General features: G+C 46.9%; 1 protein-coding gene and 1 pseudogene across 3 annotated transcripts; one reads left to right on the forward strand and one right to left on the reverse strand.

Annotated features, from left to right (window-relative positions):
• Positions 1 to 16,296: 16,296 nt before the first annotated feature.
• LOC146205763 (protein GVQW3-like) lies at positions 16,297 to 20,686 on the reverse strand (annotated as a pseudogene).
• A 7,585-nt stretch (positions 20,687 to 28,271) lies between these two features.
• Positions 28,272 to 46,780, forward strand: LOC146205764 (mitochondrial import inner membrane translocase subunit Tim21). 3 transcript variants are annotated; one of them, XM_084590435.1, is made up of 8 exons: positions 28,272 to 28,487; positions 28,640 to 28,740; positions 33,093 to 33,351; positions 34,004 to 34,066; positions 34,481 to 34,582; positions 41,213 to 41,375; positions 46,272 to 46,380; positions 46,587 to 46,780. In XM_084590435.1, exons 3-8 carry the CDS (start codon positions 33,093 to 33,095, stop codon positions 46,710 to 46,712), a joined length of 822 nt encoding a protein of 273 aa, XP_084446561.1. In that variant the 5' UTR covers positions 28,272 to 28,487; positions 28,640 to 28,740; the 3' UTR covers positions 46,713 to 46,780. The 3 variants fall into 3 exon arrangements, with proteins under 3 accessions (XP_084446561.1, XP_084446560.1, XP_084446562.1); XM_084590434.1 differs by lacking the exon at positions 28,640 to 28,740 and having other exon boundaries at positions 28,273 to 28,487; XM_084590436.1 differs by lacking the exons at positions 28,640 to 28,740; positions 34,481 to 34,582 and having other exon boundaries at positions 28,277 to 28,487.
• Positions 46,781 to 72,089: the final 25,309 nt, after the last annotated feature.

Here is a 72,089-nt window from a genome sequence, read left to right on the forward strand (position 1 = left end):
TGCTGGCGCTCGTTCCGAAGGTACCGGCCACCATGCCACCGCCAGCGGAACGCAGTCAACCGCACCCGTGGAAGCGGCTTTTCCAGCTGTTGGCATCCCGAATCAATGGCGCGCGTGCTGGATGGGGGTCACATCAGGTACTCGATCACCTCGTGTAGAAACCCCATCACAGGTCCTGTCAGGTCCTTGTAGGGCTGGCACACTTCCTCGCTTAGAGTGCGTAAAGCTTGACGCAGGGCTCTTGGAGCAGCTCTGGATTTGGATAGTGATGATGACGATGGCTTTAGTCAGTGGGTAACTGCTCGATCGTCTTCGTCTGACCCATTGGCGCTGGCAGCTTTATTATCTAGTTCACTATATTTCTCAAGCATCGCAAAGAGGTGCCACAGGCTTTCAAGTCCGGGTACCAAATGCCTGATGATTCCCCTCTTTTGTCTGGTTGTGGTTACTTTTCTGAGCGCAGAATTTCTTCTCGGGGCCCTTCGGCTCCATCTTTCGTCCCGGTAGTTTTCCGCCGCCGGTATCAGTTTCTGCACGTCCTGCGTCGTTGTCTCACATTCCTTCTTTCGCTGTGGTGCGAAGTACATGCAACTGCGGAACATAGCGAGGTTTTCTAGACTTCGAAAGAGACATTAGCAAAAACATCCCATTCCGTCGAATGCTATAAATTTGTGATAGTATAACTGCTGCACGCCAAATGTCTGCCATTCATTGAATGATCACATGTTGCATGTTTTGCCTAGAAGGCAGCGACAAAACTGAAACTATTTGTCACCAGACTAGCGAGACATCGCCTCGAAACACTGGCGGGCCGGCCGTCCAGCATGTGGCTGCTCACACTACAGAGGCCGAAAAGTAACCCATGGAGCTACGCTAGAAACTTGGAACAAGTACTTGGGGTGGTTTCTTCATAATTGATGCACGTATCTACGTCTGAGGGATGCGTGCCATGGCGTGATAAAATATACGATCGCGCAGGAGAGAAACGCGCGAAACGCTGTGCAGCTATTACTGTCTGCTGAAACTAACGCTGGAAAGGCGTCTTAAATTTGCGTAGGTGAAGCTACAGTCTAACGGAAAAACACCACAAGGAAGAAAACAACAAATGAGGCTGTCCAGTTCAGCCTCCTGTCCTGCTCTCTTCCTTGTGGTGTTTTTCCGTTAGGCTGTAGTTTCACCTTTGACTGACCATAATCAGAGGATGGGGGAGACACAGAGGCAGCTACATAAAGCAATATATCTGTGTGGGGGTGTGATACAGCGACGATGTTACGATATGGGCAACACATGTAACCTGGGGGAAATTGAGCGAGCTTTGTATAGACTGCTCTCAGGGCCGGATTAACAGTGATGACGGCCCAGTTCAAAACAAATAAGAGGGCCCCCATAACCTACCTTCTCCCCCCTCCGCCCCTAATCTACCTCACCGACTCTGTTGTAATGTTTGAGGCTTGACGCGCTTTAGAATTTCCTACAGAGAACACCCCACATTAATTCGAAGAATCTGCATGCGGACTGTTTATGAACGTCACCTGAGCATATATTTTCCCACAGAGCACAGGGAGAGGCTAGTATATAGACTGAGCTATTTTAGGAAATGACAGGCCACACACAGCCCCCCTCAAAAATCAAGATGCGCGCCCACATGAAAAATAAATTTCTCGAGTGGTTATTCTCTTGGCTAAACCGATAGCACAGGACGATTGGCTGCGATTGTGCACATATGAAGTATGGCCCTTGTTCATAAGCTGTTCGCAACTTCTTCATGTAAGTAGGCTACCAATCGTATAATAGTCTTGTGAATTCATCCAGCAAGACGAATTGAAGCTCGCCTAAGGCAATGATTCTACAGGAACTGCGATACTATGTGCTCTATGGCGACGTACAGTAAGCAAATAATATTTATTACTCCAAACATTGCCTTAATGCAGGGCTAAATATTTTTAATATGATGGCGCCTGTAGAAAATGAGATCACTAATGAACTGGTACAAAATTACAAGCACTTACTATTAAAATTTAAGTACTTACTATTAATTTTAAGTACTATTAAAGTACTTAAAATTACAAGTAATTACTGGTGCAAGTTTTAACACGCTCTAATAGTCTCCATTTATACAGATTGCCCACATTTACAAAGCCAGTATATTTACCTTTTGCACATAAATTCCAATATTAAAACAGAAGGAAGAACATTTGCATGTATCACATACTATTTCGTTTGCAGAATAAATTTACATTTTACGAGATAGCGCATGCAGCTTACTCCACCAAGAAGCCGCCGTCACCGCAGACAGCGGTTGGAAAAAATACGGTGCGCACTGAAAATAGGGTGACTTTTAAGCTTCGCCTTTAAGTGTAATATAAGACAACGTGAATGGTACCTCTTTGCTACCTCTCCATGCCGATTCTTGTTCGCTTACATGCGCATTTAAAATAGAGCGACCGTTCGTCTACAACCGTGCGTCTACAAGAGAGCTTAAGCATCCTTCTATTTTTTACAGAAACATGTTTACGCAATGAAGAAAATATAAGTTAAGATATTTCACAAGAATTCAATATTAAATGGGGTGTGTATGCGCATAAGATGCTTTTTTTTTTTTTTTCATTCCACTCTTAAGCAAGTTAATAAATATCTTTACTCCATGAGCGTTTTCGAGCCTGTTGCTGGGAGAGTTTCTTGATGAGATCTTGGACGTTGAGCCATCTGCGAATTTCGCGTCTCTACTCCACAGCAGCTACGAATTACTGACGCGGCTGTCAATTATAGGCAGTAACAATTATAACTAATAATTTATTGATTTCGTCACAGCTTTCACTGCTTATGGTCAAATTTATAAAACTCCCAACTGACCTCGACAACTATAGTTTGCAACATGGTATGAGCTGACTCCAGCCTGAACGCCAGCTAGGACTTGTTGATTCCACTTGGCCACCTTGTGTTACCAGCTCAATTCTAGTTGGTAGGCATTTGAAACCAGTTAATGCCAGTTGGGTACTAACTGGGACCAGCTGAAACCAATCGGATATCAGATAGAACCACCTGAAACTTGTATTTTTTTATCCTTTTGGACGAGTACAAAGTTTTGTATTTTGACTGGAGAAATGTGGGGCTGGCTTTAAGATGAAGCGCACGATCCAGCGAACAGCTTTTTCAGCATACGAGATTGTAATACCTAAGCTCAAATTGTAACCGTGGAAAATCAGGAAGATGATGATTTCACTTTTGTTTTGACGAAATATCGATGTTCGCCTATACACAATACAAAATACAATACAATACAAAATACAAGCACAATACAAAATATTGTTACGGAGCGGCAAGCCGATGAACACAGAGAAGAGAGAGAGAATATGGCCCATGACTGTGAGATAATTTGATGAATTGCGGCAGGCCTCGCGCGAGTGTTCCTGCCCGCGCCACTGCCCGCTTCTTCCTCATCCGTAACCTTACCTGGGGCCACCGAGCGATCGCCCCGATCGTGGACGAGGAAGTTTATCGATGTCGATGAGATCAATGGCATGACGATGTGCGTGACTCGATGGCTGAAGAAGAAGAGGAAGAAGGAAGACAACTGTTCGCCGCTACGATGATACATCTCAAAATCTAATATCTCTGCACCCCAATTCTTGGCCGATCCCCCTGTGTGGGTATGTCCCATCACATTAGAGGAGAACAACAACAACAACAACGATGATACCCGATGAAGCCTGGCCCAGGACGCTTTGGGGCCGCGGATCGTCAAGAACAGATGGTGGAGGCCAAGGCACGCACCGCATGGCATGGGCAGGGGTGATATTGTTACGTGGCAGGAAGCGTATACACCACGTAGAAAACTAGTACAACGCGACACAAGCACAGGGCGCATCGGACGTCACGTAGACCGCTGCCCAGGATTTGGGCTCCGAGCACGCGCCAAGTGCACACACACTTCTTCTGCCTCATCTTCGATGAGTCGACCCATAGCATGGCCCCCCGGCACAGAAGCAGCGTCGCTGTGCTGCTTAGGGAGTGTCAGAGCAAGGTAGATTGTATAGGGCTTGAGGTGCAAGACGTGAACAATATCGGAGGGTGCGGTACGGGAAGTGCGCTCGGGGAATACAGGTTCAATCTCGTAGGTGACGGCGGTGACTTAGCGCAGCACACGATACGGACCCACATAGCGCGAAAGAAGGCTTTTTCGAGAGCCCAATACGACGAGAAGGCACCCAGAGCAACACAAGGGACCCAGGGGAGAAGGAGCTGTCGAGGTGGCGGCCGTTGTAGTGCTCCTGCTGAGCAGCTTGAGAGGCTGGCAAGCGGGAACGGGCGACTTGGCGAGCATGGTCGGTACGGACAATGGCTTCACGGGCGTATTCAGAATGGGGGGGGGGGGGGGGGGGGGACCGGATGTTCGAGACAATGTGTCAAGCAGTAGTTGAGGCTCACGGCCGCACAAGAGGTAAAACGGAGAGTAGCCGGTAGTGTCATGACGGGACGAGTTATACGCAAATGTAACGTATGGGAGGGCGCCGTCATAGTCACTGGGATCAGAGGAAACGTACATGGCGAGCATGTCAATAAGAGTGCGATTGAGCCGCTCAGTGAGGCCATTAGTTTCTGGGTAGTAGGCGGTCGTCAACTTGTGTTTAGTTGAGCATGCGCGAAGAATATCGTCCACAACTGCGGAAAGAAAGGTGCGGCCACGGTCAGTGAGCAGTTGGCGGGGAGCTCCATGATGATGAATGAGATAGTGAAGAAGAAAGTCGGCGACATCAGGGGCAGTACTCGTGGGGAGCGCACGCTTTATTGCGTATCAGGTGGCATAATCTGGGACTACTTCAACCCATCTTTTGTCAGAAGTGGACTCGGGAAAAGGGCCGAGACGGTCCAAGCCGACACAATAGAACAGCTCCGCAGGGATGTCGATGGGCTGAAGAAAGCCAGCGGGAGCAGATGCAGGTTTCTTTCGACGCCGACACTCATCGCAAGCACCAACGTAACGGCGCACTGAGCTGACCAGAGGCCAGAAGAACCGATGACGGATGCGGTCGTACGTGTAAGTAATGCCTAGATGGCCAGCTGTTGGGAGATCGTGGAGTTTGTGGAGGACGACAGTTCATAAGTGCTTGAGGACGACTAGGAGAAGGTCAGGACCAGTGGACTGAAGATTCCGGCGCTATAAAATGCCGTCAACAAGAGCAAAGCGGTTAAGTGAAGGGTCGGTTTGGGCGGACGTTAGGCGATTAATGATGGAGAGAAGTTCCGCATATCCCGACGCTGTTCTTCGCCAATAGTTGTAAACGGTGTAGAGAGAACAGGTCAATGGCACATGCACTCGTGAGCGTGTCAGTCTGGGCAAGAGGGTATCGAGAGAGGCAGTCGGCATCTTTGTGCAACCGGCCGCACTAGTAGATCACAGTGTAGTCTAATACTTGGAGTCGTAGCGCCCAGTTCCTGAGGCGACCGATATGATCTTTCAGAGAAGAAAGCCAGCACAGGGCGTGATGATCTGTGACAACTGTGAATGGCCTGCCATATAGGTAAGGTCGAAATTTTTCAACAGCCCAGACGAGGGCCAAGCATCTCGTTCGGTGATGGAGTAGTTCTTCTCTGAAGAGGATAGAAGGCGGCTGACATAGGCAATTACGCGATGAGTGCCGGATTGACGCTGGGCAAGGATGGCCTCGATGCCATGGCCACTGACATATGTGCGGACTTCTGTAGGAGCTGACACATGTGTGCCAAGACCGACGCGGTGGTAAGCTTTCTTATAAGTTGGGCAAAGGCTTGGTCTCAAGAGGAACCCCTGAAAAAACTTACGTCCTTTTTAAGAAGATCTGTTATTGGGGTCTTTTTTCGGCACATCGGGTCAGTGGGTTCATATAGTGTTCGGCTCCCGCCGTGTCTTGTGTTCGTGTGGGTGGCGTCTCGTGTCAGTCTCTCTTTCGTCGTGTCGTGTGGTCCGGGAGGGAGTGGGGGGAGGGGGGGGATGGAGCGGTGGAAAGTGCGGCGAGGTCGCTTCGAGTCCGGCAGGCTGGGGACCAGCCAAGCGATGCCTCCTAGACCTACTGCCGACGGCGCAAGAAGGGGGGCGCCGAAGCTCCTGGTCAGGATGAGGAGAGATGAATGCCCAGCACCTCCACCAAATGTTACGGGGCGGCAAGCCGATGAACACACACACACACAAAAAAAAAACAGAGAGAGATGGCTCATGACTGTGAGATGGTTTAATGAATTGCGGCGGGCCTATCGTGAGCGCTCTCGCCTGCGCCACTGCCCGCTTCTTCCTCGTCCGTAACAAACGTATGAACAGTGACGTAAACTGCGCGAGCAAGCGAAAGGCGGTAAATAATTAATCATTGCGATTTTTCTCTCGTGCGTTTTCTGTTGCGGATTCAACCTTTGAGCTAGCCGAACGCTAGCTAGAAGTGAAGTCAGAGATTTTGGTCGCGTGGGGCGTACAAAACTGTCCTGTGGTCAATGGTTTGGTCATTTTAGTTCGCGACAACCCCTGGACAAGCCTGTCTGAGAGCTGCTATCATAAAAGATGAATAAGCACCAATTATACCACAGTTTTTGTGTGTGCGTGTGAGTCACTTAGGTGACCTCAATTTGCCTGCGACGTCACAACCATCGTCCGACGTATGAGACCGAAATGGCACGGGAAAATTTTCAATCGTAAACTATTACGCTAGCGTAGGGGATTTCAGGTCATGGCTTGTGTACACTATAGTCGGATACAACTCAAGTCGGCAGAAATCGCCACACACAATTACTCCGTCACAGAAAGTAGTCCACTGTTAAAGCATTTATTGTTGCTTAAACAAAAGGCTAAATCTCAGATCAAACTATAAGCTCTAGAATTTTGGCGCCACTGCCTTGTTTGGTATGACAAAATTTCGAAAATAATTTTGTTTATTATAAAGTGGAGTAGTACACATGCCGCATACCATGGACTATAGCTATAACCAATCCTGTTTTCTTATTTTAAATTTATCCTACTTAATGTCCTGTGCACTATTTAAAGCAAAAACACGCATCCAAATTTTGATGCCTCTACACTTTTGAATTAGTTCAGTTTGAAATGCTCTTAGTAATTTCAGTTCACCAGCTTTTAAACAAGGCAGGACTCATCATCAGAAATACAACCAGACCATCGGAAATAACGCGTGTTGTGCTATTACACGCGCACCGTAGAATGCTTCTCCCAGATAAACCGCTGAATCCTTAGAACCCGATTACACACAGAAATTGCATTTGGATCTCAGTATTTTTATACAGAATGTGTTTGGGGTACTTGCCTTTTTCTATCAGAAGAAGTCGGATGTTCGCATCGTCTGTGGCGTCGGCGCAGCAAATCAAGCCACTGTCCCTACGATGGCACCGTTGGCTCCATCCCGTTTAGTTTGCAGCAACACTGCCATAGAGATTCGAGGAATGAATGTAGGCAGGCGGAGTTGTTTCACGGAAGGTTTAAGAGCCTTATCATCAACGGTTTTATAAATAATCATCAGCAAAACTTTATTTGGCCAAAAATACACTAAATATAGTTTTTACACCTCAATAATTCTTTTCGAGCTCTGAACGCAACCAGGTGACGCAACCGATGCTCACTGCGACAGCCATGCGACAGCCATAGGCATGCACACGGGGGGAGGGTGGGTTTGGGGGCGACCACCCCTTATAATCCTTTGAGGAGGGCGGCAAGTCCGCCTCATACCTTTACTGTATCGGACCTGTGTTGTCAGTTGTAAACGTTTATGGCCATGCTGGCTTTTTTTTTTTTTTTGACGATACTGACGGCTGAGGACCCGCGATGTTGCATTACAAGAACTGCTCACCACCTTTACCTCCGGAAAGTCGAGGACTCACGGAACCATTGTAAGAGCGCGTCGTCGCGTACTTTTCAATTCTGTGTCCATGACGAAGCTTGTTTTAATTTTAAACGCACACTATTCTTTTTATGTTTCAATTAAATCACGTCAAAATAAATATTTGATAACAAATCCTCATCTTTAATGGTTACTATCCTATCCTCGTTAGCATCCATGCACTTTTCCACTCTCCTGTAGTCACTAATCCCTTGATATTCACCTCTATTATCTCATGCGTCTCGTTAGCATGCAGTTGTAAGGAACCACATTGTGTGAAAGACCACCCGACATATATATATATATATATATATATATATATATATATATATATATATATATATATATATATATATATATATATATATATATATATATATATATATATATATATATATATATATATAAAGCCCCCCGCCGCGGTGGTGCAGCGGTTAAGATGCCTGACTACACTGTGCTGGAGTACCCGGGTTCGATCCCGACCACAAGCGGCTGCATTTCGATGGAGGCGAAACGGAGTGACGTCCGTGTGCTGTACGAATTCAGTGCACGTTAAAGAGCCCTAGGTGGTCGAAATTTCCGGAATCCTCCACTACGGCGTCTTTTACAGCCTGAGTCGCTTTGGGACGTTAAACCTACAAACCAAACCAACATATGTATAAAGCCTCGCTTAATTAACAAAGCCATACAACCATGCCTACGTCGCTCACGGGTAGCATGTCTTGCTCGGAATGCAAGGGACCTGGAATATCCAATTCCCGTCACACACTCATCTTATCCGAGAAACCCCGGTTAGCAGCTCCTGCCCAACCTGCACGTCACGTGGTCGCGGGACGCCCCACCACCCGGCTGGGCAGCTGACCCAGCCGGGCAGTGACTGTTCGTATATAGGTTGTGCGGCGTCCCGCGACCACATGCCGTGCAGGTTGGTCAGGTGGGTGATGGGAATCGAATCCTCCAGGACCCTTGCATTCCAAGCGAGACACTCACTGGAACTGTGAGAGTTCCTGTGACTTTAGCCAGAGCCATGCCCGGGATTTTTCGCTCACAACGCCGACGCTGGATTTTCTAGAGAACAGAAGACAAGGTGAAGAAAGTTGGTTGTTGTTTATGTCCCTAAATCTGTTTACCTTCGACATCAAAATTTGCGATCTGGTGCAGCTCTTAAGGACACACCTACTTTTTTGTGTTCAGTTTCCACAGTTTAAAATCACCATAACTTCTAAATTTCTGAATTGTTAGACATGCAGATGGCCACGCGTGTGAATCTCAAGCGCTGCTTTTCGTCGTTTGAGGGCGAAATAATCTACGTTTCAGCAATTCCACTCATTACACGTATGTCGCATGCCTTATAACGGCATGCTGTGCGATGTCAGTGCACGTTAAAGAACCCCAGGTGGTATAAATTTCCGGATTCCTCCACTATGGCGTCTCTCATAGCCTGAGTCGCTTTGTGACGTTAAACCCCACAAACCAAACAAACCAAACCGAACGTTCAGATTTTTTTTTTATATATGTCAGAAACGTTGTTTTTGTCGTTTCTTTTTTTCAGCATTTTTGAGTGAGGCGCCTTTAAGGGACAGCTGCATCAGTTTTCGAAAATTTCTCTATATTCAAGGATTCTAATCTACAGAGGCTTTAGGTAATGCATGCCAAGTGTTTTTGCGCTAGCATTTAAACTGATAACGTAATCGACGATTAAAACTCGAGCTTCTTCTCGCAGCATTGAAGGTTTGCAGAGATTGATTGATTGATTGATTGATTGATTGATTGATTGACTGATTGATTGATTGATTGATTGATTGATTGATTGATTGATTGATTGATTGATTGATTGATTGATTGATTGGTTGATTGATTGATTAAAACTTTATTTTCCACCGATTTAGGAGGCCCCCTACTGCCCGCTCCTGGCACGCAGGCCTGAGGAACGGGGGCTGGATCCTCCGCGACTAAGGACTGGCGAATATACATTGGTTATTCGCGGCCTCAGCCGCCAGGCGGAAGGCTCTTTGCTGGTCAGCGGGGACGTCGCTTCGCAGCAGGGTCACCCAGGCTTCTCTACTTTTAATGTTGTCCCTAGCGCCCGGAAACTTAGGGCATTCCCAAAGTATATGGTCAAGGGTCCCCCTCGCTTCGCAGGCTTTACATTTATAATTTTTTCTTTCATCTATCTGGGTGTGAAACAACCAGACTTGGTTTGGGAAATTTCTGGCTTGTAATCGCCGCCAGGCTATGGCCTCTTTATTATTTAATCCATAGGATCCGGTGGCGGCATCAGACGTCTTCCTAATCTAATTTTCGATAATTTCTTTATAGGTTTGCAAACGTTCGTCCATGTCCTCGCAGTCGGGAGGCTCCGCGTTTGCCCGGAAGTAGAGATCTCGGGCTAAATCATGGGCCGCCTCGTTGCCGGGGACGGACGTGTGTTCTGGGACCCAAATAAGGGGGATTTTGCGATCGATTTTAGCTGAAGCTGATAGAATTCGGGCGGCTTCTTGCGAGACCCTGCCTTTTCCGATATTCCAGATAGCAGTTTTAATATCGCTAAAGATCAATCTAGCCTTCGTTCCAACGCAAGCGAGAGCTATTGCGACCTCTTCAGCCGTGTCTATGTTTCTGTTTCGAATGGTGGCGGAGACGACTGGTGCGCCGCTACCATCGGCTACCGCGGCGACTGCCGCCCCCGATCGGCCGCTTGGTCTACGTAGGCAACTTCTTTTACTCTGAATTCTTTTTTTTTTCGTTTAACCAGTGCTTCTGCTCTCTTTTCCCGTTTCTCCTTGTGGTATTCTGGGTGCATGTTGCTGGGATGAGGACGGACAATGATATTCTCGCGACATTGTGGCAGTAGGACAACCTTGTCGACTATGCCCCTATCTGTTTTTCGACCCACTCATTCTAAGATGGTTCGACCCATATTTGACCTACTTAATCTCTCATGTTGGGCGATTCTCACCGCCGCAAGTTTCGTCCAGCTATTATGCACGCCCATTTCTAGCAGGCGTTCCGTAGAGGAGGAGATTGGTAGACCCAGCGCCCTCTTGACGCAACCACTGATGAGCGCGTCAGAGTAGCTCATTGATGACGTCACGGACGATCATATTTCTTGTTATCCTTGTCTTCGCCCACTTCCTGTGGTGCCTCTTCTGATCCCGCCGAAAACATTTCTGTGATTTTTAGCCTTGTTTTTACTTCTTCAAACCAAGCGTTTTTATGCGGGAAATGCACTGGTACCGTCAATGGCGTTATCATGCAACCCCAACCATCGCTGTGCGATGCAGCGAAGCCTGATAATAATAGCGGTTTTAATCGCTAATGGCGCTAGTGACTCAAATCGTAGCGCCAAGATATTCCGCATGCTTAAGCTGCAAGCTAAAAACATCCGGCCCCTCGAAATTCGACGAAATCTAAAACCGGTGCAGTTTCCCTTTAATGTCATACCTTGGTATCCTGCTTTGACGAATCTCGTGAATGCTAGACGGGGTTTGCTGCGGACATGACTTTTCAAGGGCGTTTTTCATGCAAAGGTTAATAAATGAATGGGCGGAATTGTATGTAAGAAGTTATTTGTTAGAGCGAGGTGAATAGCACTGGCAAACGTGGTTGTCCATGAATTTCAAACGACTATCCAGAAACCGGATACCCAAGTTAGTAGGCATTTCGCTAGTCAATAGTAGCAGGTAAAAACACGCTTGTACAGTGGCAAAATGATCTGATGTCACATGCTCTAGTTGCGATAGTGTAAAGTTAACATGAATGAGGAAATCGTCAGCATATCTAAAAATGCTAAACACACTGGAGTTGGCAAGTCGCTCTTTAAGGGTCCTATAAAGATGAGCAAGGAATATGCCGCTAAATACGGGGGACTAAGCAAGACTAATTAATGCATATTTCTTGCTTTTGTATGAAGGGAGTACCTTGCCAATTTATCAAAGTGGAGCGGAGATAAAACAATAGCAATGCTAAAAACCTCTCGACAGACAGACCAGATTCATTTTGGAAAGCCACCGCACTGCAATGAAGGCTGGACTCTTCAACTATGATGAGTAGGTTATCATGAGGCAAGGAATAATATGCCTTTGAAGTCAATGAAAAAATCGAGTGTCGGAAATCGATTTGACAGCATTAACGACTTCCTCTGAAAGTTCTTACCAGAAACGGGTCACTGATAGACAAAATATTTAGTATAGGAAACCCAAGCTCAAGTTTTGGCGCGCGACGCCAGCGCAGCGCCTTCCCTGGCGGTGAGCCGTCGAGGCGACTGGGGAGAAACGCGGCGGGCGCTGCCGGCCAGACGGCGTCAGTAACCCCAGCACATGGAGGAAGGAAACAACTTCCCAGCAGCACTCGTGCTAGGGTGGCACGCGCCTTTCATTCCGAGCGGGGAGTAGGAAGGGAGATGGAAACCATATCCCGTAGGAACACTCGAACAGACGACGCTCTGGCGCGTGATTCCGTTCTCTCAACGGTGATGATGATGATAGGGTACTGTGAACTGCGTCACCTGGCGACAAATAATAGAAATATTGTCAAAACGAATGGGTGCATTTAAAGGCAGCTGTTCACGTCGTTTCTTTGGTGCAGTGAATCAACACTAATCATCTCACACTGATGCCACTAAAACATGTTAGAATCCTGCAATGAAATTTGTTTTCTGAATATTTTTGTAAATTCACAATGGGGGGGGGGGGGGGGGGGTAAAATAGTTACCAACAACTTCCTGTGGTGTGTTCCCCTTTAGGTTGCATTATGTGATGTTTTTGGTTCTTAATCGCCGAAAAACCAGCCCTGAACAGAGCCACGAGGTGACAGTACGACAACGGTCACACTATGCAGTTACCTTCAGCGTAATCACTTCCCGTCTTTAGTCAGCGTATGTTACCTTTAGGTTGCGTTCAGAGACACCTTTCAGCAACAATCGCCGTTTAACCCGCCCATAGCGTCGTCTGCTCGAGTGCTCCTACAGGATATGGTTTGGCAATACGCCGCCGGGCACGCTCTCTCACTCTCAGTGGATGACTTTGCATGAAAAGATAAAAAGATTTGCTTCAGTAGGTTCTCACTCAAGAATGATGGTTTCCTTGTCTGTTATGAAGGATGAGATGAGAGGTGAACAGGCTAACGGTTCATTAAAAAAAGTGGATTAAAATAACAATTAACTGTTGCTAGCCGGAAAGCATTTCTCGCGTGTTCAGAACTGAGCCATTGATTTTACCGAAGCACTGCATTATACTGCATGAATGATTTTTCAACTCGAGGGCGAATGGCAGAAACATTGGCTATTGCCCCACTGGTGAATGAGCTTACTTCATATTAATTTACATCAAGGCCACCGCAGCTTCATTTTGCAGCGAGAGTAAGTTCCAGCTTTGCAAGAGCATCTTCTGTCTCGAAAGAAAAGCTCTCGCTTTTCATGGGATGCGATCATATGCCTGCTATCAATTAACAAACGTGAGCTAGCGTTTATTAGCAAATGCTAACCTTATTAGCATCGCTGTCTAATAACCCGGGAGCGGATACAAAGAATCTATAAAGCACTAAAACTTGTTTTAAAGTTTCTTAACATTGTTTCATAGGTACTTGCGCTCTGGTTATTTATGCTTGTGCGTCACGTGCATTGTTTTGGCGCCACCAGCACTGAATACATGAGTTTGCAGTTGTCCGCCTGTGATGCCCACCATTCTCACAATACTCAAGTCCAAACATATGCGTGAGAGTCGAAATACGTGAGATTAGTTTTATCAGAGCTAGCTTCTCAACCTATCTTCTAGCCTAACTTATCTTCTCAGAGCTTAAGAGTTACGCTTCCTCACGCACAGTTCAGTGGGAGACACTTCAATGGATGGAGAAAGCGTGTCCCCTACCTTCCAAGGCTTTTCAGTGGATAGATACCACCATCCTACAAAAATGTCTCTAACGCTATTACATATACAAGGATACATATAATAACAAATAAAGCGCGCTCTTCATATTTGAGAACGCGGAACATGCGGCATTGAATGCTTCGATTATGCTTATAGAGCGTTCGATATTTCGAGAGCATATGCCGAAAATTAAGAGGAAGCTCCGCGTTAAGGGTAGGACGCAATAGTGTTTCACACACACAAGGATGATATTTTGAACTTTTTATTTTTATATTTATATGTTTACCTATTTTTAACTTTTTATTTGTTTATTTGTACACCGATACTTAGCATTAGCAAACATTGGTTTTCCATTCTGAACCTTTGAGCACATTTTTCATTCCTTACATTATTTCAGCGAATTCATTGATCAGTTACAGGCTATTTTCTTAATTACCATCGTCAAGAATTGGCGTTTCAGCATTCTGGACACATTTTAACCCTCTTTTTTAATTTTTCACTTATTTTATTTATCAAATAATTACGTGAATTTCATTGACTTGTCATCGCCTGTTACAAAGCAATCAACCATCAATCACTAGAACCACAAATTACAATGATTATAATTTTTTTACGCAGCCCCATATTATTTCTGACACACGGTGCCGACTGCTACTAATTCTACGTCCGCGGCTTTTCGATCAAACGGCTGTATGAGCTATTGCTTTAAACGAATAATACACTGGACGCGGCATATATGTGATCGCTGACGTCCGAAGCGCACATCGTGTCCAGTCGCGTATCGTAGTTGTCGACCGTCTGCTTCAGAAAGTACACGTTGTCAACGAACTCTTCAACTTGATTCGAGTTCAATTTACGGAAAATAAATGCCAAGCAAGCATATTTTTCTTAATCCGCGACGCTAACGGTACACTGCGACGTGCCGCGGCCCCCATATCCACAGTTTCTATTCTTGGGCCATGGATGGCGACCGCCGTCGGCGCTGGTATCGAGACATGAATGGATGCATGGATAAGGCTGAATGAATGAATGAATGAATGAATGAATGAATGAATGAATGAATGAATGAATGAATGAATGAATGAATGAATGAAAACTTTATTTCCACCGAAAAGGAGCACTTCATCTCCACCCTCTGAATTGGGCAGCGGTGTCACACGCCGCCTAGCCGTCAGTAGCAATATAATTTATACCTATTCTTGCCCTGATTTCAACCACCAATCAGCTAACCTTGGGTTGGTTATCTCTAGCCATTCAAAGTCCACTTCTCCATTATCCGCAAACCCCAATGCCCTGGCTAAGTCTGCCCCGTTGCCTTGAATTATAGGGCGGAGCCCTTTACAGGAAATTAAGTGTTCAGCCGTTTCCTTCTCCTCTCCACACTCACCGCACAGCGTGTCTATCTCTTGGTGCTTGACTTGGTACGTCTTAGTCTGCAGTACTCCTGTCCTAGCATTGAACAACAATGAGCAGCCCCTAGAATTGTCCTAAATGTTTTATTTGACTATTTCCTGCTTGAATGTACATTTCCAGGGCTGATTTGGTCTCCATCCCTGTTTTCCACAGACCCCTCAGACCGCAGCGCCGCCGCGCGACGTTTCCGGAGCCTGTACTTAGCGACCCCTGGGCTTAGGAACCTAACTACAGCTAACTCGTGAAATCATGGAAGCCACGCAGATCGCTACATTGCAAGATAACTGTGTTAGTACTCCTTCAATTGCCTTATCCAAAAGAGAACTATATATCGTTCCCGAGTTCAGGGAAGCCGTGAACCTTCAATCGGTGGATTATCCCCCCCCCCCTCTTCCCTTTTTTTTTTCTTTTGCTCTTAGATTGGGCCCTGTTGACGAGGACATCCCAAGCGCGACACCGGAAGCTCCATACGAGGTCTGTTAGAAAAGTATCCGACCTCTGGCCGAAGAAAAAAAACTGGCATAACTGGAGCGTTGGAAACCTAATCCTTGGGACTCCACACACTTCTACCAGCGGTGCTGCTATTGTTGGAAGCATTCCGAGAAGTCCTCTTTCAAAATGAAGTTTAGCTCAGCTGTCGTTGCAGACATAATATTCTCTCTTGTCTGAAATCGCGCTTTTTATAATGTCCTCTTGATTTTGGGAAACAGTCAGAAGTCGCAGGGGGCCATATCGGGAGGGTACGGAGCCTGTTGAACTACAGGAGTCTGATTTTTCGCCAAAAAGAAAAATCTGAATCAAGTGCGAGGAATGTGCAGGAGCATTGTCGTTGATGGATGCGCCAATTTCCTGTTGATCACAACTTCGGTCTCCTGCTCCTCATATCATCACGTAGGCGACGGTGGACATCCATGTAATACTCTTTGGTGATTGTTTGACCCTGTGGTGCGCACTCGTGGTGTACCACACCGCGTAAGTCAAAGAAAGCAGTCAGCATCACTTTGACGCTACTGCGCACTTGGCGGGTCTTCTTTAGTCTTGGTGACGTGGAATAAGTAGATGGATGTATTGAAAGGAAAGGCAGAGAGATTGGCCGGAATGATTAAAATCTGGCCTGCTACTCTGCACTGTGGAAGGGGAAGTGTCACGGGATGATTCCACTGTCACGACTGGGATTTGGCTTCCGGGTCGTACCCGTACACCCAAGACTCGTGGTTATGGTGTTCATGAAGTCGGGGTCACTGTTTGTGGAATCCAGCATGCCCTGTGAGACAACACGAACCCTAGTAGCACACTTTGTTGCCTAAATGTGGCCGCAATGTTTGCTTTCAACATTGCCTTAACGTGGCTAGTGTCCTCTTTTTGCCACGTTGATGCAACATACATAAGACAACATTGAAGCAACATTGCACCAATGTTACAACAACCTTTAGTCAATGTTTAAGCCACTTCTGAAGACGATATTAATGCAACGTAGCTGCAACATTTTCTTAATATTGGTACAACTTTTTATTTGCACACATGCAACATTCCCATGACAACGTTAGCGCAATATTGCTGCAAAGCTATTGTAATGTTTCAGAAACTTTCAGGCAGCATTCCAAGCTACTGAAATATTCCGCCGCATTGATGGCCACTAGCTATCGATGCTTGCTGTTCAATAAATATATCTTGTGAAAGGCTAAACCATGTGCAATGGTATCGTCATACCACAATGGTTATGGTAGATTAAGGTCGCAAGAATGAGCAACTAAACATTACTCGTTGCCACACGGCAGTGCGGTGCAGAGGAGTACGAATACCTAAAAGGCTGCACTGGACAACACAGCTTTTCCCCACTTTTCAAGCCGCTTGCTCTGAATGAGACCTTAAATGTAATATTCATCAGCTCTCTACCAGTGCTCATTTAGATGCTATAAGCTGCTGTGACCTGAAAATGGCACTGAAAGTGATTATTCTGGCAATTAGAATGATTTGTATATATGCATGTGCATTACAAATAACCATCATTTGTTTTTTAGCGCTATTTTATTTGTCAAGAATTTATTCAATTAGCCTAACAGCAAGCTTGATTCCAGTATACTCATTAGCTTGACATACAGCAGCTAGTTTCACAAATGTAAGACATTTACTTCAAGACAATCGTTTTATGCAGAAACTTGCAACAATCGTACATAGCACACAGCCGATTTGGCTACTCAAGAACAGGAAGCACAAATGATGTCGACAGTTACTAAGCACAGCAGCATAGCTTTAAAATGTGCATGTCCCTCAACTTGAGTTTTACAAACATGACACTTTAGTAAATTATTAATTGCAGAAACTTGCAACAAAATATAAAACAGCAGTACTGCCTATTCAGAAAACGGAAGCAGATATATAACATACTGAACATTTACACAGGCACATTGGCATAGATTGAGAAATGTGCCACATGGGCCTACATTTCACAGACAAGATTTATTTTATTTAATTACTTTATGAAGTAACTTGCAACAAAGCTACAAAACAACACACCGGCTACTCAGGAACAAGAACCAGAGATAATGTTTTGAACAGTTACTGGGCACAATAGCATAGCATGAAAATGCACCCACCACCCCTCAACTTGCATTTACAAATATAAATCACTTCAGTAAACTATTTACGCAAACACTATAGCACCGTGTAGCACTATTTTGTGCAGAAATTTGACACAAATATACAAAGTAGGAGTAGAACCTAGTTCGGTATTCAGAAACAAGCAGACGTATTATGAACAGTAGAGTCATCTTCCTTCTTTGGACACGCGCTATTGCACTGGAAAACTACAAACAAGTATTGTCAGCATTTGACTGAACAATTTAGCATGTCTAAAAATGCTTGTGCCCTGGTAGCCTCCAGCTGGTCACGATGAGGGTCTCTTCCAAATCATGATGTCACAAGTGAAGCTGCATCCCTGGAAAAAAAAAGAAAAAAAAATCGAATTGTTCAGCTAAGCATCTTGGTGGGCACATCTCTAATTGCAAAATTTTTACGCTGCTCTATGAACACAGACATGGACAGCTGTCGCGACCATTATCTGCTGTCACGACCATTATCAGGACTGACATCTGCCGAACAGTTTTCTAGTTGGTCGTTAACAGCCTCTGCTATTCTTCGTCGTTGCCGGATCGACACTTCGCTTAGCGAACACTTCACTCTCTTCATGATCTGCTGTCACGACCATTATCAGGACTGACATCTGCCGAACAGTTTTCTAGCCGTCGTTAACAGCCTCTGCTATTCTTCGGCGTCGTTGCCGGATCGACACTTCGCTTAGCGAACACTTCACTCTCTTCATGATACATTGAATGTAGCACTTTACCAAACTATCACGAAGGGCATGGGTAACACATGCATATGTGCACTACTGGCTTTGTGCCAGCCAACACGTGTCACAGCTCAACAACGTAGGTTAGAAGTCACTCACCACTGATGTTATCCTCTGTGCAGGCCTCCGTCATTTCAGCTGAATTCTTATGAAGCCGCAATGCAACACAGCAGCAAGAACACGGAGACCACAAGAAAACTATGCTAGAATAAGGGAAACACACGTGAGCCATGGAAGAAGGAAAATGCTCCATGCACGGGAAGAATTTGCCGCGATCGGTGGATTCACACGACGGACCGAATAGCGAAGCGATCGGTCACGTGACCTCTGATCCGAGGTCCGTCCGTCCGCGGCGAGCATTCACACGGTGGGAGAGAATAGCAGACGACAGAGCGGACTTACTCTTTCTCCCAGGCACTGCGCGAGGGGAGAGCCTTGTTCTGGCGCGCTGTTATCGAGGGTAGCCTACCATGGACGATGTATGGACGGTGGGTGAATGCGCGGGTTGCGGCGGCCTACAGCTACTGCTGCTGCGCCGTTTTGCCAAAGTATTGTGGTGACTGTTTCGCTCGATGTGGTATACTACGCAGGCAGTTCTCTGCAGTGCAAACGATCGCGCTTACTCTATGAGAGCTGCATGAAAATACTGCTTTCAACCCTTGGAAGACGACCATTCGGACTGCCCCTATGCTCCCGGTACGTGCCAAATGCCAAAACGCTTGAGGAAAGCGATGAATACATTCAAGCGACTGCTCTGTGCAGTCACAAAACTCACGCATTCGGTATCGCGCAGTGCAAGAGCCTGTCACTGTAAATTCTGTGAAAACCATGTACTGCGAATGAAGGCAAAAACAGGCTAGTTCGACTCCAAAATAGAAACGACTGCCGTCAGTCGTCAGAAGCCGCTTCTCGCTTTTCTACAGCGTTTTAGTGCAATGTATGTTATGTTGTCTATGCTTGGGCACCGGGAGCATAGCTGAAAAGCGTTCCGCGAGAGAAATAAATAAATAAAAAAATGTGTTGTCCGTGAAGGATCCGAATTGTGAAAAGGACTCTCGACCTTGTCGCGAATTGCTGCTCGCGGACTGAAGCGAAGCAGCGGAAATCACTGACGTAGGGCCACGTCACAGCGAATCGTGAGAGCGATTCGCGATTTGGTCCGCCGTGTGAATCCACGCGGTTTGGCAGGAATAGCTCTCGGCGAGGCCGCGATTTCGACTTGATTTGGATTCGCGATGATCTTCAAGACCATTAGGCTGCGGGGCATTAGAGAAAACAGAACTAAATTTCTTCAGCAGTTATAACTTTAATCCGCATGTTTAATTGAAAGATAATGCAATCTCAGCAGTCTAAATATATTGCATATAAATATATATATTTCTATTTTAGTGTAACAAAGTTCAGTACACTTGTACTACCTTGTACTGTTCATCGCATGCACATTACATGCAAGGTTGCACTCAAACTAAAAAATAAATAAACATTGTCATGCGGGGATTTTCTGTTTGGGCTGCAGAAATAGAAATAGTCTGAAAGAACGACAGTTAGCCAATAAAGTAAATGTTATAGCAATGTCATCGTAAGTGGTTCAACATTTATACATCATTTGACAATATTGCTGCAATGTGGAAAGACAACTTTAGAGCAACATTGCCAGCATGTTACTTGTTAACATTGCAGCAACGTTATCGAATGTTGAAAGTTTTCGCATTATGTTGGATAAATGTAGTGCAATGTTATCGCAACATTGTACAACATTGACAATGTTGCTGCAATGTTACAGAAACATATTGTGCTACTAGGGAAGTTGCTTTTGCTCCACCGTGAGCAGCTTTGGCACGAATTTCGCCGCAACCATCTACATGGGCAAATATTGGGTGATAATGGAATGTGCAGAAAAAGTGCTGATGCCCATCTCTTCCGCAATTTCTCAGATAGTCACACGACGATCCCACATCACCACAGCGTTCACTTCTGCAATGACCTGGTCATTTCCGCATGTTGATGGCCGACCGGAACGTGGCTCGCTCTCCATCGATGTGCGGCCGTCTTTAAAACGGTTGTACAACTGCTTAATCTGCGTTCTGATCATAGCATCGTCACCGAAAGCGGTCTGAATCTTCCTAATAGTTTCCTCTTGGCTGTCGGTCAGTGTCTGGCGAAATTTGATGGAGTATGCGCTGCTCTAGTCACTCCGCCATTTGCAAAAAAAAAAAAAAAAACCGACGAGAGCACTGCGCACTACCTCACTCAAACGCTGCGTCCCAGCGACTGCCGCTATCATCAAGCGGGGAAAAATTCGCGCATGCGCACGAAGGCTCAAGGTCGGTGATGCAAGCACGCTTATTTCATATCCATCAGGTGTTTCGCAAAAAAAAAAAAAAAAATAAGGTCGGATACTTTTCTAACAGACTTCGTATGTAATCAGAGGAACATTGCCATCCAACCTTTTCTATTGAAACACCTCAGGAACGCAAGTCACCCCTGGCTTTGTGCTAATATGCTGCCTACAATCCTCACAATCTCCACAAATGGCTACCGTCACATCTCCCACTATCACAACCGCCGATTCCACAGGACCACAGATTACTGAAATGCCCGTACTGTCACCTTAATTTCAAACCCGAAATATTCCATCTAATGTGGCACTGTTTCTTCTTCGATCGTGGCATAGACGCCTTGGTTGTCGGATAGCGGAGCGCGGAGCGCGTGCACTCTGCGAGCAAAAGGTGCTGCGCAAGTTGTAAGTGTGGAACGATAGCAGAAGCAGGATGTCTCCCTCTGGATGTGATTGCCGCACAAGAAACTATGCGTTCCCATCTTCAAAATGTCCTCCCATGGAGAAGCAATTCTTGTATACCGTGTCAATCGAGCTCATCGTAACTCTGGCTAAGCTGTGCGGCTTCTGCCCGTGCCTGCTATTAAACAACAAAAAAAAAAAAATGTTCTGCCTCTGACATTTCCCCCCTGGACACTCTCGCCTCTAAACGTGAGGACGTTTAGTCCAGATGTAATTACAAAGAACCACATGTCACAGGCAGCGCTACTGCAAGCTAATCTCGCCTACTTAACCGAGGAATATGCAGCACACCCACATATATATTCACCGATGGTTCAACAACTCAAGAAACTTCTTCCTGCGGCCTTTATGTGCCCTCAACAAGTCATGTCATTTCTTTCCGGCTGCAGCGGAAGACATCATTTACAACAACCGAACTGCAAGATATTAAAGAAGCTATTTCTTATATCTTGCGCCGAAACCCTGGTCGATGGGTTATCTTTATACCGACTCTTTAGTATTTTTGCCAATCCCCTCCAGCCTGCTCAAGAAAACTAATCATCAATCGTTTCCCTTGATATAGGACATCTTCATCATTTGACTATTACCACAGGCCACTGCATAACATTTCAGTGGACACCAGCAGAGCGTGGCATTCTATAGCCAATGAAAAAGCAGATGGAGCGGTTCGTAAAGGACACCAACATCAGGGATATATTCGGACCTTCTTCACGAAACCTGATGCATCCCAAATGGCTAAAAGACTTGCACTGGCTAAAAGACTTGCTTTTGAAGAAAAATATCGGCTATGTAGCTTCTCAACACATCACTACCAATTCATTCACTCAATAGACCCACATCTAATATCAAGGTTCCCTCCCAATTTCCTCGCTATCTGGAGACTCTATACCAGCGACTTCGCTTGAACTGTGGATTTACTAATGACTTGTGATACCGTTTTATTCAGACAAGCAGTCCGCATTGTGACAACTGCGGCGCGATCGAAACTATAGAACATATCTTGCTGGAGTGTCCTGCGTATATACTGACGAGCGTGCTTACTGTGAACATTGCATGAAGTTCTCCCCAGAGCCTCTACCATTGGACAGTATTTTAAGTCTCTTAGCTTGCCCTAGGCAACAGAGACAAGCAATGAACTTTCTGTTTCAACAATTTGAAAGCATTGGACTTCTTGGCAAGCTATAGTTTCATGCATTTTTTACGCTATGAACGTTGTGCGCTTGCTGCTCACTGTCACGCATTTTTCACGCTGTTAATTTTGTAAGCCCATTTGTAGGACTATATGCACCTCATCACTTCATTGTTTAACATTACTCGACGATGAAAATAATTAGTAAGCATAATTATTGGTCGCATTCTATCTCCCTCTACTTTTATTTCTTTAATTTTCAGTCAGTTCAGTCGTTCAGTCGTGTCCGACTCTTCGTGACCCTATGGACCATGTCACGCCACGCTTTCCGGTCTCTCACTATCTTCCTAACATCATATAACTTCATCTGCAGTGCCTCGAGGATGCCATCTAACCATCGCGTTCGCTGCCTACCCCTTCTCCGGCGACCCTCAACCTTTCCCAACATCAAATCTTTCTCCAGCGAATGCTCTCTTCTCATCAGATGACCAAAGTAGCCGAGCTTTAACTTTAGAATTTGGCCTTCCAATGAGCAGTCAGGGTTTATGGTCGACAATATCGACTGATTTGATCTTCTGGCAGTCCAAGGAACTCTCAAGAGTCTTCGCCAGCACCACAATTCAAACGCGTCAATTCTTCAGCGGTCAGCCTTTTTCAGAGTTCAACTCTCGCATCCATACATCACAATTAGAAAGACCATAGCACGAGTTATACGGATCTTGGTTGGCAGACTAATGTCTCTGCTCTTTACTAGGCGGTCAAGGCTAACCATTTCTCTCTTTCCCAGAAGCAGGCGTCTCCTAATTTCATGGCTGCAGTCTCCTTCCGAGGTAATCTTGGAGCCCAAGAAGAGAAAATCTGTCACAGCTTCCACTTCTTGTCCCTTGATGCTCCAGGACTTGCTGGGCCAGACGCCATGATCTTTGTCTTTTTAATGTTCAGTTTAAGCCCAAACCTCTCACTCTCTTCTTGTACGCGCATCAGAAGTCTCTTGAGTTCCACTTCACTTTCTGCCATTAAAGTGGTATCATCCGCATATCTAAGGTTGTTGATACGTTTTCCAGCAATCTTCACTCCAGCTGAAGACTCGTCCAGACCGGCCTTCCTCATGATGCACTCTGCATATAGGTTAAATAGGCAGGGCGACAGTATGCAGCCTTGCCTCACTCCTTTCTCAATCGGAAACCAACCAGTAAGACCATGCCCAGTTCTAAATGTGGCCTCTTGCCCTTCATACAGGTTCCTGAGGAGACAGATGAGGTGAATTGGAACTCCCATCTCTTGGAGAGCTTGCCACAATCTGCTGTGATCTACGCACTCAAACGCTTTCGCATAATCAATAAAGCAGAAGTAGATGGGTTTCTGGAACTCTCTTGCTTTTTCCATGATCCAGCGAAGGTTTGCAATTTGGTCTCTAGTTCCTCTGCCCTTGCAAAACCCAGCTTGCACGTCCGGAAGCTCCCGATCCACATACTGCTGCAGCCTACCTTGGAGGATTTTCAACATCACCTTGCTAGCATGCGAAATAAGCGCGATCGTGCGGTAGTTGGAACAATCTTTGGCACTGCCTTTCTTTGGAATGGAAATGTAAACTAACCTCCTCCAATCCTGTGGCCACTGCAGGGTTGTCCAAATCTTCTGGCATAATGTATGCAGAATGTTAACAGCGTCATGGTTGAGGTTTTGAAGCAACTCAGCTGGAATGCCATCAATTCCGCTAGCTTTGTTCTTAGCAAGGCTGGCTAAGGCCCATTCAACTTCACTCTTCAGGATGCCCGGCTCGAGATCAGTAATCACAACCGTCTTATGTTGGGTTTGCACATTTGGGTCCTTCTTGTACAGTTCTTCTGTGTATTCCTGCCACCACTTCTTTATCTCTGAGGCTTCAGTGAGGTCCTTGCCTCGTTTGTCCTTTATCACGCCCAGCTTTGCACAGAAGCTTCCTTTGATACCTTTGATTGTCTTATACAGAGCTCTTGTGTTCCTTAATTGGCTGTTGTCCTCAACTGCTTGGCACTGTATGTTCAGAAAGGCATTCTTATATCTCCTTGCTATTTTCTGAAAATCCGCATTGAGAACCTTGTATCTTTTTCTTTCCCCCATAACTTTTGTCATCCTCCTTTCCTCAGCTATTTGCAGAGCCTCTTCAGATAACCAGTTTGCTTTCTTGCATTTCTTTTGCTTTGGAACTACCTTTGTAGCAACTTCCTGTATTATATCACGAACATCAGTCCACATCTCTTCGGGCTCTCTGTCTTCTAGATCTAATTCTTGAAATTGATTCCTCACTTCCACAGCATATTGTAATGGAATTTGATCCAGATCATATCTGAAAGGCCTTCTAGTTTTCTGCATTTTCCTCAATCGAAGCTTAATTTTGGCAACAAGAAGCTGATGATCGGTGCCACAATCGGCCCCAGGCCTTGTTTTTACTGCTTGTATAGCGCTTCTCCATCTCTGCCGGCAAAGAATATAATCGATCTGATTCTTGTACAGACCGTCCGGTGAAGTCCATGTGTACAGGCGCCTCTTGTGCTGTTGAAAATGAGTATTCGCTATGGTCAGGTTGTTTTCTTGACAAAACTCTACTAGCCTCTGCCCAGCTTCATTTGGCTCACCAAGACCGAACTTGCCTATAATTCCGGATATTTCTTCACTCCCGACCTTAGCATTCCAGTCTTCTATGAGAAAAACGACGTCCGATGATGGTGCGGTCTAAAAGGCATTGTAGGTCCGCATAAAATCTCTCAACGTCAGCTTCTTCAGCAGTAGTGGTCGGTGCATAGACTTGGATAATTGTTATGTTGAAAGGGTGACCTTGGATCCGAAGTGAAATCATTCGGTCGTTTTTGGGGTTGTACCCTAGCACTGCTTTGCCCATTATTCTGTTTACTATGAGAGCGACCCCATTTCTTCTCTTGGATTCATGCCCACAATAAAAGACATAATGGTGGCCGGAGTTAAATTCTCCCATTCCAGTCCACTTGAGCTCGCTGATTCCCAAGATATCAATGTTCAATCTGTCCATTTCTCGCTTGACGACATCCAGTTTACCTTGCGTCATAGATCTTACATTCCATGTTGCTATGTGATATAACTCCTTGCAACATCGGACTTTCCGGTCGCTTCCCGACACATCCACAACTGAGCGTCCTTTTGGCTTTAGCCCAGCCACTTCATTCGTCTTGGAGCTACTAGGAATCGCCCTTAGTTCATCCCCAGTAACATGTGGGACTCCTTCCAACCTGGGGGGCTCATCTTCCGGCGCCATATCATTAATGGTATTGTGACTGGCCATAGGGTTTTCTTGGCAGGAAATACTGGAGTGGGTTGCCATTACCTTCTCCAGTGAATCACATTTTGTCAGAACTCTCTGCCGTGACCTGTCTATCTTGGGTGGCCCTACACAGCAGAGCTCACGACTTCATCGAGTTTCGCAAGCCCCTCCGCTACGACAAGGCAGTGATCCATTCAACACCTATCTTATTCCGCCTTTCTCTCCCCAAGAGTAGCATGTCAGCATATCCTTAACGCCGTTTTAATTCTCTGCTTTTCATTAAAGAGTTTACTCTCTCTCTCTCTCTCTCTCTTGCATTTCATCCACCGGTCACAAAGACAATGACGGCAGCAGTGGATGCCATAAATAGAGGAGGCTATGGATCAACTCGGAAAAATACATTCCCAGATGAAGCTTCCGCTGTCGTGGCTGATTTTGGATGACAAGCACAGCCACGATGGCGGCTCGCTGCTTACCTCTGCTGTCATCCCTGCTGGACATCGACACAGCGTTCGGTCTCAGCGACGTGTAAGGAACCCCGTGAAGTAACTCTATAAAGAGTCAATATAGGCGGACTGCACGATCGAGTGACCGGCTATTATATGGTTCAACCGGTCCACAACTAGCCAGCTTCGCGACCACGGTACGAGATGTACGCGGGGGATGAGAAGCGCAACAGAGCCATGACCATCCACGACTGGATGGGCTGCTTCAAGGGCATCCGTAACGTGGCTGACCGCATGGCACGCATGTGCCAGTGCTTTTACTTGACTGAGCAGGCCGTGGTGCGGATACTGCCCAATGAGGTCCCTGATGTCCCGGACATCGTCGGTGGCGCCTACCGCGTCATCCGTACGTCTTCTTGGATATTGTCCGCATTATGTCCGTGCCACTTGCTGAAGAGGTCTACGAGGCGATGCATGAGCCTAAAGGACCGCCCGTCAGCCATCCAGACCCGGTATGCGGCCGCCAAGGGCCTGTCAAGGCAAAGTCTGTGTCAGCTGTGCCTACGACCGAGCGTGCGCAAGTTCCCTTGCACCAGCTCAGAGTACAAGTATGGTTTCCAGTTACCATAGCTATTACTATGCCGACATATTCGTGCGGAAAAATCCCTAGTGGTCGACAGGATTTTGACGTTGCAACTATGACCTCGTGCGAGAATTTCAAGCCTACCCTTTCAAAATAAAGCGCTTGGCGAAGCGCAAAGGCGTCCGTGTGCTGAGCGATGTCAGTGCTCGTTAAAGATTCCCAGGTGGTCGAAATTATTCCGGAGCCCTCCACTGCGACAATTAATTTTCTCTTCTTTAAATCCCACCTTCTTCCATTCCCTTACAGTGCGGTTCAGGTGTTCACCGAGAAGCGATAGATACGGCGCCTTTCATTTCCCATAAACCAATTAGCCTCGCCGGGGTGGTGCAGTGCTAAGACGCCCGAATATTGCGCCGGAGTACCCGGATTCGATCCTGACCGCGGCGGTTGCGTTTCGATATGGAGGCGAAACGAAGAGGCGTCCGTGTGCTGTGCGATGTCAGCGCACGTTAAAGATCCCCAGGTGGTCGAAATTACCCCGTAGCCCTCCACTACGGCTCCACTTTCTCTGTACTTTCACTCCCATCTTCCCTTCCCTTATGGCGCGGTTCAGGTGTCCACAGAAGCAAGTGTGACAGATACTGCGCCTTTCCCTTCCTTTGAATCAATTATTATTAAGGCGAAAGCCTTTAATGGCTCATGCTGTCGTGGACAAAGTGTGTCCCGCTTTCGCGGCGTTCTGACTGGCCGAGGCGGGATGCGGGATCCCTGCATTACAGTGGCCATCTGCAATGCCACACTTGAACGCGCGCCAAGGAACGCCACGCGACAGGAGCGATGGTGTACTGTCCAAACTCACACTTGCCGGAGAAAGTGTGATAGATTCTGCGCCTTGCCTTTCCTGTAAACAAATTACATTATATGTAGCTTTGCAACGAACGCCGATAAAAAGTCTCATCTTTTCTAGCGTTCCTGCCATCTGCATTCCCAAACTTGAACGCGATAGGAGCGATTGCGTACCATCCAAACCATGATCCAAACGCACACTTGTCGGAGAAAGTGACAGATACTGCGCCTTTCCTTTCCTGTAAACCAATTATAATTATATGTAGCACTCCAACGAATGCCGACAAGAGGCTAGCGATGGGAGGCAAATTATAGGATAGGGAGGGTAGGCTTTCGCCATTCTTCTCTTAAGAGACATCTCAGAGACCCTCTATTTTTTATTATTATATAGATAGAAATCACGATGGAAGTGAAACGCAAGGCGTCATAGTTAAACTCCATAAAAATAACCGAAACCAAAAGGTAAAGCCTAAACCTAAGCCCGTGTGGCGCCATCTGGCAGACATTGGTGGCACAAGCTAGCTTTTACACATTCCTCATCTTGTCATGGTAAATTAGACTTTCTGAAGGCTCAAACAAACTCTTAAATTGTTTATATGTATATACAAGAAAGTGTTTGTGTCATGAGACCATAAACGTTCTTTTATCTACCCTGGTTCTTCTATTGCCCTGAAGCTTCTTATGCAATACATCTACAGTAAACGTCCACTTGCCACTATGCTCGCTATGCGTATCTCTCCTCTTGCCTGCAGCTCAGCACACAAACAATGCTTTGCCGTGAAGTTCGCGCTATGTTATTTGCCTGCTGATTTTTGCCTGTATTTCAAGCCCTCGCACTCCTATGTTGTTATTTCTTGAGCTGACGTGAAACATTATTGTATAGCTTATACTTTCGGCTTTGCCATTCTTCAGGACTTCGATGTGAGTAGCGCATGCCACCTTCGTATTATCGTAACCTTCTGCGACATTGGTGCTCAACTGGTTTAGTAGTTTTGAAATATCACGTCAAGTAATGCTTCTCATTCATGTGGTCTTGGTTATGAGCTTTTAAAAAAGAGTTGATTTTGTTTCAGCGTGCACTTCTAAGGTAACTGCAATCCTTGATATGACGCGGGACGCATTCGGAAAGGCGTGCACCTGGTTTTCCACATCATTGCTAGGATGTGTGGATTAGGTACGTTGCAATAACGGATTGTTCGCAAACATCCACTCAAAGGTTCCATGCTGGTTCATAAAGAGTCACAATTGCCTCAAACCTTTCTATTCGAGATGAGTACCTCTTCTGCGGGGCATAAACCCTTACTTGACCGAAGTGTACCTTCGATAGTATGTAGTGCGTGAAACTGATTAGCTTTTGAAAGCACATTACTTCTCGAATAACAGTGGTTCAGGACGTAAGGAGATAATTCAGACTTTTGCCACTTTTGCTCCTACCGTGTTATAAATTCCAGCAAATTCAAGATCTGCAAAGCTTTCTGAAGGCAGCTACACTTCACACAGGAAGAGGCCTATGGCAGATATATTTATGATAAGCCTGACTGTGCTGTTCTGGTGATGAGCACAAGTTTGCGGGCCTGGCCCCAGCCATGGAATCTTCATTTGAATGGAGATACAATTCAGAACTAGTCATTGCTCAGGTTTAGTTTGCACATTAAAAGCCTCCAAGCAGTTAAGATTGCAAGAGCTGTCTATTATAAGTGCTAGATGCAACACGAAAACAAGACAGAACAAGGGGAAAGCACACAAAGGCACAAGCACTGTTTCTAGTAGTTATGAACAACCAACTCACCCAGCATGTTTCAATTCTCTATTATAGTATGCATCATAGCCAAAGTGTCATCTTGGCACATAAAAGCTGTTTACTGCGTAATGTTAAATATGCAGTGGAGTTCAAAAACATCAGTTTTTTTTCTATTCATTCTTCTTGCCTTACGCTGTGGTCCTGTTGTGTCATTGTACAAACTGATATAGTTGGCATTAAACTATCACAATCAGTGCCTGTATTTTTCACTGCTTTCGCTTGAACTTGTTTCTTGTGCTCAGCACATCAAATCTTCCAGTTTTCATCCTTAATGCAGATCGGCTGTGCTGGCACATTTAACTGCTTCTTGGGCCAGTTGATGGTGAGCTTGCCAATTTGCAAGCACCATGTGACTTGGGTACCTGTACTTTGTTCAGAGTTTTTCACCGTCCCCTGAAATCCTTGAACACCAGTGATTTCAAAAGAGCATTTGCAGTGTATAATTTGATGCAGTCCTTAATTTCTTGGAAAACTTTTGATCAATCCAGGACCCGTATTCCGAGTTTGCGTCATTATCAAAGTGTTGCTATCTCACGTGACCTTCAGTCATCTGATTGGTCAAAACACCGAAACCAGGTGTTGCTTCTATGGAACCAGAAGAGGTGTCAACATCATGTTTCGGCATTACCACCAATCAGCTGACTCGAAGTCGGGGAGATAGCGACACATTCGATAACGATGCAAACTCGGAATACGGGCCCAGTTTATGTCAGAAAAGCCTCCTCAGGTGGAACATGTACACCCTTCAATGTTTTCAACAATATCATGCGAGCGTCAGCCTTTTGCTTGATCAGCACTATAAACCAGCAAACTCTGCAAGTGTTGCTGAACGCAAATGAAGCTCAGTCCAAGGCGGCTGTAGTTTATGAGCCTGTTCCTAAAGCTGTTCACAGCCCACCATTTTTTTTTCCTTGTCTCATTTCTTGGCATATGTGCCAGCAATACTCAGAATAAGCCATGTAGCGCCAGTTGCTAGCTGCATGCTCAACATTTCATGACCTAATGTCGCGGTAAGTGCATTGCTTGTTCTTATTTTATGGCCAGAAGTTCACTTAGGGATTAATGGCCTGCATTGGTGATATATGCTTGTTTTTTCATTGAGATATTCCACAACAAAATGTTTGCAGCAAGCGTTGTATTTATCCTGAGGAAATGCAGTGGCATTTTTCTTTACCTTGCCAGTCTATTTCAATCTTATTCAGTTTCAGATCTATTTCTTTAGCAATTTTGGTTCTGTTCTTATTGTTCAGACCCCTTTTACACCCAGATGCCAGATAGTTTTTGCCTTCATGGGACTCCTAATATTTTTGCATCAGGAAACTTGAAGAAAATCAGTTATCGATTGCCCACTTGCAAGGGCAAAAGTATTTTGCTGTTGATTATATCTGTTCTTGCATGCGCATGATTGTGCTGGTACCATTTTGAAACAACAAAAAGGAAATGAAGTTTGTTGGGAGACAGTCATAGGATGCTGAACCTACTGCAGTCTGCCTGTTTCATTTGCTGTCTTTGGGCGCTTGGGAATGGGTATGACAAGAAGCTCGGTAAGTGAAGGAAAAAAATCAAGGACCGCTGCTTTAGGAACAGCCTAGCAGGCAATGGTCTCCCTACTTTGTTATTCACCTCTTACTAAGATTAGGATTGCCGGTTCGCTTCATCATTCGCTGACCATGCGAAAGGTCGATGCTTGCGTGATATTGTTAAAAAATTGGAGATGTATGCATATATAGAAGGCAGGGTAAGGGTGGACACTTCCCAAAGCTTCAATGAAACTTTCTTTATCTGTCGCTAATGTGTCATAAATGTTTCAAGATGCATTTTCTTTTGCTTTTCCCCATTATTTTTTTTTTCCTGTATACATTTTCTTGTTCTTGTACTAGCAAACTATTGTGAAGAAATCAATTTCAAAAGGGAATCCATTAAGGTCGCATCATTTCATTGAGAATCTTTTGGGTGACGGGGCTGTTTGCTTTCCTGGTCCTCTCCCTATATTCCACTGTTTCCTCTGAGCAGCATTCTCCTTTTTTCAACACCAGACATGCTGGCCCCAAAATTGAGTGCAGTCAACATCCCGGCACCATTTTGCTTTTGCATATTGTGTTGTGTGCTGCAGATGAGAACTACACGCCTGGAATAAAATGCAAACTTCAGCCTGCCTGGCTTGAACATGTGGGTTATGATGGGTGGGTTAAAGAGGATTTGAGCGGTCTGCATAGAACAAAAAGCATGTTGTTCCAAAGGAGGATCGTAAGTTTATGCGGTGACAGTGGAAGAATTGACAGTGAGAAGTCGCATGAAAAGCTCGAAGCATTTTTCGAGGTCAGCGGCATTCATGTAGCTTTGTTATAAGTAAATTCTTGTGTGCTCAGCAAAGGAAGGCATTTGAGCTGGAGCTTGAGATGGTGTCTGGAAAAGAGGCAAAACTGAAAAAGATGCTCAAATTTCTATGGTAGTTAGAATATAGTCTTCGAGGATGCTGAGATTAAGAATGGCTTAATGCTCCCTGTCACGACTGGGAGTTTTCACCAGAAGGCCAGTGAAAATGAAGCAAAGTTGATGGCCATGGAGAGAGAAATCGGAGCTAAGCAAGAGTCTGAGGATTCTTCATTTGTGTGGTACCACAAAAGATTTCTTGCCCTTCTGGGTATTTGCCTCTTATATCCTTGAAAAACTGGAATTGTTGAATTTGAGGGTAAATATTTTTTGCAAACCCTCATTGTTGTGTGTAATGCTATATAGAGGGCAGCAGTAGCAACAGTGATTTCAGACACTTGGTTGAAAAGATTCATCTCACTCTTGGCTTAATTTCATTTAAGATGAAGCAGCTGTGTTCAACCAGCAAGACTGAAAGTAACTTGCAGCTAGTTGGAATAATATGTTACAGTTAAAGGCTCAAATAAACCCCACGCATGTTAAATTGCAGTATAAATGGTTATAAATCATTGTGGTATGATTATCACTTATGCTGAGTTACTATGCTTTGTGCTACTGCAGACTCCACCCACTATGCTTTGTGCTACCCATCAAGCTCCACTCCTACTCCTTGTCACATGGTCGCTTCATGATGTGTATTCAAACCTACTGTACAGGAGACATGGGAAGAATTTCTGCAGAATCACTGATGTCTGGGCCACTTGGTGTTGATTCATATTGGAAAAATTCGAAGCGCAAAAAAGCCGAGGGAATAGAGCAGGCATGGCAAGACCTGTAGTGCCCTTGTTTTGTTCCTCATTCATCATTTTTTGTGCCGAGAATTTTTCTAACACAAGAATTTCTGAAAGGTGTTACTAATGATAATATGGTTGGGTTTGTGTGGTTTAACGTCCCAAAGCGTACTCAGGCTATGAGAGATGTCATAGTGGAGGGCTCCAGAAATTTCGACCACCTGTGGTTCTTTAATATGCACTGACAGCGCACAGCGCATGGGCACATTGCTTTTCACCTCCATCGAAAAGTGGCCGCCGTGGCCGGGTTTTAATCCTGCATCCTTGGGCACAGAAGTCAAGCGCCCTAACCACTGCACTACTGTGGCAAGTTGATGATGTGTATGTAGTTAAGCTAGTATAGCTAGCTACTTAGAAACGCTTTTGGAGTTGAAAGTAAGATTAGTTTCTTTGGTCACAATTATGCTGACAACATTGTAGTAACCCCCCCCCCCCTTGGAAGGGTACATACCATGGCATGCTGCACATCACTGTGCTAATGGAGTGTTTTCTGCCATGCAGATGACGCTCACATCTAAGGTTCATGTCCTCGTGACTGGCTGCAAAGCAAAAAGGTTGAGAAACCTTTCAAGCCTCGCACACCGCTCTGTAAATGGGCAGGTGCCATCAAGCGACAAGGACGGAGCCCTGCTGAAGTTAACAGGGTTTCGTCCTGCAATATTGTGGCTTCGGCCTGCATCAACAACCACCAACAAGAACACCAGCGCACTTTCTGAAGCCAAGGATACGGAGGGTGGACAGCTTACTTTAGGCCAGAAGGGTAATAATGCAGACCTGTGAAGCTGCTGCTCTTTTTTTTTTTTTTTCCTGCTTTTCATCCATACTTCATTTTTAAGTACCTAATGTTGGTTTGCTAAGTTATACAAGTTTGTTCAATGCTTGCTTCATTAAAATTGATGCCCAACTATGATAGTTAGAGGCTCACAGTTTAGTTTCCCTTGTAGTCTTCTTTTGATAGTTAATGTTATAAATTCTACCTTAACTGTATCTACCAACCTGCCAAATTGAGTGAGGTGAGAGGAGTTGTAAAGAATTGGAAAACTGCGTTGCAAATGGGCGGTTTAAGCCAATTACTCAAAACATTATTTAAATGAGTCAACCTTCTATGAACGAGCTCACCTTAATAAGAATGCGACTTGTGAAGCTAGCTTTCTATTTGAATGCTATGCTATCCATGTGTGGAGCAAGTGTAACATCTAAATATTAGAACAAGGTTCATAAAGATGGCTCATTACTGTGAAAGTCAATGAAATAGTGATGTGGACTTTGTGTGCACTCTGCTATGCTACTACATTTTGTGTATGCAGTACTGAGTATTATGTAAATCTCGCATAATGCTTGTGTAAGTATTGTTGATTACGTCGTGATTATAAAGTCTTCTTTTTTTTTTTTTTTTTTTTTTTTTTTTACAGTGAAGCAGAGTACAAAGGATGCAAGTTACTTAGGTGTGATATTTGCGGGGCTTGGAGTTACAGGTAAGCCCAATCTTAATAAGGTGCATATTTTGGCAGTACACAGATATGAAGTAGAAGTTAATCCTTATCTGCTCTTTATTTTTTTTATACTGGCAGAGATATCTGTGCTTCCTTTTTATTCATGTTTGTCAAGCTGTTATCTGAGAAGTGAATAATCGCACAGACAGTAGGCACTAACAGCTTTTTCAGGTGTAAATGCAGTTGTGTAAAGTGTGGAGATGATAATATCTTACATTGGCTCACCAATGGACAAAGCAGTGGTTGCTTTATTCTTTTTTTGGGAAGCTACTTGTGCTTCTTAAATCAGTCGAAGTAATCGTATATTAAAATATAATGAGCTTTACTGAAAAGCAAGTAGCTGGCAGGTCTATTTTAATTGTGTTTCTAGTGCAACATTACATCTTGTTGCTGCAGGGTATCCGGCTAAGAAAGTACTCCCTGAGAGTCATGCTTCTCAGTGTACAAGTTCCTCCAGCAGTCTCTTGCTACATCTCCCTTGCCTCAGCAGAGTGCTAAGTATGCTGTAGGCAGCTGACAGTGTATGCCTGATTTTTTCCTATCATAGAACACTGCTGCGTTTTCTGCTGCTTTAGAAAATAAATGTTGGAAAGGGGCACATCATCTTATTACTGCCTGTGCAGGACGAGACACAAGGGACAGTTTGCTAATGAAACAGCTTTGTTTAAAATGCTGGGTTGACCACATTTATTTCTCTTTTGCAATAAAATGTGCCTTTGCATTATAATGTGCACATGCGTATTTTGGTCATCAGCAAAGGTTTTACGTTATTTCAAGGCTTTGTTTATTTTCAGTCATTTTTATTGGTAATCACATCAACTTTCTTTGGGTTCTTTCAATATGGGAAGTAAAAGTATTTTATAATGGCAAAAGCTAGAAAAAAGCTGGATTTTGACCAAACTATATTTTCGCGAAAGAGCAACATGTGAGATTACAAAATGCATTGTGAAAATATCAATTAGCTAAACCTTTGGTAAGTGATAGCTTGGATCATTATTTGAGATGAAAAAAATCAGTAGTCTAAATTGAAAATAAAAAGTCAAATGCAAAATAAAAAAAAAATATGCTGAGAAAATGTTGATGTGGTGCATGCTAACCGTGTGGTCACACACACAAGGTTGACCGTCGGAATTGCCCTAATTGAGGCCACAAAATGGGAGATTTTGAATTTTATTTGCACTAGTACAACATGCCACCTGACAGTGAAATTTTGCACAAATGATCAGATGCCTACAAAGAATATACCATAAAGGTTTCAGTAAAATTTGTGGAGGTAAAAACGAATTGTGGTTGTGTTGAAGGTGTAACAATATTTCTGCATTTTGTCGGGATGGTTACTCACTTCTACAAGAATTTTTTATGCCAATTTTATTCCTGGCATCATACTTTGGAACTAGTATTGAATTTTAGAACACCCAGTACAACAGTTTGCAGCATGCTATGCAGCTTTTGCGAGGTTTCTGCAGATTTTGTTTTAGGGCATAAAAATGAAAGTGTGATATATAAAAAGTTCTAGAGGGCACTTTAGACCACTAAAGTGCGATGAGGCGAAAGCCATTATAGCGCGGTGGATCATAGCCCTCCACTACGGCACCTTTATCTCCCTCTCTTCTTTCACTCCCACCTTCCTCCCTTCCTTTGCGGCATAGTACATGTGTTCACAGAGAATTGTGACAGATACTGCACCTTTTCTATCCTGTAAATCAATTTCAAATGCCACTGATTCCTGCTGCACTAACGCCTCCTAGACATCTGGGCCTGCTTCTGTTTGCTGTGTGGTGCGGCGTTCGAGGAAGCGGCAAATGAAAGGCGCCGCATGGACGCCTGGATCGGATGCCCGGTGGGGTCAGCTTCGTATATGCATGAATCGCCTGGTGACGTCATGACCAGTCATGACGGTACATCGCGCGCTCCCTTTTTGAGCACAACCAGCATTTCATTGAACGCGTCAGAGTTCACCAGCATTCTATAATTTGTTTACAGGAAAGGAAAGGCGCAATATCTGTCACTTGTAGAATCCCGCTATCATCCTCATGGTAGACAAGGGGAATTATGAAGAGCGTTTCACGATCCGGGACGTGACGCAGTTGGTAAAGCGCTGGGATAGGGATCCAAGGGATGGAGGTTCGATTCCCGATGGAGACGAGGTTTATTAATTTACAGTCAAAACTCGATTTAACGAAACCCGATTTAACGAAAATCTCGATTTAACGAAGGTATCCTAATTCCCCCTCAGACACCCATAGGGTTCAATGCTTTGACTAACCCGAAATAACGAAACCGATTCCGTGATTTGTCCCGATTTAACGAACCTTTTTTCGAGAAATAAAGGTGAAAAAGTGTTAATTTTTGGTCTATTTTGTAGACAGCACCCCAAAATTAGAATTTTAGTAAGAATTGTTGTTGTTTCTTTTCATACGCGCTAGCGGCGCCGGTCGTGGTGTTGGCGCTACCCACTCGAAAGTAGCGCGGGGGGTCATGACGATGACCATACGGACCCCCAAAGATTGCGCTAGTTGTATGATTACCAACTTTGGCGCCAATTTGTCATTAGCTGTGTGGCTTGCCGTCCCGTCGGCGGTATTTAGGGAAGATTGTTGCGCCGCTAGCCGAACCGTCCTTTGGGTCGGTGCTACCGGCGTGAATTCGTCACGCGCGAGTGCGACGAAAAGTGAAAATGGTACGTGCTAACCGTTACGATCGCGATAAGCTGGTACGGTTTATGCGGATGCAAAATGCATTATGTTCAATGGGTGCTCAGTCGGGGACTTGACTTTACTACTTTTAAAACGAAAGTACTGTTTAAGCGGGTACGTTTTAACGAGGTTTTACTGTAATCGAATGTACTGAATTATGTGCCCAAGAAATGCCTCATTCAATTTAACGAAGTTCTCGATTTAACGAAATAATTCACGGCTCCCCTCAACTTCGTTAAATCGAGTTTTAACTGTATTTTTAATCCTCGCTCTAGAAAGCATGACACCTCTGCTGACAACCTTCTGTTGACAACAATGAGGCATTAAAGGCTTTTGCCTTAAAATGCGCATGCATCGCAGCTGCAGTGCTATCTAACCTTGCAGGACATGTATATGTGTTGTCATCAGCATGACTTGGCAACAGGCTTGCTGCTGGTCACAACATTGGTGCTAGCTGCAGTTCCCATGTGATGGTGCAAGCAAAGACAGTGCACTGCCACTTGTGACAAGGAAATGTGTTCACATGCCATGGAGAGCAGTCATTTATTTTCTTGCTGCTGTCAAAACAAAAGATACAACAACATGGTGTGCAGGGATAATGTGAGCGAGATGTCTTCGAATTCAATATAACACATGCCTCGCCTCAATATAAGTGCGAGTTACTGAACGCTTCCTGTGCCCTTGAAATCGGCACGCTTATATTTTGCATTGCAGTATCACTGTCTGCGAGCTCTTCAAGGCTCGTAAATCCTGTCACAATCTTTCGTCTGCAAAACAGTGTGCAGATATCTAGCCTTGCATTTTTTTTTAATAAAACAAGCTAAGGGATGTATGTGTGGTAACTGTCGGTGTAATAAGTTGCTTCAGGATGAGAAGGAGCAGAGAAAGTAAAGGAAGCAAAAGGACGCTTAGATTTCCTATTCATATAGGTACTACTTATCTATGATAAAAACCCAGCAACATTCAAATCAGTTGCTTAGCTTAGATCCGTATGACAGCACAATCAACTGCATCGAACCATGGCTTAACCAACTGTATGTATATGTTGTTTTTTTCTGTCACAATGTTTTCTCTACATACATTTTTTTTTATACATTTATTCATTTCGCATTTGTATGCTGTATGGCGGTGACACACTGCAGCAATCATTGCCACACCATTGCCCTGCTACATGTTACCTGAAGCTGCATCATTACCAAGAACCTGCAGGTAGCGACAGTGTTGCATTTGGTGGCAATATCCCTGCTCTGCCATCAATCACTTATTGCAACAATGCCAGCATAGTCCTACATGTCTCACTGGAGTGCTCAGCAGTTTCAGTAAGAAAATATGCTTCCTTGCTATGTTTTCATACTTGCTCACTTTCTTTTTTGGCTAAAAAAATTCAAAGGGTAGCATGGTACAGACAGCTGTATCGGTAGTTTTTGAAGATTAGCTATAATTTTCAAACTGCAGTGCTGAGCATAAGATTAGTAATGAGTGCAGCAGAAATTTTTGTTAGCAGAGGTGGGCGTGTAGCCAAAGTTGGGGGATAGGAAAGAAGAGGATCCACTAGTTAAGTAATTTGTTTAGTTCCAAGCCATAGGGGCTCAAGTCAAAAGAGAGGATGGGAGTAACCCACTAAGTGGTGCAAGAGGCCATTTGGTCTACCTTAGGATGCAATGTCTTCCCTAATGCTGTGAAGGCTTCTAGAAAGAAAGCAGTTGAATAAAGGCATTGGCATGTTTGGGTGTGGCATGTTTGGTGGTAACAGCCATTTGTGAAGACTGGCACCATTATCACAAGGCATGTTAAAGAAATTGCAGAGCAAGCTTGGAGAGGTCAGCAAGAAAACTCTTAGAGATTATCATGAGATCAGCAATGTTGAAGTGATTTAATCAAAAATATAAGTTGGCAATGTTATTTTGATCACATGGAGCTTCACGAGCCACATATGGCAGGCCCTCGTCAACAGTAAAGGTTACAGAAAGACAGTTTGACCACCTACTTACATGCATTAAAAAAGCACTGCTTACACGCATAAAGTGGCTGTAAACAAAAGCATTGTATTCTTGGTAATTTAAAGGTAATTTGATTTTAATAAACTTATAACATTGCTTCAATACAGTAATGTGCTACTTCATTAGTGGTAGTATATAGTACATTAAAATCTCGTTAATTCACAACTCGTTAATTCAAAATTTTGGATAATTCGAATTAGTCGTCGTGGTCCGGTCCGCACTGTATAGAAGTCAATGTGTATAACAGCTTATTAATTCGTTCAAAAATTGGCGCCACCACCAATAATTCGAACTGCGCCCCGCCAAGCGTCGTTGTTGAAAACCACCGTTCGAAGCTTTCACGGCTGAATGACAGGTGGCAGAACCGTTGACACATTGGCGTAGTTGGGAGCACGACCTACTGTATATTGGGTAGGTTGTGGTTGGGAGACTGGGTAGGCTAGGCCTTTTTCCTTTGTGCAGCGAGCGACTCTGAGAGACGATTGGTGTTGTGAGCGCTAGTTTTGCACGCCGCTTGCCTTGAGCTTGTGTCCGTGAGATGTGTTCGCGGGGAAAATACTGTGACAAAACGGGGCAGAGTAAGTGGATATTTTGCGTGAAGGGAAGATCAGCAAAGTGGAAATTGCGAAAAAGCATGGTATTCCACCAAGCACATTGTCGACGTACGTACGCAATAGAAAGGCCATTGAGGATGCATGCGAATCAGATTTATCCAACAACAGAAAAAGGCTACGATCAGCAAAGTACCCCGAGATTGAGATGCAGTCATCACATGGTTGAAGGAAATGAGAAGCAATAATATACCCCTGAGTGGCCCAATCATCATGGCGAATTTCGCCCTGCGCATGAATGTGCAAGATTTTGTTGCCTCCGAAGGATGGTTCCACCGCTTTAGAGACAGACATAATCTTGTCTTCAAGGTGCTGTCCGGTGAAGCAAAAGAAGTGGACGCGGAGACTTGTGCAACGTGGCGAAGCGGTGCCCTGCAGCAGTATTTGGACAGTTTCTCAGCAGAGGACATATTTAATGCCGATGAAACAACTTTGTTCTACAAGCTTCAACCGAACATAACTATAACATTCAAAGAGGATAGCTGTGCTGGTGGCAAGCGCAGCAAAGAGCGGATTACCGTTTTGGTCGCCGTGAATATGACCGGGACGGAGAAGGTTCCACTTTTTGTGATTGGGAAGTCACATAAGCCCTGGTGTTTCAAAAACATCCGAACACTGCCAACCGAATACGGCGCCAACAGCAAGGCATGGATGACAGGCGGGTTGTTCAAAAAGTGGGTGCTGAAGTTCGACCGGAAGGTGGAGCTAAACAACCGACAAGTTTTGCTCATCGTCGATAATTGCTCGGCGCACAAGGTTGACGCCGAGCTGAAAGCTACCAGATTGGGGTTTCTGCCCGCCAACACGACTGCAACCCTGCAGCCGATGGATCAGGGCGTCATTAGAAACATGAAGTGTTTTTGCAGGCGCCATATGCTCAAGTGCATGATTTTGTGCACAGGCAACCAAAAAAGTCACAGCATCACATTGCTGTCAGCAATGCACATGTTGGTGCATGCATGGGAGCAGGTAACGCCATCTACGATTGCGAACTGCTTCCACCACTGCGGCTTTGTTGCTGGAATGGAGGAAAGTGGCGACGACGAGTGTCAGGAACGCCTGCCTGCGGCGATGCGTGCTGCGCTTCAGGACATAAGTTTTGATGACTACTTTGCAGTGGACTGTGATGCAGCAGTGTGCGATGCCCTATCTGCAGTTGTTAGTGAGCGGTCTGTTCCAGAAGATGCGGAAGACGAGGACGACGAAGAGGAAGAGGCGCTCATGCGGCCGTCCGTGGCAGAAGCACTGGAAGCGCTGAATGTCGCGTGCCTTTTCTTCAGCTGTGAAGAGGGGGAAAAAGACTCCCTGCGTCGCATTCGCTTCTTGGAAGATAGAGTGGCGACTGTTACCCTCAGAGAAAAGGGGCAGAAGGTGATAACCGATATTTTTGGCAAATAAATGTTTTTCGTGCCCTCCGCGTTTCAAGCGCGTTCATTTTTGCTCACTTTCATTAATTCGAATTTTGCTTTATTCGAACTGGCTTAGCGGTCCCATGGAATTAGAATTGACGAGCTTTTACTGTATATGGTAATAAACAGTGAGCATCACTTGTCAACAATATTTATGGCAGTGCTTATCGTAATTTGTACAGTGATTCAAAGTATTCAGAAATATTTGCTGTTGGCAAGTAAGTCTAATACCTAATGACAGACTCCACCTCTAAGTTTATACTTGTGTAGAGTAAACAAATTTTGTTCTTTCAACTCATTGTGGAATGATTACTGCTTGTTCTATGTTTTCATTTTGAAGCAGGTTTGTGCTAATTTATGGGCCACATTTGTTGCTGTAATGGGCTGTTTGTGGTCATGTTTGTTTATGCAGGCCTCATGTTCTACACGATTTTCCATGAGCTCTTCTCAGGGCATAGTCCCAACTCTGTGTATTCACGAGCTCTGGAGCGCTGTCGAGCTGACCCTAGAGTGAAAGCAGCCCTTGGTGAACCATTGCAGGGCCATGGTGAAACAACAAGTCGTGGACGCCGCAGGCATGTTATATTTTTGTTGCAGAATACCTTTTCATTGCTCAGAGAAACTGTGGTCTCTATGAATCTACAAGCCTGCCAGGACCACTGAGCAGCACAAATGTGGTACATTTCTATCTAGCTGCGTAGCTACTCTCAGTACTTTCAGTACTTTTCTTACAGTTTACAGTGGTCTAAAGGATTCTTATGTCTTACCACAATAAAAAGTCATAAAACCGGTCTTTTTATCGCTGTATAGTGTAACAGTATTGTGGAGTTCTCTTGGCCTTTTATTAAACTCATTGTTTAAGTGGGAATTCATGAGCTTGAAAGTTAAAGATTAAACACCTTTATGATATGTATTATTGTAATATTAGCTGGTAATGATGCATTGCCAGCTTTTTAATAAATTTGGAGTTATTTGCAAGAGTGTTTGAAAGCTTTCGAAAAATAATCTCAGTTGGCGTCAAAAACAAGCCTTCATGTCCTGGAAGCTGTCCATGTCTGCAAACTTTGTTCCACTTTCTCCTCACATTGTATTGAGCATTGCAAATTTCTGAAAGCTTCTTGCCACTGGTGGCCAGTTTCATCTGGGGAAATAGTCTAGTAGATCTGCTGGATCAGGCGTCCTAAAGTTTGTGGCAAGACCCTTAATCATGTGCGTAAAAAATTTCTTGGTGACAGGCAGAATTGGTTTGGGGACCGACACTCCAAGGCAGTGTTCATAACATTCTTCAATACAATAGAACATTCCCAAAGAAGTATAGTGAACTTTACTACTTTTCTCCAAATTCTGCCATGTTCACTATAATGAATGTGTTCATTAAGCAAGAACACACCAAAGTTTTGAAAGGGAAGGGGGGGGGGGTACATTTAGCCTTGATTATTGCTGTCTTTTTGACCAAGAAAGTAATAATCAAAGCTGAAAATTTTTGGACATTTATCATTTTCTACACCATAGGATGAATGAAGCATCATATGTACGCTCATTCAGAGGAGTTCATTGCTTCGTACTCAAATTTTCTTGATGAACTGTATGTTGAAGCCTTCCTGTTAACTATTCATTACTCATCTTTATCATCAGAGGCTGTACAATGAGCCTGGGTTTAAGTGAAGCTGTCGGCTCTTCAGCAGATCCTAACTTATACAGTTTCTCCCTGTGTTCAACCACTTCTATATAAAGTCCCGCAGTGGCCAGCTTGCTTTCAATATTCAAATGCCTTTTGTGATTAAACCAGACTCCTCTGTTATGATGTCTCTCATTGCTCGTGTGCAGGTTTGAGACTTTTTATCTTCACATACCTAATTGCGCTTGGTGACATGTCTGCTCGAGAGCACTCGTGACACTATGTCATAGTTAACATATGCCAAGCCACGGTGGCTGAGTGGTAGGGCACTCGACTTCTGATTTCACAGACTCAGGTTCGATCTCGGTTACTGCAGCTAATTTTGGATGGAAGGGAAAAGAAAGGTGCTCCTGTACTAGCATCAATGCATGTTAAAGAACCCCAGGTGGTCAAAATTTCCGGAGCCTTATACTACGGCATTCCTCATAGCCCGAGTTGCTTCAGAGCTTTAAATACTTGGAACTGAACCAAGCCATAGTTAAAGGCACCATGAAAAACTATTTACTGAAACGAGAAATCTTGTCACAACAATCGGTATTTTATCAGTCGTCTCCACAACACAAAACGTTTAAAGCTAGCTTCTTATCGGTGATTGAAAATGATGCTCCTCCTCTCCGCCCTCAACTTAGCGCACACTGATGCGCAAGCAAAAAATAAAGAAAACACCCCAACAGGGCCCCACTGCCCCCTGACCTGCCCATGTCACTTGGGAGCTTCCAATGAGAGGCGATTCTGTAAAGTCCGGTTGACGTCAACGGAAAGGGGGTGGTTACGAACGCGCAGTTATGTGTCATCCTAATCAGAAGGAAGTGGTCATCAGTAGCACTTTTTAAAAATTATTTGTAAACTACTGGGTCCACGTAATTTGAATACTCACAAATACCACCTTTGTGGATATGTTGCATTAGAATACAGTAAACTTTTGTCAGTTTAGTCTTCAAGGGACCAGAAAAAATGGTCGTATTAACCAAAAGTTCAAATTATCAAATTGACCTGAAAAACTGCAGAAAATCGTTTGCATCACAATAATTTTATGTAATGAACATGTGTATGATGGTCGTCTGCATTTGAGATGAAACCCAAGTGAGACTGGAGGGTTTTCCCGGTTTCGTCAAATGCTTCGCTTTGCTCACGCTGTTGGGATTGTTGCGGTGCTGTAAAATCGTAAAGACCTCTGATAGCCTTTTCACAGTGTAACGCAGTAGCAGTGGTGCCTGTACACAAAACATCCTCGTCGCGTTTTGAGAGTGCTTCACTGCACAGCCGAAGCAGTAAAGTGCCGCGGTGAAGTGCACATTGCAATGAAATTGCAGGTGACCAGCGTGCAGGTTCAGCATGCGGATGCACGCAAGAGATATAGTATGCATACCTGCGCCATCGTTGTCCACTTCTCCTCTTTGTCATGTTTTTGTTGCACACTTATATTACTGTCCGTCATGGTTCCCAACTCGCCCAATCAGCCGTTCTTCTACAGATATATGCATTCATGTTAGAATAGCGTGGCACCATCCCAAAAGAGTTAAAAAATTGTAGAGGTTCAACTATCCTTGAAACAAGTTTTATGAGCGTTACCCATCGACCGTTGCCACAGCCGCTGCTGCCGTTTCAATCCTAGCTCGCTTCTGCGTTTGGTAAGCTTCTGGATAATGGGCTAGTCTGGCCTCTTGTTGTTCGGTTGTCTTGGCAGCCTGTCTGACACGGCTGTTGTTTTTGTCTCTAGTGATGTGGCATATGTGTTTGGCATATTTACCGAGGTTAAATGAAGGGGTGGCACAGATTAAACTTCATGAAGACGACAATGTTAAAACTAATGATGATACACCATGCATCGCCCGAAATGGCATGACTGGCTGATGCGCACGTCCAATTGTAGTTGTGAAATGGCGTGGCGTGTAGTTAAGGAAAGCAAAGCTGAAACTATGTGACTGAACTATATTTCGGAAATAGGACACTTTCAATCATCGTCGTGCTTCCATAGATCGCAACAAAGTGCACGAGCACCACTGTTCCATGCAATTGAAGTTTGGGGAGGTAGGTTTTGGCGATCGCTGGCTGTACAGGTCATACCTCAACACAATCCCATGTCCGAATTAGCCTACAGAGTGTTGGTGGTGACATCCAACGACAGACAACGTGATGTCAGCGAAAGCACGGGAACTCTGTAATTTTGTCATGAATGACATCGTTACTGAGCTTCTTTGTGCTTCACTGAAGCTTTGAGGCTGAGCCTGAGCATCATAGTGGCTTCATTCAGCGATTGCATCACCATTTTATTAAAAACTGGTGCACAGTTTCATGTGCTTTGTCTACGTACTTCATATGTTCAGATCTCTGAATTTTGCCAAATTCTTAAAAACTGTTTCATCTTCACTTTTGAGGCTGATTGGAGCTATTCAAGGAATTTTAAGAATAGTGTTTTTTAGTAGTGAGGATTAGTTTTGCATATATACTTTGCATGCTTTTAGATTAATGTCTGAGCCTGCATTTTTCTTTTGTAATTGAGCAATTGCTGGAAGGCAGAGCAAAAAAAACCTCAAAAGCTTTGTTTATATTAGAACAGATGCTCCCATTTTTTTTAAGTTTCTTCACTAAAACTCTGGCTATTTATGCAGGCACACCAAGGCTTATTTTATAGAGATTTAATAAATAGCCTGTCGTGCCTATTCGTTGTAAGTACAGTAAAACCTCGTCAATATGTACCCGCACACCAAGTAGTTGCGGTTAAAACGTAGTCTCGAGAATTCCCCGGCTTAGCTACCATTGAAACCCATGTATTGGCTGACCGCTTAAGATGTAGTGGCTCACGAAGTGCCTACCATTTAATTCGTACTTGCCGTCGCTGTTTTGCTGGCTGTGCTGCAGCGTAAAACGTTTTCCGCCTTTCCGGAAAGCATTATCACGTGCGGACTGCCGGCGATATGACATTGCGGCCATTTTGGCTGTGTTCCGACAAATGCGATGATGTCTATGTCAATAGGGAGCCCAGGAAGCGTCGGCTATGATGGCATGAACACATCGCTGAGTAGTGTTGTCACCAGCCCCATCGCGGTAATCATCACCATCATACTGCTTGCGCATGGTCGTGCTGCTCGCCTGCTCGCTCGTGCCAACCTCTCACTGCGGGTGCTGTTATGTTGTGGATGTGTTGCGGGCAGGTAGCGCGCGTTTTGTGGGGGCGTCTTTTGTTTGGAGCTGGTGCTGTGCGAAGCACAAAGCAGTTGTTGCGTTAGTGTGTGTGTGCGAATGGTCAGCACTATGCCGAAGCCTACTCGACCGAAGTATCGTGTACTGACTGTTAAGGAAAAGTTTATCATTACTCATTCTACTGAAAATAGAACTACGAAAGTGCACTAGCGCGTGCATGAAACTTGCTTACCCCCAGTCTTGCCGTTTTTGAAACGGCTGTTGTCACCGCACAACCACCATGGCGGCAACTGAAAATGACGGACTTCTGGTCAGTAGCACACCAATAAAATGCACTACGTACGTGTATTCGTGGAAAATTTGCTGTGCATGAATTTTTCTTATTTCAGAGCGTTTAATAATGGCAAATTTGTACTGATCGGTTAAGGTGTACTACCGGATAGTGCATACTTTTCCTGCACCTCCATCAACTATGTATTAATGGGGTTTTACTATATTAAGTTACGTTGCTCTTATTTTCACTGTCCCTAATTTAAAAGTTTCATCACCAGAGAACATTGTTACATCCTGTTGCAAAGTTGTTTTGTTTACCTATTCCTTGGAAAGACCAATTGTAAAATCAACACGATTTTGTTTTTGTTTTTGCCAGGCATGTTAGCCACATGGAATACATTAAAGATGGCATCAACTACATGCGCATGAAGTTCTATATCAAGGGACCCAGCAAGTCTGGCACTGTACATCTTGAAGTAAAAGAGGTAACGTTTTGCTCAAGTGTGCTTGAAACACCTCTTTTCAATCTTTTGTACACTCTGCTGTGCCTGCAAACTTTAGCCATCAGCTTTTATTATTGCATCTTGCATCCAACAAGTTAATACCGTTGTTACTTCACATCATATGCTAGATGAAACTGCTTTAAGCCTTTGTCTGCATCTTTCAGCCTAAATTTTGCATTTATTAACAGGACAGTCACAAGAATTATGAGTACCGCTACCTATTTGTTGATCTTGATGGCTACCCGAAGCGGACTATCATTCTTGAAGACAACAGGGAACTCAAAGGCCCGAGCAGCACATTTGACGTTATTTAGTATATGAAGCCCATAATCCAGATGGTGCTTGTGCAATTCGATCAGCGAATAAAAATTTCGAAAAGAAATTTCTCATCTTTATTTGATCACACAGCTGTATTAGTTTTTGTCATGTTCACTGTGCCTAGACCTATCTTTGCATTGACTTTTTTTTTTTTTTCATTTGCTGTGAATTATAGGAAGTACAACGGATTATACTATCTTGCTTTGTGCTACCTTTTTGCTCAATACAACAACAGTGCGCAAAAGCTAATAAGAATATTGTTAGGGCTCTCGCAAAGTCAGACAGCCGGAAATCCGGACTTTCCATGGGACTGCAGTTATCTATGAGAATTGAACTTCATCAGTGATAGTGAACCTTTACGTCTTTCGACACGCTGGCTTAGAGCGTTTTCGCACTTGAAAAAAGGCTTTTCTGAGTTTTCACGTGTGCAGGACACGACTCGTTTTCAGAGGAGGAGAGCAAAAGGAAAAAGCACCAACTAGAGAGGACACATGTTGGCATGCAAGAAAGATGGTTGTGCACTCAAAGAGTTGTTTGTGAGAGGTGGCCATTGGTTTATTTCAGGTGGTGTGCTTCACTTGCTCCACATGTGACTAGCAGCTGTATGCATATGCCTTTGTAGTAGTAGCCACCACAATGGCAATAAAACTATCAGCAGTGAGGAGGAAGACCGCGAATGTAGCCAAAGTCAAGTATTGTGTTGTGAACACTGTTGCTAGAGGCCAAAGTCACAAATGGGGCAGGGCGAATGGAATGTAACACAACTGATCTAACCAACTGTAACACATAACTATAGAGCTGTCATGTGATATCATTACATTGACCATTTTTGAAACCAACTAGTACTAATCACTCATCATATTCTTTGTGTAGTACTGCCCTTTTGAAGCCAAATAATCCAAGTTACGTGTGGTAAGTTCTTAGTTGCAGAGTACTGTAATGGGTGTTAAAAAATGCCTATTGGTATTGTATTGAAACTTGTACTGCTCAACTGAATCTGAAAGAAACCTGCTTTAGCCTGTCAGTAAATTCATGGCCTCCTCGATCACATGATCCTAACCCTGTGATTTTTGGTTATGGGGCTATTTAGGACAGTTTTATCGGGGAGTAAAGAGGTTGGGTTGTTGCTAGCTGGAGGTGGGGCTAGCCTTGCGGGTTCTGCTACCATTTTCTCCACTGTAGTGCCTCTTAAACCTTAGTGCGCTCAGGTCAGGCGAATACACATAATCACACGTAATATTTAATAGTCGTGCCTGCTGTCACCATCTGAAAATATCTAAATCCTGCAGAAAAATTTAAAAAAAAAGGAGTGAAACCTTCTTTCTACAAGACCGGTTTCTGCATGAGTAGACAATGTCTTGAAATGAACTGTAGGAGACTCCAGTTTTTTGAGGGAGGTAAGCAACGCACTCCTTTCTGCACTGTACCCTGGACAGCACATAATGTAATGTTCTGTATCCCCACAGCACATGTGGAACACAATGGAGTCATTGCCAGGCTCATGGCCAGGCTCATGTTGTACATGCACACAGGTATGAGCAGAGCCCGTGCGAATGTGATATAGTTAAGTGGCTTGAGATCTTTTCAGTCCTTTGGTCACGTATGGCTTGTTGGGTGAACTCCAAAAAGAATTGGAATGCCTGTGGACTGCTTCTCTGAAGAGCATTTTAGTGTTTAGCAGAACTGTTCTTGATGGATGCCTTGAGAGCGCTTTATGGGCTAGGCTGTCCGCCACCTCGTTGCCTATGACACCTATGTGTAAGGCCACACATCAGAATAATATTGAACAGCCTCTGCTTTGCAGAGTATGCACCAAGTGCAGAGAACTAAGGGACAAGTTATCAGTAAGGAACCCGCGCACTAACCTTTGAAGGGCAGATTTAGAATCCATCAAGATCACAACAGGTTGAGCCGAACATGACCGTAGCTTGCGTAAAGCTGCCTTTATGGCAATGCTTTCATTCGTTGTAAAGGACATGACTTTAGTAAATTGGACAGACCATGAATTCAAAGAAGGAATGTGCGAAACCGCTCCGCTAGCTCCTCTCACCTTTTCCACAAAACCATCACTGAAAGTTTTAAGATGGCAGGCATGCTTGTTCCAAATGCTCAAGTATGGGCGAACGCATTGCCGCCAAAGGAGAACTGTATTTAGAGTGCACGTGAGATATAGTGACTGTACAGTCAAGACTTGGAAATGGCCAGGGTGGTTTCAAATGCTTGCTTTGCCTTTGAACATTAGGGCCCAGGGAACTAAGAGTATTAAATGCCAAGTAGGCTTGAGACTGATCTCTTTTATAGCCGCTGGAGAAGGGCTCACCCAGGTACCAACTATCTGAGGCAGCCAAATTGCAGTAGTAATCTCTGTGAAGTGGCAAGGCTAAGCGGTTTGGATATTTCCTCATGAAGTACAGCATTTTTCGCTGCCTTTTTTCTTTTCTGTGGAAAATTTTGAGACGTTTGAGCTGTGATACCGAGGGTGACATTAAAGGTAATGCATAATGTGACTAATCACCCGCACTTTGTGAAGTCTGACCATTGAAGAAGGGTGGTTTCCTCATTGCTCACTTGCAATTCTACGGATCACGTTGAGACGTGAAGATAGAGGTGCGACAATGGTGTCCACATCTCGTCACCACTGTAGACGGAAATCACTAATGACCCCCAGAAAGCACATGTAATTAAATTGATGAATGCAAGAATACACAAGATAGATTGTCAACCTTACAGAACGCCTGCCTACACCTGAAAACAGAATGAAGCGGATTTTTCCACTGAGTCAATCCCATGCCTTGAAGGTAATCTTGTACTGAAAATAGGGCCTGCCAAGCTATAAAGACTAATCATTTGTGTTGGTTCCCGGTAAACCAAATACAAATGTCATCTGCATATATTTCAATCTGCACATGCCTGCAGTTTTTTTGCAGCAAACCAGGACGGCCAGCTATTACTAGATTAAAAGGCTTAGGAGACAGAGCACTTCCTTGCACATCTTGCAGCATAACCCTTTCGGTGCTTATAGTACTCCCTAACCTCACTTGAATTTCATGATCACTGAGGAATGAGGGAAGGAAGCTTAATAGATGGCCCTGTATGTTTATTCCTTGCAAGCTATTCAGGATTGAGCTCTGGAGGATGCTATCGTAGGCTTTCGCAACATCAAGGAAAATGTGTGGAAAGGCTGAAAGCTCCCTGATGTTCCATATGATTCGCCGAGTCTAAGATGCTATCTTGCACACTTAAACCTCGGTGGAATCCTGTCATACATGTTGGCAGTGCCTTGATGCCCTCAAGCCACCACGATAAGCTTTCATTTGCCAGCTTCTCCATCAGCTTAGCCACACAGGAGGCCAGTGACATAGGGCGATACGAGGCAAGGTCCGTCATGTCTTTGCCAGGCTTCAGCACTTGAACTACATATGCCACCTTCCATGATGGAGGAACATCACCAGGCTTCCAAACTCGATTGAGGTAGTTTAGGAGCATCTTCCTGTGTTCAGAAGGCAGGTTCTGCAGCATTTGGTTGGTGATGCCATTGGGACCTGGTGCACACTTGCACCACAGGGCGCTGAGTGCTTTCTGAAGCTTCCTGAGTGTGATTTGGGTGTTCATGATGTACGAGGAGGCAGCAGGTAGAGGACATAGTTCCATTCCAGAATGGCTTCATATAAATTCATCTGGAAAGTCGTCTGTCAGATATGCAAGAGATTTCTGCTTGTGTATTGCAAGAGCTTCAAAAGGCTTCCAAGGACGAGATTCTCCAGCTAGACTGCCAATTACTCGTATTCTATTCATCGATGAAAATATGGTCAAGCTTTCACGGAAGGAGGCCCACTGTGACCTGCAGAGCTTATTCATGTGTTATCAAATGACTGATTTCAGCCTATTGAAGGTCATCTTCAAGGCTCTGTCATCCTTCCACATGAGTTGTTGCTCCGCCCTGCTGTGCGCTGCACGAATGTTCCAGATTCCAGGAGGGCGCTGCAAGCATCCGAGGCGAGCGGACGCGTGTCATATGCGCTCCGCCGTTTTTGGGCTTTTTGACCCGTTCAACCCGACTGGACCACCAAAATTTTGGCTGGGATCGACGCCGGAAGTGAAGAGGATCACGAGGACCCCAAATTCAAGCCGGTGATTCCAATATTTGGATTTTGTCGGCATTTGAATTTTCCTTGTGGCCGACCAGGCGTTAAGCCTAACGAGGCTTAGCAAGAGAGCGGGGCTCCGCGGCCTCCCCGGCCTCGGCCCGAGGTAAAGAAGGCCCGGAGTGATGTCCCGAGCAAGCGACCCCAGATACGACCGACCCTCAGCGACAGGCCCGACAAGATTTTCGGCCGACTCGCAAGAATTCATGGAGGAAGACCTCCAGGACACCACCGAAGCGCCTCCCGAGCAACAGGTCCGAGGCGGACCCGCGGCGGCAGGCAGCCAAGCCCTAGGAAGCAGCACCCCTTCGACGCAACGCTCACAAGTAAGCAACAATGGCGGAACCGACGCAGATTGGGAAATCGCCATGTCGAGAAGGCAGAAGAGACGCCAACGCAGCGATAACAAGCAGCAAGTCTTGGCGGGAACGAGCCTAGGGAACGGGCCTTCCCTAGGCGCGGCGAAGGTCACAGATGGAACGCCAGCTGCGCCAGAAAGGAAAGAGAAAGTAGGAGCGCCGAGGCGGAGACTGCCGCCGCTCCCCAGAGACGACCTTAAAATAGTCCTTCGGCCGAGGGGACTCGCTGTTAAAAACCTGCAGACGCACCAAGTGGCGCGGGCGGTAGTCGCGGCTACCGAACAAGGATGTAAGGCGGAAGACCTCATCATCCGACTGCGCAACGGATCGAACATCATCATCATCAGCACCGACAACGAAGAAGCGGCCCAGAAGATTAGGCGCATCATGCAGCTGAGCTTCGGGGGCAAGAGCTACGCCGTGAACGCCCACGTAGCAGCACCGGAAGGAACGCTGCGCGGGGTCGTCCACGGCGTGGACCCGGGAACCTCACCGGAAGAACTCAAGACTAACCTCAGAGTCCGCACGCAAGGCGTGAAGATCCTGGCAGCCAGAATGCTCGGGAAATCCAGCACGGCCGTCATCACCTTCGACGGCCCCATTCTCCCGAAGCAGGTGCTGTACTACGGCGGTGAGATGTGGTGCTACCCGTACCGGCCCACGAGGCAGGTGTGCTACGCCTGCGGCCAACAGGGGCACCGAATGGACGTCTGCCCGAACCCGGAATCCAGGACCTGCAGGCAGTGCGGATGCCAGAATCCGGAGGCAGGACACCAATGCACACCCAAGTGCCTGCTGTGCGGCGGTGATCACGCGGTGGGCACGAGAGACTGCAAACAACGCCTCAAGTCAGCGAGCGAGCTGAGGTGGGGACCCCAGCAGCAGCAGCGGCGCAGCCGAGGCCGCAGCCGGGGAAAAAGACCAAGATGGTTCCGGGACGAGAGCCAGGACCCGGGCCGGAGCAGCCGCGGAAGCAGCCGGAGCCAGAGCCAAGGGTCCAACCGGGACGGGTCCTACCCACCCCTGGGCAACGCCGGCAAGCAACAGCCGCAGCAAAAGCAGCAGCCGTGGCAACAGAAAAAGAAGAAGAGCGGCGGAGGTGTTAAGGTGAGCTGGGGAGACGGCCCTCCCAAATCACTTTTTGCTCCGCACTCTAACACTAACAACATACAATCCACACAAGACAAACAACTATTAAAAGAGATTTCGAGCCTCAGGCGCGAACTAGAGCAAAGTCGCGAGGAAGCGAGGCAACTAAAGAAACAACTAAACGACATTATCAGAGAGAAACAAGAAATGAGGGCGGGTTATTCGCCGGCTAGAACGCCGACTCCACCACCTCAGGCGATGGACATGGCGCAACAAACCCACGAAGGGGGAACCCCAATTGATGATATAAAAAACCTCATAATGGCTCTACAGGGACAGATGCAGCAAATGCAAAGTGAACTGCAACAGACACAACAAAAGTTTGCCCTACAAGAACAGAACTTTAGAACCTATGTTAAAAACAACACCACGCAAAGAACCACCAACGACGCCAGAGACAGACTATACAACGAACGCAGGTTCGGCGCAGAGACCCCCCCCAACACAAACAACAATAACAAAACATGGCAGAACGCCACCGACAACTAGAACTTTGGCAATGGAACTGCAGGGGGTACAAGCGTAAGCAAGGCCTCCTGCAGCAATTCATATACACCAGAGGAAACCCACCGGATGTAATTATGTTACAAGAAACAAACAACACCCCAACACTCAGGGGCTACACGTGTCAGGAAAGCGGACGCACTGCGACCCTCATAAGCAAACAAGTTGTAGCCATAGCACACAAAGAAATAGAGGACACCCAGGTCGAACATGTAATTACAGAGATAATTCCCAAAAAGAAAACAAATTCCAAAAGCACCTATATCGTAAACCTATACAGCCCACCCAAGCAAACAAATGGGAACTTTATTAGGCTCTTTGCGGAGGCGAAAAAGTTGGCGGGACAAAACACCTTAATCATAGCGGGCGATTTTAACGCCAAGAGTCCGAGATGGGGCTATAACAGAGAGGACAAAAAGGGGCGCGGTATCTGCACGGCGGCAGAGAACGTAGGATGTGAGCTGCTAACCGACGAGAATCAACCGACTAGGCAAGGGAACAGCGTCAGTCCAGACACGAGTCCCGACCTAACCTTCATAAGGGGCGCCAAACAAGCAGAGTGGGAAAACCTACTCGAGAACCTTGGAAGCGACCACCACATAATAAGGATCTGCACAGTGGCGGACAACGTCAGGAGGAAGATTGGCACGGCTCGGCTGACGGACTGGGACGCCTTCAGAGCGCACTGCAAGCAGCTCGGGGGCGACATCGGTTCTGCGGAAGAGTGGAGCCAACAACTCAGACGAATCCAAGACCTATACACGAAAGAAGTAGACAGAACGGAACAAACGCCGGAGGTGGACAAGCGGCTCCTCAAGCTATGGGAGGCGAGACGCGGGCTTACCAAGCGGTGGAAGAGACAAAAACTCAACAGGAAGCTAAAGAGGAAAATTGCCGATATAACCAAGCAAACGGAGCAGTACGCGACGCAGCTGGCCAGGCAGGGGTGGCAGCAATTCAGCAACACGCTGAACGGCACCCTCAGCACAGCCAGAACATGGCAGATCCTCAAGGCCCTCATGGACCCGAGCAAAAACAAATCCGAAGGCAGCAAGTCGATACAGAGGCTGGTGCACCAATACGAAGGCACGGACGAACAACTACTCGAAGAGGTCCGGATCAAGTGCTACGGCAAAGATCAGGTCGAGAGCTACCGAGAAGAATACCGTGGCGAGGAGAACCCGGCCATGGACCGACCCATCACGAGAGAGGAGGTCGTCGAGGCGATAAGATCGGCCACGAAGAACACGGCGGCGGGGGCGGACAAGATCCGGAACTCGCTAATAAGGAACCTCAGTGACGAGGCGATAGATCAGCTTACGACCTACCTCAACAAGCTCTGGCAAGAGGGAAGAGTGCCGACGGAGTGGAAACACGCCGTCGTCGTGATGATTCCGAAGCCAGGCAAAAAGCTGCAGATCGAGAACCTCAGGCCGATATCTCTAACGTCGTGCCTGGGCAAGCTGTACGAGAAAGTGATCACGAAAAGAATCCAGTCGCACCTGGAAAACGAACAATGGTACCCGGACAGCATGTACGGGTTCAGAGCCAACCTCTCTACGCAAGACGTGCTGCTCCAACTCAAGGAGGAAGTGCTCGAGAAGATGCCGAAGGCGGGCGAAAACGTCGTCATGGCCCTCGACATAAAGGGGGCTTTCGACAACGTAAGCCACGCGGCCATCATGGAAGGCATCAACAACACCAACTGCGGGAGGAGAACGCACGATTACGTCAGAGCTTTCCTGAGCGACAGAACGGCGACCGTGGGGCTGGGCGAGCTGAGAAGCGACGTCTTCCCCACGCCGTGCAAAGGCACACCCCAAGGATCCGTCATATCGCCCGTCCTCTTCAACGTGGCAATGATTGGACTTGCAAGACGGCTCAAGGAGATCCAGGGCATCCAACACGCGATATACGCCGATGACATCACGATATGGGTCACCCAAGGATCACTCGGGGAGAAGCAAGAAAAACTACAGGAAGCGGCAACTTGCGTAGAAACTTACACCAGAGAGAGGGGCCTAAGATGCTCGACGGAGAAATCGGAACTCCTCAGGGTCGGCAAGCATCCCACCCAAGCGACACTGGAGGTCGTTCTCGAGGGCCAGAACATCCCGGAAAAGAACATGATAAAGATCCTGGGCATGTGGTTGCAAGGAAGCCGGAAATGCAGCCACACCATCAGCCTGCTGAGTAAGGCGGCAGAGCAGGTGGGCCGTATGATCAACAGAGTCTCCCAAAAGAGATATGGAATGAGAGAAGAAGACACTCTCAAGCTAGTTAACAGCCTAATTGTCAGCCGAGTCACGTACTCCCTGCCGTACCACGCGACGACCAAGGCGGAAAGAGAGCAAGCCGACATCATTCTCAGGAAGGCGTACAGGACTGCTCTACACCTACCCAAGCACACGTCGAACGAAAAGTTGCTCCAGCTAGGCATCAGCAACACCTTCAGTGAGCTCGCCGAAGCTCTGCTGGGAACGCAAATCACGAGACTCAGAAGCACCCCCACGGGACGAGCGCTCCTAAGAAGGTTGGGTCGGGACACGAGCGGACTGGTAGACAGATATGCGGACGTACCGGACCACCTTAGGAAAACCATTAACGTGGGACCATTGCCGAAAAACATGGACCCCAATCTTCACGAAAGCAGACGAAAAGCGAGGGCCGAGTACGTTGAGAGAACGCTAGCCCAGTTAGACAACACTGTATACACGGACGCTGCCGTATATCTGCGCGAGAGAGAACGCGTAGCCGCGACGGTAGTGGTAAACAAGGAAGGAAACATGATCACGTGTGCCACGGCAAAGGTCGCCGGCACAGCGGAGGCCGAAGAAATTGCCGTCGCGCTGGCGGCAGCAGAAGGCTACAGAACGGGCCGATCTCTCAACATACTGACGGACTCGAAGGAGACGTGCAGGAACTACACGAGGGGCAGGATCAGCAGAACAGCCCTTAAAATACTCAGCGGGGCAACCTCCGCCGAGGAGAAACCCAGGCATAGCCTAATCTGGATCCCGGGCCACACGGGCATAGGGGGGAACGAAAGAGCAGACAGCCTAGCTCGAGGTTACGCATTCCGAGCAGGGCAGTCAAATGCTCCGGAGCTCCGCCTACAGGCTTGCGAGGGGGGATACGCAGAGATCTTGCACTTGCATAAGGGAGCTAGAATTAGATATCCACCACCACACAAAGCCCTAACAAAGGAGGAAGCGACCGGCTGGCGCAGATTACAGACCAACTCCTTTCCTAACCTACACATACTTAATAAAATGTTCCCGACACAATACAGAGCCACCTGCCCTTGGTGCGATGCCACACCTACACTTTATCATATCACGTGGGAATGCGAACGCAACAAAGCATTCCACCAACACGAAAACCCGAGTGCGGAGCAATGGGAGAGTCGGCTCACCAGCAGCGAGCTCGCGACCCAAAGGGCCTTAGTGCAGCACGCGACTGATGCAGCACGACTCAGTGGAGCCTTGGAATAGGGGCCCACCCTTGCTGACGAGAAGTCTCAAGTCGCCAGCGCCAGAGAAGACGACGGAGACTTCACAACCGCGAAACCCTTAAAATATTCAATAAAGTTTTCACTCACTCCAGATTCCAGAGTTCTAAATCAGGGGCAAGGAATTGGTAAAGTACCTTGACCACCACAGTTGCTGTCATCTTACTAAAAATCATTTTGCCAATAAGTTCATCGGAAGTATGTTCTAGGTGCTCTCTGTAGTTGTCCCAGTTGACAACATGGCTGATTTTAGAGGCATGCTTACAGAATTCGGCAGCAAGCACAAAAATTGGGCAGTGGTCACTTCTTATGTGGCCAGGTGCTGTTGACTTCTTCACCCCAACTTCAGGGCAATGTAAAGTCAGATCTATAGATGTAGCTGAAGCTGGATAAGTACATGATTGAATACTCCCCAAAAAGATTGTGATGGAAGCCGCTCTTTCTTATTGGGGAGTATTCAATCGTACTTATCCAAACAGAGGCATAACTTTGGAGGTACTATCACGTGACTAATGTCAATTATGCACATAGCTGTACAACTCCGCAGCAGGCTATTTTGCATTTGCGAAATGATTCTACGGTGTGTGTTAGGGCCATTTAGTGCATTTTATAATTTTTTTTGCATGAAGTATAAGAAGCTTAATTTAACCACTTTGAACATGTGCTGCATTCTGTACATAAAAGAACATCAGAAAGCTTTGGGACACAGATTATCTGTTGCAAAAGGATCATTGCATACATAAATTTGCATATTTTGTCTTGCTACTAATGTGCGGTTACTGTAAACTCACACAAGCGGCTGCAGTTTATAGTATGCTACAGCTTAAAAAAGCAGCAGCTTCTAACTATGGACCATGGTATGTAGTGTGTGTATTACTCCACTGAAAAATAAATGAAAACAGTTTTTTGAAATTTGACTGTTCCAGACAAGCCAAAGGCATCAAAATTATTTAGCAGTAATTAGGCTTCATTCTTAGCTTTTTATTTTGGTTAGAAAAAAGGTTTAACAGTGGACGACTGTCTGTGACGGAGGAGTTGTGATATTTACTGCAGTCTTTAGTTGTATCCGACTATAGAGCCGCTTCCTCAGTTTTAGCAATTTACAAGAACATGAAGGGTAACATGAGCATAACAATGCCATTGTGGGCTTAGCCTCATACACAAATACTACCCACACAATATCGCAAAGCATCTCCTTACTGCAATACCTACTCATCTCTTCACCATCTGGAATGACGCAACATTCCGGCAATCCCTCTCATCCCCAACTTCGCCCCATCTTATGGAAAGCCATGCTGAGCAGCTTGCACCCGGGTGATCAGTTTTGGCTAGTGGACCAAGCTTAATGAGTAGTACAGACCACTGTAGCCCTGACTGAAGTCTGCTCTTCAGCAGCAGATAGCCACCTTTTAAAGCCAGTATTTCTCCAGCCTTCGCTGTACTACAATTCCCAAATGAAGGTTTGCAACATACTCGCCTTAGGGTTGTGAAATGCTTGAAAATCTTGGAAAAGGACAGTATATGGTTGCCTTGACTCATACTGTACTCATTTCTTTGTACTGCTAAGTATCTCAGGTATATTAGAACTCATACTCTTGACAAAGGGAACATGCCACAACATTGAGGCATCAGCAGACAAGTGACTGGAAAATGAGGAACTTTGTTTTTGATAAACATCAGAAGGAAGCCAGCAGCCACTGACACAAAAGAATGTATAGGGGACTTTTTTTTGTGTTAATGTGAACTAATAATGTAATTGTGCAAATTACTGATAAGAAAGTAGACGAAAAACTTCGCTGATGGGATTCGAACCCACGACTTCTGAATTTCCAGGATGTTCCACATCTCCCCCAATGGAGCAGGGTAGCGCTGGTAAACACTCTAAAAAGTAGGTTAATTACGCATGAAATAAATATCTAAAAAAAGTAGAACAGCCTTTGGTGTAGCTCAGTTGGTAGAGCACAGGAGGCAAAATTTGGAGGTTACGAGTTGCATCTCACCGGTGATGGTTTTTTTTCTTCTGCTTTATCAATTATTTCCACGATTACAATATTGTTCACATTGATTAACTTGAAAAAAAAATCGCCTATGCTTTCCTTTGTGTCATTGGCTCTCAGATTCCTTGTGATGTTTATCAAAAACGAAGTCCCTCAATTTCCTGTAATTTTTTGCTGATTAACTCAACAAGACATTCAGAAGCTTCTTGCAATAAACTACGGAATGGTTTAGAGTTGAGAGATAAAATTACTGGCATAATCTTGGAATAAAGCTTTTACAATATTTTTGATGTCATCAATACTTTTTTGTTTTTATCCATCTGCGTACAACTGTATCTTACGCCTCACAATTAGGAAGAAATATGTGCATTAGAAATGCAGTGCATGCCAATTTGTCGAGAGCTAAATCACCATTTTGTGTCTGGTACTGGCACTTAATCGAGAATAATATCTGGACATTGAGAGAACATGGTCTCGGAACATCCATTTAGCTATAAATAACTTGTCTGGTTTCATAAGTAATGTCCAGTTAATATGGATGGCTCTAAATTAAATTTTTCTGAGGTTTAAGATTTCTCATTGTATTTATGCCTCAGCATCACAAACAAATATAAAAATTCTAAGAGGCACTTAAGACTGCTTAAGATCAATAAGGCCTTTGGGGCTAGTTCTGCTGTAGTGTTTATTTGACAGAACTGTTTTCTTAGACACTTTGAGACAATTTATTTACTTGTCTTACCATTGTCAATAGGAAGAGCTTTGCACCCGAAAGTGCTGCGTCCCAAGGTCACACATAACCCAGCAACCTGTCTCATCCATCCGACGCCCTGGACAAGGGAAGGAGGGAGTTTTTTTATTCGGGGCGAAGGCTGTACCCGGACAAGTGCCGCGACGCCCCGTGAAGGCAGTCACGGGGTTGCTGCCCCCTCTTCAGACGAGGAGTTCGTGGCAATTGCAGCAAGGTTTCCCCGCATATGGCACAGGGCAGGGGAGCGATTTCGGTGCCGCATTCTAGGTCAGCAGCTCCACTCGGTGGCGGTGGCGCCACTTGATCTGTGAAGCGGCCGGCAGATGAACGAGTTAATGAATAATGGCTAGGTATTTGGAAAGGCTCATCTTCTGCAGTCCACCTTGTGTCAGCACGTCTTGGAGCCATTGGGGGAAGGGGGAGGATGGGGGAAAAGTACGGTGGTTGAGGGAAAAAATGGCGGGCACCGAACAGACCGCTTGGTAGATACAGCAGGTAAGATGGTTTGGTTTGTGGGGTTTAACGTCCCAAAGCGACTCAGGCTGAGATACGCCGTAGTGGAAGACTCGGGAAATTTCGACCACCTGGGGTTCTTTAACATGGACTGACATCGCACAGCACACGGGCTCCTTGCTTTTCGTCTCCATCGAAAAGCGGCCGCCGAAGCCGAGATTCGATCCCGCGTCCTTGGGAACAGTATTCGAGCGCCTTAACCACTGCGCCACCCCGGCGGTGCTGTAGGGCAGGATGTGAGCGAAGTCACTTGCATAGATGACGGAGGACTTGCCAGCGGGAGGCAGGCAGAAGCCAGCAAGAATGCCTGGAGTTGGGCTGTGGGTCGGGGGAAGGACCCAGTCAAAAAGAATCAATGGGTCCAATTAGGAAGACCAGTCAGATTGAATTGGTTCTGCCAATGCCAAATGGTTTGTCCAATGGGTACTATCCAACCCAACTGATTTCTTCACTCCCAATTGGGAAGCCCGGTTGGTTTCCTCACTCCCAATTGGGGCGCCCTTGATTTCATGACTCCCAATTGGGAATGAAGAAACCATTTGGGGGTCCCAATTGGGACTGAAGAAATCAACGGGGCATCCCAATTGGGATTGAATAAACCCATTGGGCTAATGGGAAGCCCAATGGGTTACTTCAATCCCAATTGGGATTCCTTCGCTCCCAATTGGGACGGCAATTTGAAACGAATTGGGCTTCCCATTGGTTCCAATTGGTCCTAAGCAAACATTCCCAATTGGGAACGTTGTCAGTGATATCCTTGACTGAGGTGTGCACAGATATACATACCTCTAAAAGAGACAACAGTGAAAAATTTAAGTTCTTATAAAAACTATATGCCGCTTAATCTTATTAATTGATTATATTGTATTCACTGTAAGTGCAGGCATAATTAAATAAGTTAACTCTGAATAACAAAGATGTGTCACTGGTCCCAGCAGCCTTGTTCAAAGAATGGAGTATATAAGTCTGCAACCTGTGGATATATACATTGAATCTGTGTTCCGTGTGTGCAATGCTTGCTTGTCTCGTATATGATTTCTGTAAAATATTGTAATTTCATTCCACTTGTATAAAAGTCGGCTCCCCTATAACTTCTGGACACAAAACATTGAAATTGCATCTCCATTCTTTTTTTTAAGCTATGTGAGTTCAAACCATTTGGGCTCAATGGGTATGCCATTTGAGTTCAATTGGTGAACCATTTGATCTTCATGGGTGACCAATTATTTCCAATTGGGAGCACCAATTCATATCAAATGGTCAGGCCCAATGTGTGGCGAAAACAATTGGTTTTTGACCAATTCATTTCAATTGGGAAATTCCCAATTGGGCCCATTGAATTTTTTTGATTGGGGAGTCCCATAGAGGGCTATAGATGGTAGGCCAAACCAGTGGCCTTCAGGAAGTCGGCCAGGAGGTTGAAGGCCGACAGCAGATACGATTTCGGGAAGAGGAAGTCCGCCTCGGTGTCGGCTGGTAGTCCGAGGCGGCGGTATATCCATCCCGCGGCAGACTGGGCGGTGGCCAGAGACATGCACAGCAGATGTGCTAGTTTCGTCCTGCCAGCAGGAGGGTGAAGGGGCCCACCCATGCCTGTATAACCAGGAGGCAGGCCATGAGGAACCGGTGCGGAGGCGGAGCAGCAGGGTTCGGTCAGGCCATGGTATCTTGTCCGGTAGGTGGGCGGAGCCGTTGTCCCGACGCAAGTCTGCGTCGGGGTGAAGTGTCGAGACGGTCTGGTTCAGCACCCTCTGAGAAGTCGAAGGGCGTGACGTGGCGGGAGTTAGGTGTGCCCTAGCTCATGAGCTGCCTTTGCCAGTAGGTCCGCCTCATTGCCTGGGACACCGACGTGTCATGGCAGCCAGTGGAAGCTCACCGGGCTCCCCGAGTCCCTTTAGCCAAGAGACGCGCCCGAAAAAGTCACGGTCGACTGCATGTCTCCTCCGTTCATTGATCAGCAGGGCTGTTCGAGAGTCGCAAAGAAGGGTAGCAGCTGGTTCCCGGGAGCTCGTTTCAGTAAGTCAGCAGCCAGGTGGCGACCAGCCATCTCAGCAGTGGTCGAGTTTGCAGGGAAGGAGAGCCTACCGGAAGACAGCCCCGGGGCGGGAATGAAATAGGCTGCTGCCGCCTACCCGGAGGAGGGAAAGACAGCCGTCACAGTAGACTAGAATGCGGACCTCCAAAGTCTCAGAGCAGGGAGGCGACTGTATGACGCATGGCCGCAACCTAAGTCCATTTATTGTGGCATCCAAGTAGTGTGGGATGAATCGCCAAGGTGTGGTGAGAGGAGGAGATAGGAATGCGAATGTTGGTGTTCCTCCCATGGTGCCATTATACAGAGCACCCCATCATCATACAGAGGTTCCCTATGCGAGAGGGGGCGGCACGAAGCCGGGATAGCAGGGAAGCGCCATCTTAAGCGTGATGAATCCAGTCCACGTGCCGGAGCCAAGTTTGGAAGAGCGGAAGGGACAAGGGCCAGGTGCCAGCCTCTGCATGGGTGTCCGCGATGGCGGAGGTGCGAGGGAAGCCCAAACATGAACGGAAGACTCCGATGAGCTGCTTTAGGAGACTTCGGTCGGGCAGGCCGTAGAGTAACAAGGGGGATGGCGCAGAGCAAGAGAGAAGCAGCGCCCTGGGTAAAGTGGCACGGCTCAGGAAGGCGAGTAGCCATTCCCTCCTGCTCGGATGCGAACAGCTTTGGCAGCTGCCTTTAGCTAGGCAAGAAGAACCTTCTCTGCAGGAATCCAGGTCAGCCTCCGGTCAATGAGGAGGCCCAGGTACTTGACCTGGTCCCTCCAGGGTAAAGGCACTCCAGCCAGGTTGAGTGTGCTCACTCTTACCCGAGCTCTCCTAGGGTGGTAGTTAAAGGCCTCTGTCTTGGTTGTAGAGCGGGAGAGCCCGATACGCTTGACGAAAGCTTTTACAGCGTCCAGTGCCTTCTGGAGTGCAATTCGAGCTGACGAGGCGTCGGCAGGGACCACGAACCCAGAGGACCACGTCGTCGGCATAAACGCAGTAGCCCACAGGGAGTTTCGGGTTGGATAGTAGAAAAGCTGGGAGCGACGCCATGGCCAGGTTGAAGAGAAACGGGCTCAGTACGGAGCCCTGGCACTCCGGCACTCGATGAGAGCTGAGAGTGCCCCCAACACGCACTTGTAAAATCCGTCCTCAGAGGAAGGCCATGATGAAGGTGCGCAGGGCGCCTCCCGCACCGAGTAGGTCCAGGACCTCGTGGATGGCGGCGTAAAGGAAGGTATAGAAGGCCGCCTGGATACACAGAATGACGAGCATGACGACATCGCCATCACTTTTTGCATCCTCCAGGATGGACACCAAAGCGGCGCGGGAGTCGGCAGTGCAGTGGTGGCGCCGGAAGCCGCTCTGCTTCTCGGGAAAGTAGTGGGTTGTTCGGGCAATCCGCATCAGCCTGGTTAGTACAACTGCCTCGAGTTCGGCAGGCAGCCAGATGGATGATACTGAATATGATGAGAGGAGCATAGCGGGTTTCCTTGGTTTGATGATAGGTAAGCCAGGGCCAGGAGCCAGTCAGGAGGAAGGCAGACAGTCCGGCAGATGGTGTTGAGGCTGTCCAGGAGGCATTGTAGCTCAGGGATGTCCAAGTTGCGAAGCACATGGCTGGTGATGCAATCAGCCCCAGGAGCCTTTGGACCTGTGGAAGGCAGCAACGAGCTCTTGACTAGATATGTCAGCAGAGCAGGTTTCGGTCTGCTTCTGGACAACAGGACGAGGGATGGCAACAGGCAGGCGAGAATTCCGCCTGAGGGATGCAAGAGGGTCCAGAGAGGACCCATTCAGTCCCGGAAGGGGCCCAGACGATGGGAGAGCTGGGGCGACCGCGGCGGCGAACTGATTATCCAGGAGCTCTGCGAGGGCAGCCAAGGTAATAGGCCGTGAGATGGCGATGGCCAGGATAGGTTGCCGAGGAATACTGGGGGAGGTGAGACTCCGCAGGAGCCGCCATGCTCTGCCGGAGTGGCGCGCCTTATGTATTTTCGAGTAGATGGTCACCCAGCTCTCTCCGTCTGCGCCTGGGCGTCGTCGGCAGAAAGCATCAGTTTTGCGGATGTCCGCAAGAATTCCGGTGGAGATAACCCGGCGTTTCTGTCGACGTAATTGTGCCGAATAGAGCTGCGCTGATCTGAGACTAAAGCAAGGAAAGGCACTCGCCTTGACAGTGGCCTTGCGAGCTCAGGAAGTCGCATGGTCGAGTATATGTTCTCTCCCTCTGGAATGTCTTTACACAGCTGAGGTCAGCCCACCGAACGACAAATTAGGCTCTGCTCTCCTGGGGGCGTCGAGAGGGTGGCTCCATGGAGCACCACTTTCCCCTGCTCCTGCAGGAACAGGGGAAGTGGTCAGATCCCCAGGTATTGGTGCCCTATAGGCATATAGGTCGGGCCTGCCGAAATGAAGGTGAGGTCGATAGTAGACCTCTGGCCAGGTCGGACGAAGGTAGGGGATGGCGGTTTGAGTGTGGTGCCGAGCGCGTGTGACGTCACACTGATAGCGCGTCTCATATTGTTATATAAACGCTTTATGTCGGACACTCCGGGTTCTTCTATTACGCACTACAGTGTGCGAATAAACCACGTCCGTTGGTCGTCCCTCTGGCTCTGCCTCGTAGGTCGCAGCTGCAACATTCTGGCGACGAGGATGGGATACGAAATCCGCCTGGTTAAAAGAAACCACTAGCAGCGGTCCCGGAGTGTGCTTTGAGGAGACTGGAAGGATGGAAACGAGTAGAAGGTTCGATCAGTTCATCGAGGACGGCGATGAAGACTTCGAGTCCAACTTGGAAAGGTTCGAACACTTCCTGAAGGCATCCCAGGCGAGCGACGACCTGAAGGTGTCAGTGTTCATAACTGCAATAGGGAAGAAAGCCTACAAAACTTTTTAAAAACTCTGCTGGAACCGGAAAAGCCGGAAAACAAGGCATGCACAGCTGGTGCAAACCCTGCAAGAGCAATACGTACCAAAACCCCCCAGTAATTGCCGAGTGGTTCAAATATAACCGGCGTTTCCAGCAAGAAGGTCGAACAGTGGCAGCGTTTGCGATTGAGCTGAAGTAGTTGACGGCGTCTTACGACTTCGGGGCGTTCCTGGACGAAGCTCTTCGCTACAGTTTGGTGACCGCTGGCTCTTTGACAGAGAACGTCTGCGATAGCGCAAAAAATATCGAGTTGGCCCGCAAGGAAAGCCAGGATTTTCATCCCAGCGTGGGGCAAAGAACCGTCAGCGTTCTCCGCCGCAAGCCAGATAGCGAAAAATGCACACAACCTTCGAGGGAGGACGCTATACTACGTTGCTTGCTGGGGAAAGGGCGACGAAGTCACCGGGCTGTTTCCGATGCGGTTTAGCGCTGGAAGCGGCTACCTGCAGATATCGCAAGTATTTTGTCGGTCGTGTAAGCGTGTGGGACACTTAGCAAATATGGGCAAGGACAGAAGTAGAGACTCAGTGAACGCGCAACAGCTAAGGGCAGTGACGCGGAGGAACTTGTGGTGCATAATATCTCCTCCTGTGAGGGAAGCACCGGACTTTACGAAATCTGCCTAAAGTTAGCAGAAAAATGTTTGCATGCAGATTAATTGATACGGGGGCGTCTTTATCGGTTGTGCCTGCCCAGCCTACCTAAAGCGCCATGCAGTCTAAAGCTAGGAACTTACAGAGGTACTCCGCTGCCGGTAATGTGGAAGGATAGGATAGGAAATACGTTAGTTTCTCTAGGAACGTCTTGTGCTAGTTGCAGAAGAGGTCCATCTTCCGTCTTCTCACAGGGTCGGTGCCCCTATTCCAGGGCTCCGCTGAGCTTCGCTGCTCGCTGGGCGTGCTGAATTAGACCTAGTTGGCAATCCAAATCGCCGCTGGAGAGCCGGATCTCCCACTGTTCCGCACTCGGGTCTTTACGAAAGCTATCGTTATTTCTACATTGCCACGTGATGTGGTATAACGAAGGTTTGCTACCACACCATGGGCAGGTGTCCCGATATTGTGACGGGTAAATTTTGCTTAGGATATGCAGGTTAGGGAATGTTCCTGTCTACAGTCTTCGCCAGTACACTGCCTCCTCTTGTTTTAGATCCGAATGAGGCAGCGTATAGTGGATCCGTACCCCCTTATAGTAGTTCAGAATGTCTGAGTACGTAGGGCCGACTCGCTCGGGTAGATCGTCCGATTGGAAGCTCGGCTCGTGTACCCTCGAGCTACGTGATCGGCGCGTTCGTTCCCCGCTATGTCGGTGTGTCCTGGCACCCAGTAGATGTTGTGTTTGACTTTTGATGGGGTCGCGCTCTGGAGGAGCCTGAGCGCGGCGCGACCTATGCGGCCGTTCATGTAGTTACGGCACGCTTCTCTCGAATCTAAGAATGGTAAGGGACGTGTTGCTTCGATACCCGGCTACCACCGCAAGAGCAACGGCCAGCACCTCCCCTTCGGTTACCGTGCATTCCCTGACTGAGGCGCTAGCTAGTTCCTTTAGGTTGGAATCAATAGCTACCGCCACTGCGCTATTATGTGAGCTTCCTGTATACGGAGCCGCGTCCGTGTATACCGTTGTGGATCTTATAGCTAAATTTATTTGTACATACTTCGCCGGGCTGCTCTACGGGCCACATGCAAGTTGGGGTCCACGTTCCGGGGAAGGGAGCTAACCTTTAGCGTCTGGCGAATTGCGTCCGGTATGCTCGCAGTACGATTCTCGATTTCCGCAGTTGCAACTAGCCCCAGTCGCCTAAGAAGCGAGCGCCCCGTAGGAGTCTGCTGGAGCCTGGCTGTCTGCGTGACCAGTTGGGTTTCTTGAGCTCTTCAAAGGTGTTGTGAACGCCAAGAGCTAGTAGTTTTGCGTTAGAGGTGTTCATTGGTAGGTGCAGGTCTGTCTTGTAAGCTTTGCGGATGATGATATCTGCACTTTCCACTTCTCCTTTGTTGAGGTTGAAATACGGGAAGGTGTAGCCTACGCGACTGAGTATCAGGCTCTGAACCAGGCGCAGGGTATCCCCCTCTCGCGTGTGATCATCCTGGCCACCTGAGTAGTCGATTGCTTAAGAAGGCCGAGCGTATGGCCGCATCGCTGATTGCTCTGAAGCCACATTCCTAATACTCGTATCTTGTCTCGTTCGGGAAGTAGCTGTCCTTCGAGGCAGACATTGAGGGCCCCTTCTTTGTGTTTCCCTTTGTGAACTCGCAAGAGTTCAGATTTTTCTATGGAGCAGGCGAGACCTCGTGCACGGACATATTCTTCTACGCAGGTAGCCGCTGCTTGCAGTCGTTCTTCTTTCTGACCGAGCGACTCGGAGGTAACCCAAACCGTGAAGTCGTCAGCGTACATGGCGTGCTGCATGCATGCCTTCGATCTTCTCAAGTTGTCTAGCGAGTCCGATCATAGCCACGTTGAAAAGTAGTGGCGAGATGACGGACCCTTGAGGTGTGCCTTTGTTGGGGGTCGAGAATTTATCGCTGCGAAGGTCTCCGAGCCCAACCGTTGCAGTTCGGTTGGAGAGAAACATCTTCACATAGCTGTGAATCTTCTCGCCACAGTGGAGGTTGTCGAGTCCTTCCATTACAGCCGCGTGGCTAACGTTGTCAAAGGCCCCTTTAATATCAAGGGCCATGACCGCGTTCTCGCCAGCGCTCGGGACATTGGTGAGGACTTCCTCTTTGAGTTGTATGAGGACGTCCTGGGTGGAGAGGTGAACTCGGAAGCCGAACATGCTGTGGGGGTACAGGTCTTCGTCCTCCATGTAATTTTGGAGCCTCCGAGTAACGACACGCTCGTAGAGCTTGCCTAGGCACGAGGTGAGTGAGATAGGTCGGAGGTTTTCGATCTGGAGTTTCTTACCCGGTTTTGGGATCATTACGACCTCTGCATGCTTCCACTCTTCAGGAACCGTTCCTGCGGCCCAGTGCCCGTTGAGGAAGGTTGTCAATTGGTCGACCGCCCTGTCGCTGAGGTTGCGTATGAGTGCATTATGGATCTTGTTTGCACCCGCCGCCGTGTTGCGCGTGCATACCTTTATGGCAGCGAACACTTCTTCCCTGGTGATCGGCCTGTCCAGGTGGGTGTTCGGTCTTCCCAAGTATGGTTTCGGGTATGTTGCAGGCAAGGTCGTGCCGTAGCATTTCTCTTTTACTTTATCTAACAGTTCCTTCTCCGTACCCTCGAAGGTGTGGATGAGTCTGCGGATAGCTTTCCCGCTTTCGGCCCTGGTTTGGATAGAGTCGAGGAGGGTCCTGAGTATACGCCACGTTTTGGCCGTGCTGAGGGTGCCGTCCAGCGAGCTACTGAGCTGCTGCCAGCTCTGCCTGGCCAGTTGGGCTGCGTACTCCTCCGCTATCTTGGTGACTTCTGCCATCTTCAGCTTGAGTTCCCTGTTAAAACGCTGCTTCTTCCAGCGCTTGGTGAGCCCTCGACGTGCCTCACATAGCCTGAGGAGCCGAGGGTCCACCTCTGGTGTTTGCTCGGTGCGATCCACTTCCTGAGTGTACTGCTTCTGGATGTCTGAGTTGTTGACACCAATCATCTATGGAAGTAATCCCCCCTTCCAGGTCCGTGCATGCCTTGCGGAAGGCCAGCCAGTTGGTGATCTTGGCCGTGCCGAGCTTGCGCTTGATGTTGGTGGCTGTTATCATGATCTTCAAGATATTGATACGGGGCAGAAGGCTAGCACAGGAAACCACAGCAGGTGAAGGGCAAGCGTCCACAGCACAGTAGAGCAAGTGTTCAGGCAAGTCCCAACGGTTTCTTCAGCTTCGTCTTCCTTTCGCGTCACTACTGTTTATCGTCCTCTTTTTCAACATCCAGCAACGCGCAGGGCATATATGTAACATTACCCCCCCTCCCCCCACGAAAACCACAGTCTCGGTGCGCATTATGTCGAACTACTGCAGGTGTAGTACGGCTTCATTCGGGCGACATGAACGATCTCGCTACGTGGCATAGCGGTCTGTTGCGGCGGATGCATAGGGGTGATCTCATGTCACAGGAGTGACTGGCCGTAAGACACGGTAGGGTCCTGCGTAGCGTGGCAAGAGCTTCTCACACACCCAACTCTACGAGCGGGAGTCCAGAGCAAGACGAGAGAACCCGGAGAGTAGTGGACGTCGCGGTGACGAGAATCATGGCGGCGTTTCTGGGAATTTTGGGAGGAAGCTAGTCGGCGGCGAGCAATACCCCGGGCGGCGTCAGCTCGAGATATGGCGTCACGAACATAGGAGCTGGCATTTACGGTGGGAGGCAGTACGCTGTCAAACGGAAGGGGAGGGTCGCGGCCGTATAGGAGATAGAAGGGGGAGTAGCCCATTGTGTCGTGACGGGAGGAATTATATGCGAACGTTACAAACGGCAAAGTAACATCCCAGTCACGGTGATCATCCGATACATACATTGACAACATGTCCGTGAGCGTGCGGTTGAGGCGTTCGGTGAGGCCGTTCGTTTGTGGATGGTAAGCGGTGGTGAAATAGTGCTTAATGGAGCAGAACCGGAGAATTTCGTCGACTACCCGAGCAAGAAAGCAACGGCCACGGTCAGTGAGCAGCTGGCGTGGAGCACCATGGAGCAGGATGACGTCGTCGAGAAGAAACGCAGCCACGTCAGTTGCACAGCTGGTAGGTATCGCTCGGGTGACAGCGTAGCGCGTAGTATAATCCGTGACCACCGCAATCCATTTATTCCCCGACGAAGAGAGTGGAAAAGGCCCGAGGAGATCAAGGCCAACTCGGGAAAACGGGTCTACTGGAATGTCGATCGGCTGCAGGTATCCAGCAGGCACCACCGATGGCTTCTTCCGTCGCTGACACCGGTCACAAGAAGCCACGTAACGACGAACAGAGCGATAGAGGCCCGGCCAAAAGAAACGGCGGCGGACGCTGTCGTACGTGCGAGATAGACCAAGATGACCCGCAGTGGGCACGTCGTGCAGTTGCTGTAGAACGGTGGCGCGCAGATGTTCGGGGACTACGAGCAGAAGCTCGGCGCCATCTGGTCGCATATTCCGCCGGTATAAGGTGCCGTTGTGGAGCACGAACAAAGCAAGGGTTGCATCAAGGTGATTAGTGCTGAGGCGATTGATAATACTGCGAAGCTTGGGGTCTAAGCGCTGTTCATGGCGAATATGTTTAACCCCGCACCTCCACCAAGATGATACGGGGCAGAAGGCTAGCACAGGAAACCACAGCAGGTGAAGGGCAAGCGTCCGCAGCACAGTAGAGCAAGTGTTCAGGCAAGTCCCAACGGTCTCTTCAGCTTCGTCTTCCTTTCGCGTCACTACTGTTTATCGTCCTCTTCTTCAACATCCAGCAACGCGCACAGGGCATATATGTAACAATATAATGGTCACTGTCTAGATTCTCCAGCAGATTCTCCCACGTTGCATGTTTCGCCCCCCTGGCAAAAGTAAAGTCCGGACACGTATCCTGGCTGACAGAATTGCCAAGGCGCGTGGGTTGTTTCGTCTGTTAAGAGGGTACATTGGATCGCTTCCGCCGCATCCTCGACCTCTATACCTTTCTGATTATTTGTGGGGTATCCCCATTGCTGTCCGCGAGCGTTAAAGTCACCTACAATGAGCAGCGTGTTGCTTTTAGCAAGTTTGCTGGCCCCTAGAAAGAGTTTATGAAACTGCGCGTCCCGCTGGCGAGGCGGGCCATAGAGGTTTACAAGAAAGACACTCTTTTCCTTGCGCTTCTTTTTGGGAATAATTTCCGTCACTAAGTGCTCAATTTTCGTGTTGGGAATCGGGTCGTGGGCTATGGTTACCAACTTCTTGCTCACCAGGGTTGCCGTGCGTCCGGTATCGTAGCACGTATATCCCCTGAGTGTCGGTGTCGTGTTAGTTTCCTGTAAAGCTATTATATCGGGTGTGGAGTCTTGCGTGAGTAGAAACTGCATTAGGAGTCCCTGTTTTTGGCGGTACCCCCTGCAGTTCCATTGGCAGATTTCTAGTGGTGTTTGTTCAGCCATGGCTTTGGGCGTTCGGATTGGAGCCTTCAGTGCCGAAACGGCGCTCTTGTATGAGCCTGTCCCGGGCCTCGTTTGTTATTCGTCGCGTATTTTGGCTTTTGACGTGGTCCTGCCACGCACCTTTTTGCTCTATTAACGTGACTTTCTGTTCTAATATGTTGGTTTTGACATACATAGCATCTAATCTTGCATGAGTTTGGCGAAACTCTTCTTTGATGCGAACCGTGAAATTCTCCACGTGCTGCATGAAAGCTCTTAATTCCTCGGGGCTCACGTCTAAGGCGGACGGGGGTCGTTGCACTTCGACCGGCGGGATCGGGGGCCACGGTACCTGCCTTGTTCTTTGAGCCTGCATGTCTTTAATGAGGTCATTGACTTTTTTACGTAGATATGCATTCTCCTCTCTTAGAGCTTTAACATCTTCCGAGTTACGCGTAATATTCTTTTCATCCGAGTGCGTAAACAGTGAGTTTAGAGGGCCCGCTCCCCAGCTCACCTTAACGCCGCCCTTCTTCTGTCGTTGCTTCTGCGACTGCTGCTGTTGCTGCTCCAGCTTGGCCGTTGACCGGTTTAGCGGCGGGAAAGAGTCCTCCCTGGATCGGCTCTGGCTGCAATCTTGCACTATGTTACGGCCTTGGCTCGAGGAGCGGCCATGGTCCCGCTCCGAGCTCAGCCACTTGGTTCGGCGCTCTTGACTCAGGTTCCGGTTCCGCTGCTGCTGCTGCAATTGTTGCAATTGCTGCTGGGGCTCCCACTGCAGCTGCTGCAGTTGTAATGTGGAAGATAAATGTTTTGGTAGAGCACAACGCGAACAACGGTCAGCACAAGCTGCTTTCGTTAATTGTCGTGAAGACAAACGAGAATACGAACGCTATGCTGTTGGGATGTGACTGGCTGGAAGTACTAAAGCTGGACTGGTCTAGTGTGCATGGTGTGTAGTGGCAGCTTTGCTCGAAAAGTACGCTAAGGTTTTTGTAGCGAGAGCTACACTACGCCAGCCGTTTCGCTTCTTCGCCGTGATCGCACTTTCGTCGTGGTCGCTAAAATGGCCGCACCTTGGCCGTGGTCGCACTGACCTTGAGCCGTTGCCTAGCAACCGCTAGAAAAAGAAGAAGAGGTCGTGGGAGGTGTCGCTGGCAGCTGACATGGCCTAGCACTAACTTGGCGTAGAGCTTCCTGACATTACTTTTGGCAGGAGCTGCCAACTCGGGCCTCTCCTTTAACATGGGAGAAGGATATCACAATCAGCCTGATAAAACCTTATTGCATTTACGTTATCCCTAGGCAGCACAGAAGATGTGCGATGCTCAAAATTCCAAGCCTTTCCTTATAGCTGCAGCTGCCTGCTGGTGGGGAGTGCGTCCTCCTCGGACCACGCAGCGGGGCGGTGTGCTTTGTGTAAAGTCTAGCTCCGCCATCTTCGCTTGCAGCTCTGTCGCGTGTCGGCGTGTGCCCAACGCAGC

This window comes from Amblyomma maculatum, chromosome 1 (assembly GCF_055883805.1).
Source record: "Amblyomma maculatum isolate TAMU_Amacu chromosome 1, ASM5588380v1, whole genome shotgun sequence".
Classification (NCBI taxonomy): Eukaryota; Metazoa; Arthropoda; class Arachnida; order Ixodida; family Ixodidae; genus Amblyomma; species Amblyomma maculatum.

Coding starts and splice junctions, on each gene's coding strand:
- LOC146205764 (XM_084590435.1), top strand. CDS start 33,093: ATGACGCTCACATCTAAGGTTCATGTCCTCGTGACTGGCTGCAAAGCA. Junction 33,352..34,003: donor GCTTACTTTAGGCCAGAAGG/GTAATAATGCAG, acceptor TTTTTTTTACAG/TGAAGCAGAGTACAAAGGAT. Junction 41,376..46,271: donor ACAAGTCGTGGACGCCGCAG/GCATGTTATATT, acceptor TGTTTTTGCCAG/GCATGTTAGCCACATGGAAT.